Here is a 72089-nt window from a genome sequence, read left to right on the forward strand (position 1 = left end):
CTTCCCGCCTTCTCGCCGCCATCCTCAAACCGGACGTGCCGCCATCTTGTAGGCGCACACGCCCCTCTCCCGCAACCGGAAGTACCGCCATCATGGATGCACACGCAATACCCACAATTCCCTCTTCGCGGATCCAAGATGGCGACACTTCCGGAAACCAGAGTCTTGTCCACAAATACTAAGATCACCTGCCACAGGGCTATCCATTCTCAGTTGACATCAGCCACAGTTGCCATCTTGCCTCAATTGTCACCAGCCTCAGTTGCCATCCTGTCTCAGTTGCCCCAGTTACACCTTCACCGTCAGCGACCACATCAACCTGGTGTCTCTTCCAGACGCTGTAAGACTGAAGTTACAAACGAATTATTTATACTAAAGGAATTAATTCTTTATGATTAGAAATTGCATTTCTGCTCTATATCTCACTTGGGCAGCTGCCATGTTAGAGCCTGCATCACTGATATACTTCCGTCCACTATTATACTAAACATGAATAAGGGCCACACACATATATTCTTGACGTTTACACGATATACGGCTTTTCAATTAGACAAGGTTTCGGTCACATGACCGCAAAATAGACGTTCATAAGTGTATGAACGACACAATTTGACGTTCATTCGTTTTTCACGAGACCGTGTTCTTGAAATGACGTACACACTGACGGACTACTTCCACATTCCAAGCACGAAAACATACATAAGTGTTCTTTCTGAACCTTTAATCTTGATCTCACATTTACAATACAAAATATTCTCTACGGTGATGTATCCCTAGCTGAGAGTCACAATAACCTCATCTTCAACAGCGTTAAAAAATATATACTGTCGACTATAGATTCGAGTAACCCTTTATCATAAATATAGAATATCGCTCTGCGACCGCTTATAATTAATTACGTCATTAGTGTAAAAACTGCTTGCATGTATATGAATACATGGGTACCTCTGCCTCCTTCTGTAAGCATAATGTTTACGGGTATGTATATCTTGGTGTACGTGTGTAAATATGTGTATGTGTATGTATATATATGTATGCATGCATATACAAGGGTTTATGTGTATGTATGTAGTGTGTGTATGTGTGCATATATGTACATGTATATAAGTGCATGTATGATTGTGTAATTATATATGTAGTCTTGTATGTATTTGGGATTAATGTGTATATACAAGTAAATTGTGTTTATATAGGCATTTCTTATGTATGTCTATGTTATTCTTGCAAACATTATGTTTATGTCCTTGTGTAAATATATTTCTCTTTGTTACTATAAATGTGATATGTGCATATGCATGTATGTGTATGTATGTATGAGTATGTATGATTATGGGCATATATGATCATGTGTATACGTATGTATATATATATGTGTGTATGTATTTGTGTATATATATGTATAATCAATGTCTGTACATATAGAGTAGGGAAAGGGACACCTAAGTTGGATACAATTTGCCCAATCCCGTTGACCATATATGTCAATAAAATATGTTTAAAACAAAACGAGGATCGTCTGGTCCAGACTTGATTATTTCCAGACCACCGTCATATAGCTGGAATATTGCTGAATGTTGTATAAAACAACACATATTTGGTTGTGTAAATATGTGATTCTTGATACTATGTGTTCTTCCTCGCTATACTGTTTGTGAATTATTTTTGAATAAAGTTCTAGAATTGGCTACTTGTCACCTGGTGGCGCCACAATGTGCTGTCATGTCGCTTTGTTGCGCCTGGATCTACTGATCATGCTTCGAATTCCAGATTCCTGTTTGTAAGCGCCACGCTCGTGGTGACTTGTTCAACCAGTGCTTGTAAGACCTACATCACTTTCTTGATTTCCTCCCACATCAAGTTGACACGCCGTGGTTTAACTGCAATACTGTTCAAAATGACGTAAAGGTCCTAATGAGGTACCTGACAACAATGGAGTGGTTTTCAGCAAAAGATAAGCTCAATATGACAAATTACATTGCTCCGAAAATCAGCAAAGTAGACAACCTGCTCTAAAATGCTGAACGACAAATAAAAGAAACGCGAATAACAAATTAGATGTATGAACCAAACATCAACGATGAATGGCAGTTAACGCTAATGACAGAGACACTCGATGATACATGCTATCCGACTAATTCCTGACCAACTCGTGCCATTCCGACTAAAGCCAAATAGACTGGTGTCCCTCCGAAGGAAAACACATTTGCATAAACGCAAGTGTTGCTTCAGACAAGAACGAGAATTCTTACTAAGCTTGGAACAAAAACATACATTTTTTTAAATAGTACATAAGCATGCAGTTCAACTCATTTATCAATATTAAGATTCAGATTACAAATTAAGATTTTAAAATTAGACGAAAGAACTGACAATACGTAATATCCACAATGAATTTCCTACATGTTTAGAAAGATGTATAAATAGATATAAAATCGCATGACCAGTGTAATATTCAAACCCTGGGGTGATTGAGAGTTAAACTTGGGCTCCATTAAGCAATGCTTGTCGTATGCGGTAACTTAATGGATCGAGTGTTCAGGATCGGTGACTTGGTTGATTGCATGCCTTCGTACCTCGATGGCTTGGACAGCTCACACTATTAATTACTGTTAGTGAAATTCATCGCCTGTAGTTGGTGACATACGCAGTTCACATGTTCCAAAATCTCTATCTATACCAAGCCAACGGTCATCCTCCGACGTGTATGTTAATGTTACAAGTTCAATATTTCAGTATAGGATAATAAACTTGTTTAGATGAGGAAACGTTTTCACATGACGGGGTAAATTTTAAATATTTATGATATCCTTAGAACTGCCTTCGACAATTTTAGGTTTGTTAGGGTTCCACCCTGTCTGGGCATTATATTATATTGAGACACAAATGTTATATTTCTCGTTCAATTTTTTTTAAAGAAATTGAGTTCACTGATCAGTTAGGATAACATGTCTTGTAAATTGTAAGTGATTTTAGTTTGGTCGAATGACTTTATAACTGAGATCGTTAGTGTCTGAACCCTCAAAGGGATTTGAAGTGACATAAAATAATTGTCCTCCTTAGAGGGTATTTAAGTCCCATATCATTCAAAGTACTTTTCATCTTTCCATTGTTTTAATTGTAGGATACTGGTTGGTTTTAAATGCGTTGGCTTTAGTTACTAACAATCACCAGTGGCCAGAGGGATGGTGTTAATCATGCAGGGGTACCATGCAGGAAGCAGATGTACCGTACGTCTCTATGGTCCCTAATATGGTGAACTAGCTTTGGTTACTGTTGATCAAAAGCCCATTGTTAAAGTGTATCGTTATGAAGAGTCACATTTTCACTGTTGCATACTAGAAATAAATCTATAGCTGTGATATACGAGTATACAGGTTTATACACATTTTACTCGTGAAGATCCGGGGTAGAGTAGGTCTTCAGCAACCCATGTTTGCCGTAAAAAAGCAACTATGCTTGTCGTAAGAGGCGACTTACGGGGATCGAGTGGTAAGGCTCGATGACTTGGTTGATGCATGTCATCGTATCCAAATTGCGTGGGTCGATGCTCGTGATGTCAATCACTGGATTGTCTGGTCCAGACTCGGTTATTTACAGACTGCCGTCACATAGCGGCGATATTGTTGAGTGCGGCGTTAAACAACAAACAAAGAAATATATATTGTCTACATATGTGTATTATTACGGTTCAACTGGCTTCCTTGAGAACGTTTACTATTTCTCACTGAAACTCATTAACTATTTATGTACTTGATGGAAGCAGTGAGCAACACCCTTTGCGTCTATGCACTCGGATTGCTGACATTGTTGTGTGAAGAGTTCTGAAACAAACGAAGGGGGGACACAAAGTTTACATTATGACAAGAAATCTCTTCTAAGAGCACATTCCGACTGCATCTAAAGCATGTGTTCATCAACACTGTCAAATAGTAATCATGCCACTTGTTCGCGAGAAGTGAGCGCATCCTCACACACATGCAAAGACGAGTTGGTTTGTTGATAAAAGTCATAATAGGGAATTGAAGAGGACATATTTTTGTTTCACTGATGCGTCAAATTTGGAAATGTATTCCGCATTCCCACCATAAAACCCTGTGAAAGTCCTGCTGAGGCCGACAGGCAAACTTGAATTTATTACATGTTGAATGGAATTGTGTGAATACCGCCTTTGTCCACTAACTTCAATAATGTGTATCTGAGAAGTTGTAATGCATCTCTTAATGTGACTCTTATCAGCGATAGTTTAAGAGGCCCATGGTTACGATTCATAAATCATTCATATTCTATGAGCACTGTTCAAAAACCGCGCTACCCTTCTTCAGCAGGCCTCAATAGATTGTGATAATACTGTGGCGTTTACTTTTGTCAATCGTCCAACAAGGAAGTGGAAAATGATATGTCAAGGCGGAATAAAAAAAGCATTCAGCTTAAACATGGTTGATCTCACTATTTCTTTTTCATGTCACATTCTTAACGGCCTACACGTTGTATTCATTGTATAATGAGTTATCGCCGGAAGGCGTAAGACTGGTAACAAGCTGTGCGGATGGTAAACTAGTCAGTTTTGAGGAGACAGACTGTGTTCAGGGCGATCACGGTGTAAGTGTGAGGGCGTCCTGGTCAGTGAACATCTTTGGTAAGCTGTGACTAATCATTTCCCTTTTCTGTGTGTAGTGTTGAAGTCATTGAGATATTATGTAGCAGTGAAGGTAGGAATCAAACAATACTTGAAACGCAAGTGGTATTATAAACCAATATAAACCAATCATGCACTTTCTCGTGATAAAACAATTCTTAACTGAGGTTGGTATGTTTTTATAAGAAGCATTGAATTATTTCCATAGATACACACAAGACAACATAAGTATTTTGATAACATCAGCAGAGTGTAGATTGTTTAATCGATATTTGTCCTGACATATTCAATATGTGTATGTGTTTAACTTTGTATGAAATATAATGTAAAATGTATATATTTCTTCAAAATTATTACAAATGGAAATCTTCGCAACTTGACGAGGTATGCTTTAACGCTCTCAAGTCCTTGATCTGGCTGGCTGTACCAATATTGTATGTATAACCTCTCTATGATGGTGTTTCCTTGTAATGCAGTTATCAGTAACAATGATTATAAACTTAATAATTTTCCCCTAAAACGTAATACTGGTTACGAATCACATTCAACTATGTTGTTACGCAGAGGACGTGGTAGCGTACATGAAGTCGATGATTCAGACACATATAGCAGACTTTACCCGTTACTCGATGTTTATAAATTGTCAATGCAAGAGAATAACCAGCCTAGATTTTCAACCGAAACAGAGTCCATTTGGCGTAAAGGGCAAAGCAGCTGTGAAAATGATCCATCGGACCTAGCTTGATGTGCATCTGAATGTGAAGAAGCTAGATACTGAGGAGAAACCATTACATTTATATTATTTACCTGAATGTTACATGCATATATGTGTGTATGTCATTTCGTTTTCAAAACAGTGGTATACATTCCTCTATTACATACGTGGGAGCTTTATATTTGATATACCACTGAACTTTCTTTAAACCACAAACTAACGTTTTAAACTCTGTAGAAGAAAAGATAATTAAGGCTGCCATTTGCAACTTAAGCGGCCAATGTGGGTGTAGATCTGCAAATGAAATAGAAATTCTACTGGTAGATATGTTCTGTAAGACAATAGACGACATATCAGTATTTTGTGAGTGTATTTGGAATGCCCATAATAGTGTATTTTCTGATCAAATTCGCTAAAGTTGCTAATATTTCTGGATGCAACTTATATCAAGTCTCTGACACATTCTGAAATATGTTTCAGTGTTATTACCTTTTGTTTCAGAAACTTGTTGTGGACAGGCACATGGAGATGCATCTGAAACATGGTGAAAATAAGATCACCGCAATAACTGGTGTTCAGGTAAGACAGTATGTAGCACGGCGCACCGAATATTGGTCTAGAGAAAAATCTATAAATAATGCAAGAATTATATTGTTTATTATATGGAGTGTATACACAGACACATATATGCTTCTAAGTCTGTAATCAAAGCACTTTATCATATCACTTGGTGGTATTGTGTATATACAATGTCAAAGGGATAAGCAGTGCAGATATTGTATCAATTTTCGCCATATGGCCCACCCATAGAGAGTGATGTTGACAACATCCTGTACGAAACCTACGCCCACATGCTATACGTGTTAATGTAGACTGACTCCTTGACCCGGAAAATCCTTCATTTGACATACACCGAATGACATTTATGGACAACACATCTGTAACTGCTGAGAGTGAGTGAGTGAGTTGGGTTTAACGCCGCTTTTAAAAGTATTCCAGTTATATCACTGCGTGTCAGCTTAATGTGGGAGGAAAGCCCGAAGTGATGCAGGTCTCAGACGTTTACCACTTCGGTGAAACCCACGAGCATGGTTATGGTGCCGACAAACCTAGAAACATAATCGAGGCGAACCGGGGTTCGAACCTACACTCCTAGGTTTCTGGCGTGCAAAGGAGACGCAACTCTGCACAGAGAATCGCGGCGCCTCAGACGACTTGGCCACCCGTGCCCCCGTAACTGCTGAGAACAGATAGTTATAGCTTTGAGATATATATGCACGAAGAACGGCTCTGTTAATGTGCTTATTCCCTGGTGTTGCAGATATCTGGTTGGAGGCAATGTACAGGGTGATTTGCAAGTCTCATAACAAGATCGGCGCCCGGAGTGAGTGAGTGAGTGAGTTGCTGTTTTAACCCACCATAACTATTCCAGAAATATCACTGCGTGTCACCTTAAAGTGGATTACCAGTTTGGTGAAACGGTTTTGTTGCTGGAATACCAAGTATCACTATCAGGACTTCAACCAGTCTGGGATTCGAACCAACGATCGGCGAACCTACACCCTAATACAGGACAATTTACAGCACCACTGAGCTACCTGTTTCCCTTTGATTCATTGTCAGACTTGATGATAAGATATATAAGTAGCATATTGTACTGAATATGTGTCTCGTTCGAGATGTGACTATTCAATATTCATGTTGTCGATCATATATACTGTATGCATTTCACACCGAAAAGTAAACAGAAATATCCATGTATTTTAATAAATGTTGATGTTTTGTGTGTGTCGAACTATTAAGATAGAGGGAGGTAACTGTGTAGATTTATTTCAAATTGTCGACCCTTTGCCCACTGAGTTAGAGTCACTGCTGCTGAGCTTAATGCAAATACATATGTTTGTGGCAAAACCATTTTAGGCATTTAACAGAATATGATTTTGTTCAATGTAAGAGAACTTATTGTTTAAAAAGGATTATTTTGATGCACGCCATTCATTTACTGTTTTTATTTAGCTTATTTACATTTAATCATGATAGCAATACATACGTTATTATCAGGCTATGGTGAACTGGTGCCACATATGTATTAATCCAAATAATAGATTTGTTGTTTTGACAGACTTCAAAGACTAATGGATTTCAAATTTTCCAGAATGGTCCATGTTAATCAAGACAACAATATTTAAATATTTATTGTAATTAATATACACAGCTCAATCTAGATCTCTGAAGATGCATAGTGATGTGAGCTCAATCTCCGGAGATGCATACTGAGAAGAGCTTAATCTCTGGAGATGCATACTAAGGATCGATGCAATGCATATCATATAAGCATATCACTTAGGATCATCCACGAATGTTACAATAAGGTTGCTTGATAAAGAAGATTTCGGGGTTAATCCGCATGAAGGATATGTCACTGCGGATCATCCACCAACAAGATGTCACCTGTTTGTTCTGTACTATTTACTCCCTTACTCCCTGTTGTTGCAGACATCCGATCCCTATGGAGGAAGTAAGAGAGTCACTGAGGATCGTCCGCCAGTGTCTCAACAAGATGTCACCTGTTTGCTCTGTACCATTTACTCCCTTACTCCCTGTTGTTGCAGACATCCGATCCCTATGGAGGAAGTAAGAGAGTCACTGAGGATCGTCCGCCAGTGTCTCAACAAGATGTCACCTGTTTGCTCTGTACCATTTACTCCCTTACTCCCTGTTGTTGCAGACACCCGATCCCTATGGAGGAAATGACACATTCACTGAGGATCGTCCGCCAGTGTCTCAACAAGATGTTACCTGCTTGTTGTTGCAGTTACTCCCTGTTGTCGCAGATACCTGATGCACTTTGGATATTTGGAGTGCATCAAAGGTGCAATAAATTACAATAACAAGTTCTTCTTCTCATATGTCATCATTGTACTTAAATATGTTACAAGCAACAACTTACAGGGATCATGGAAGCTATTTATAACATATCACAAGGTTGTGTATCATTTGGTGTTTTAATAAATCTTTACAAGGGAAGTAACTCTGTAGATCGGTTTTTAAATTATCGACCCTTTGCCCACTGGCTGCTTGTTTCTGTTCCTGTGAGTTTACGAAAATCGATAGTGTAAGCCACACACTCACTGATACTACATACATGTTCGTTGGTTGACAACGTGTAGGACAAGCTAATATACTTATGTCTTAGGCTTCAAAATGATTTTCTGTAAACTCATGTTGTTAAAAAATGCTGCTCTTTCCTCATCTAATCAAATATTTATTTTCTGGGGATAAGTAAGCACAATTACACATAGTACAACAGTTCATTGTTTGTAACATATTGATTTATATTAAGTAGCATATGCTGAGCAAATATATACATTGCAAACTGTACTCAAATAGTGAGTAATTTACTACATTATAGGAAAGCAAAGAAATCATACTTGAGAAACTACTCAACAAATTTGAAACCTTTCACAAATAAAATGTTGTCTTTTTTAGGACTCCTGCAACAAAACAACTAGAAGATACGGTGTAGGGCGGAATACACCACCTACATGATGTATAAATGTAAACGGCACACCGGTATTCAAACCCACAAACATATGTATCTGGCACCCCTCATGGACGCTTAGGGACACAGGGAATGGCAGCGTCATGGCCGATGGGCAGCCCGTGCCCCCAAGTATCAGTAACATGAAATAATATGTGTGAATACACTTGAATAGATACTAAATGCAAATGATGCCCAATTAATGTCTAACCAAATTCGAGATTTCAGTAAATACTAGCTTTGATCAAACAAAGACACGTAGGCATTCCGGGAAGGAATAGTTCGCCAGTATACCACAGTAGTTACATGACTTGACTAAAGAGGGTGACTTGGTCGGACTCCGTGATTGAGGATCAGTTGGTCAGACTCAGTGAATGAGGGTAGTTGCACAATTGTTTGTCAGGATTGACGTATGACAGTGTCGTTGAGTAACGCAGCACTCGACAGTAGTAGAGGCGAGGCGCACATTCTATTTTTCATTGTATTGTACAAGGCTTATATTGTTTAGAATTTTGTAACACTCACAATTCAAAACCATTCAGTTGAAATCTTTTATTGATAAAATGTTTCTTCTCGTCACAATGACCTTATCATAAAAGGAGGGATATTAATGTATAATCCCATTAGATCACATGACTAGTTTTTCGACCGGTGAATTTTACAAAACACCATGTTTGAGTCGCATGGCATGTCAACGAACAGAGCAGGTTTCCTCATTTCAACATTTATACAAGGTTTGTTATTAAAACGGTGATATGTGGATTATAAAGTCCAACACATTCACACGATACAACTCGAATATTCCAACGATAAAGTCGTTAAATCGAGTAAGAATTAATTTCTTGGCAAACATCACATCAGTAAAAAGTATAATAATTTCAGAGCAATTCTGTGAACACTTAATTCGTATATCTAAATTAATTCATGTGCATCTATTAACATGTGCTACAGGAGAATTAGAAGAATGTGCTGCTGACGTTTTGATGGACATAATTCTTAATTTATTAATTATTTTTTTAATGCAAAATCTAAAACCGTCAAATGCTTAAAAGGAAATTAAAGAATGACATGTATTTATGTATATGAGTACTGAGGACTGTTAAGGATAACAAAGCTAATCAAATATCTCCTCAGGGTATTTTTGACCAATTGAAGGCTTTTTCGTGACAACAAACCTCTTTGGTGTCGTGTGGATTAGCAGATGTTACAGGAAAATGAAATAAACTTTGGGAGGGTCACTATTAGAACGCCAAATATGGACGCAAAAACACACTACCAAATAAGGTATATAGAGAAGGTTTTTCCTTTGTTTGATGAAAAATGTAATTTCTGCAATAGGCACTAACAATAATATCCTCATTATAATAGCATTAATATCATATTGTCATTTTCCTTGAATGTTACAATACATGTGTTCAGTATTAGAATTTTTTTCAGGGAAACATAAAAGTCGAGAATAGTTTTTATGTTGTCAAATGTCCTGATAAGAGTAATGTATTTGTGCCACATATACAAATACAATAAGCACAGCGTGTTGATGCTCAATCCTCGTGACGGAAAGTTTCGACTTTCCTCAGTTCCATAACTTTATGTATACTTTCATTGGACCAAATGGTATTTTTAAAATGTATCATTTTAAAAGAACATTTATGTACGATTTAACACAATAGTCCGTGTATGTGGTACAATGTGGCTGTAAACGAATAAAATCAATATGCATAGCATATAAATGGGCGTGTTCTACATGTGTATATGATATATGTGCTTCAGGGGCAGTGGGTAAAGCAAGGCCCAGTTTCGATTCCCCGCATGTATTGAATGTTTGAAGACCATCAAATTTGTTATGAATATATATATATCAGTACACTACAGCGATGCAAATTAAAACTAAGCCATTACTAGACCGAATAGTGACTTCACATAAGCACACCAACTGTAAAACCTGATATTTTAGTGGGCGTCGGGATACCTTAAGGATTAAACATCCTGACTCGGGATAGCGGGCTTGTGCCAATATGCATCCCCATAAAATCACCAACGATCCTAATTAATGAATGCGCTGGTGTAGGTATTTGTACTACTTAACATTAATACCAGTTCGAGTTTAGGAAGTGTAGTTTAATGAAGTATTATAAACCAAGACATCTGCATATCAATTGGCGAATGAAGAGTACACTCAAGGTAATAATTTGTCAAAATATGTCTTTATGTGTTGTAAGCTTGCCTAGCTTGTAAGCTGGACTATACACAAACATTCAAGGTAAAGTTGTACCTTGTTTATCTTACAATATGTCATGGATTTCAGAACGAAACCAAAATTCGTTTAGCCCAGATGGTAATATTCTATGGTATCCAATGAAAGTTCTTGTTTTTATAATGAAAAAAACGACATGACAGATAATTGATCAGCTATTCAGTTTCATCTATTTATTAACAACTTTCAAACCGATACATATAATGATGTTCATATTTCAGCATATTAGTATATCCGTGCACATTTTAAGAAAACAACAACACATTAAATGTTATTCTAAATGAATGAGTTTGCACATTCCTTTTTTAGCACCCTTTGACATTTTAAGTGGTTCTCACCTTAAAAAAGGTGGATTGTCACATGTATTACTTGCAGTTGCTTGTTTCAGTCATACATGTATGCTTTGAGGATAATGCATTTTTTTCTCTTATTTTCGAAAACGTTTCGAAAAACATTTCACAGTTTTTGACTGTTTCGTGAAACTCCCGGTGGTCCTGTGCATAGCTCAGAGGTCCCGAATCAGGGACAGTTAAGCATCGTCGGTCGCGGAAAGGAGTTCGGAGGGTGACGCTATCTGGTCATTGGCATCTGAGTGAGTGAATGAGTTGGTGCTACACATTTGTACTGATATACAGTAATAGTGTGCTATCTTGTTTTCGCTGTTATTCAGTTGCATTGCCATAAAATATGGGCCAGGCTCTGCAAGAGGATAGTGGACAAGACTCTATTGTCATTGGGCGATTGAATCGCTCAGATTAAACGAATGTTTGACCAAACGTAATATATGTTTTTCACTACACCCCAATGTCGTCTTACATGGTTGTTTGCTCCTTGCAATAATAGCGGTTGATATCTAATCTGTGGGCAATGAATAACTTTCATTAGTCCAGTATGTAAACTGAGGAAAACATTTACCATAAGTGCCATCACTTAGATTTAGATTTGACTCTAAAACCCGAAGACATGTTTTTTATATAATAAAAGAGACCTATTTCAAGAAAGATCCAGATTGTTATAAACTATACGCAAGGCTATTTTAAATGAGAAATGACTTCGATATTCCAATAGTCAACTTTCCCTTTATGTCTAGCAGTTTTCAAGAGACTCCAGGCTTTGATGTCAACATTTTACTAACCACAACATGGCATGTTCCTATGTATGTCTCAAATAATATTGACGCTTGTTCAAAAGTTGCCTATTATTGGTTACAACATTCAAAGCCCCAGAAAAGTTTAATATAGAGATGTGGAGACATTTCCAAATTTACAAAAATGCACTCAACCTTTGAATAGACAACTAAGTTTTATTTGGTTAAAACATCTGAAAAATAATTACTAAAATATATCTTAAATATATTTTCAATGCATCAGACTTATAAAGTGGGTATCAAGATCATGTAGCTATACAGTATAACAAATTGTGAGGGAATAATCAATTTTCAATTCAAAACGGATAAAACAATCATTTTCAGTAGAGAATCACTTTAAGTTATCACTTTTATCACTTTTTGTCACTAGCATTCTTTTAACTTTTGCACTATTGTTTGTTTTTGAGAATTATGCACCTTACATATCTTGTTACAAAAATAAAACAAAATAATTAAACATAATTTATAGGTTTGTAACGGAACATAATGTTCTTTCATTCTTTATTTCTCTGTAAATAAATAATAAGTATTACACAATAATTCACTTCGTGTTGTTTATGAACTGTGCTGTTGTGGAACTACATCCATACTATACACTTGTAATTAGGGTGCACGGACGGCCTAGTGGTCTAAGGCGATTCGCTGTGCAGAGTTGCATCCTTTGGAAACGCCAGAAACCTGTGATTGTAGGTTCGAATCCCGGCTCACCGCAATTATGTTTCTAGGTTTGTCAGCACCATACTATGCTCGTGAGTTTCACCGAAGTGGTAAACGTTTGACACCTGTATCACTTTGGGCTTTCCTCCCACATTAAACTGACAAGCCGTGATATAACTGGAATACTATTAAAAGGGGCATTAACCCAACTCACTCACTCACACTAAATCAGCCTTTGTTAATGGTTATACGTTTCTTAACGTTACTCAGAAAGTTTGTAGTGTACAAATTAATAGTGTTAATAGTAATAATTCTTAGCAATAATTTATCTTGTGAATGTAGTACCCATTTATACAGCCGAAACATCTGGCCGTCACATATAGTTGCACAGATGGTGTCTTTTTCTATGACCAAGGCTTATCTACAAGGTTGCTTTTTTTTAAAAAACACGCCGTCAACTCTTTGTCTAGCTGCAAACGAGGACTAAATAATAAATATTTTGAAAGTTATACATTTAGACAACTGTGACATCGGGGGTAAAACGGTTTCCCCTTGTATATAACTCACGCACCCCTCGTGTGTTATTTCTTGTAAAAACAGAATCACACGAGCATAGAGAACAACTGTTATTAGTAACACATGGGTGAGTGAGTTGGTTTTAAAGCCACGTCAAATGTACGTCAGTTATATCAAGGCGTGTGATCTGGACAGTGGTTGTGAAGCCGAATAATAGAGGAGAAGATGTCACAGACTTCAGATCATTACCAGAAAGTGGGTGAGAACAGTGGACATTACACCACACTCTCAAATTCTTAATAAGATAGAGAGTGAGAACAATGAAGATATCAGAGGTTTCAGTTCATCCTAACACAATGGTAAAGAACCGTTGAGGCTAATTCTGGGACCGTTGATGTGAACAGTGGTAGAGATTCCACAAGCTTCAGTTCATGGATGTGGATGAGAACAGTGGATACTATACTGTTGGTTCTTAAAAACAGTAGCTGATCATGAGAACAGAGGACATTATACTGCAAGATTTAGTTCTTCATAAGAGGTGAGGTGAGGTGAAATTGGATTTAACGTCGCGTACAAGATTATAGCATTTATATAGCGACGTGCATGCATGTGTGTGTGTGTGTGTGTGTGTGTGTGTGTGTGTGTGTGTGTGTGTGTGTGTGTGTGTGTGTGTGTGTGTGTGTGTGTGTGTGTGTGTGTGTGTGCGTGTGTTGCTTGTACTAGTCTCATTGAATTTAACCGCAGTTTAACATGAATACCCAACTCAGACACAGTATACTGACTCCGAGCCGACCAGTCCTTGGTTTAGCCCCTTAATGCCGAGCGCCAGACAGGGTAACAACAAGTACCATCTTTTAACGTCTTTTGGTATGACGCGGCAGGGGGTCGAACCCCGAACCTTCCGCTCTCCAGGCAGATGATCTACCACTAGACCACGGAGGTTGCCCTCAATGAGAACAGTTGACGTTATGTCATAAGACAGTGAATGAGAACAGCAGAGGAAATGTCACAGGCTTTAGTTCATCATAAGACAGTACCTGAGAAAGAGATGTCACATACGTCAGTTGATCCTTTCACCGGGTATTGGCAGAAACAAATTTATGATACATTTTTATATTTAATTGAATAGCTGCCTTCATAGTTCAGTGGGTGAGCGTGTTTGGTTTAACGCCGGCTGAACGTTATGTCAGTAATGTCACGCTGTGTCAACTTAATGTGGGAGTAAGCAGGCTTTAGTTTGTTACTTTGAAGAAACCCATGAGAACGAGTATGATGCTGACTAATTTAGAAATATAATCACTTGAATGCTGTGATTATATTTCTAGATTAGTCAGCATAATTTCTGTCACCGCTAAGGTATAAAACTCTTCACAGGGAATGACGGCACAAGAGACGACTAGGACGTACCTGCCCTAGTTATCATCAACATGAATTTATCCAAGTATATACATTTGCATAGATAATAACGGCAACAATTATGTTAATTTCGTTAAATAATAACTTTGCTCCTAACAAGACTCCTAGGGTTTCCGAGATCGATTGGTCAGACACAGTGGGTGAGGATCTTTGTTTGTCAGTGGTTTGCCTGGTCTATACTCGATACTTGTATGCCCTTACCAAAAGGTTTGAAATATAACATTGTCGTTTATGTAATGCACCACTCGACAGTAGTCAAGCGCACAGAGATTGAGCCGCGGCGCACATTCTATTTATGGTCGTATTATGAACGGCTTATAATGATGTTTAGAATTTGGTGACACTCACAATTCAACATGATTCAGTTAGAATACTTTATTGATAAAAGGCAAGGGCTAGTCTCAGTGACCTTATCCTAAAAGGAAATATATTAATGTGTAATTCTAAACCCATGAAAAGTATTTCGCCCTTATTAGTCGCACGTGATGTCAACGAACAAAGCAGGGTTCACTCACTCTCTGCAAGGTTTGCTTAAACGATGATACGTGGTTTGTAAAATTCTATACTTTCACTTTAAACTGTTTCAACATTTCAATGTTATAGTCTCCTTTAACATAATCCACATATCTCAAATCTAATCATCCACATTGGGCATCCATTGCTTAGAAAATATCACATCAGTAAAGCGAGTAATATTTGTAATAATTGTCTCAACACTTATTTCTCTTATTTATTAAGTTTCTTTGAAGTGAATGAACATTTGCACATTAAATGATATATGTTGCAATAGAATAAGAAGTTATACGCTGCTGACGTTTTCAGAGACATGATTCGTTCTTATTTGTTATATGCATAACATGTATAACACTTGGACATGAGTGTGGCTCCATATTATTAAGTATCATCATAAGGAAATCATATCCTTGTACAAATGTGATGTACTTTTGGCGCTTGTATAACTGCTGCATTAATTTTGCAATAAAATCATGAACAAAATAGGGATACTATCGCAATAGGTATAAATTTGATGGAAAGTATTGTGAGAGCAGGGAAATATAAAACGTCAACTCATCGAATAACTAGTTTCGCTTATACACCAAAACAAAATGTTATTTTCCCATGATTCTAAGTTCCTGGTTCTGACCAACATCATGTCATTATGAAGGTGTTTGCAGAGCATTCAGTTTTTCAGGACGACACACCTTTCTGGTTTGATGAGAATGCTAGATGTTTCGGAAATGCCTCAACCATAATAAAGTACTAGCACATATTAGGAGGGTCAATTTATAACGTCGGGGATATGTTATCCACTCAGCAAAAACATTATGCACATATTAATAAATTCCACGATAGCACCTACATAAATTGTTTGCTAAGTATTTTTTAGAAATTGACGGATGACAAAGTAGACACAATTTTTGATGACAACTTCTTTTATGTAATACTATAGCGACGTCGTTGTTAAGAAAAACTGGAATCACTTTTGCTTTACGTTTTTAGTGTCTATACTTTCATATATTATATCGTGGGTAGGTATTCGATTCCAGATGGTATACAGTTAAAGAGACGAAAGAGAATATGTATTATAGATGCTTAGATTTATCAACCATGGGAGACCATTATACATATATAGCGTATAATGAATGCTTTAATATTAACATGTTTTTGAATGTTATCATATGTTTCTGTTGTCATAGTCGCCTGTAGAATAGTTCTCTGGTTCACTGTTTTGATAGGATTCATGTACAGTGTGTTTGTTGGTGCAGCTCTACCTTCTACTTTGAAAACTTCCGACTTTCCTCAATTCCTTATCTGTATTTATTATAATAATAGGTGCACGGGTAATTTTGAAATATATCTTTATTCACGAATGTGTGTGTACCATTTAACATATTCGTACGCTTGTGGTGTACAATGAGGGTGTAAAAGGATAATATCAATAGAGATAGCCGATAAAATTAGTCGGTTCAAATTGTTCTGTGTCCTTCTAAAAGGCTGTTTAAGGATACATTGAACCTGTAAAGAGATGTGGTTTAGGTAGTCCTGACTAATACTCGTGTTTACAAATGTTCTTATAATTATTTACGTCGCTGGAAACCCAGCTGACGTCAAATGTTCATGGCTTCATCAGGAATGATAGCATCACTGCAAAACTACTTTATGACATTGTGCTCCTCTAGATCTGTTACGTGGTGGAAAAATCTATTTTAAATTAAGCCTTAAAGAGCTAGGTTACCTGTTTACCGCGCTAAATTGAGTTTGGAACCGAACGCACAGCAGCTTATCTTCATTCTACCATGGGGCGGTCGGGTAGCCTAGTGGTTATAGCGTTCGCTCGTCATGCTGAAGAGTTCGATTCCCGACATGGGTACAGTGTGTGAAGCCCATTTCTGTTGTCCCCCGTCGTGATATAGCTGGAATATTGCTAAAAGCGACGTAAAACCATACTCACTCACTCACAAATTCTACCATGACTAAACAATACGCGAACACTTTGGTGTTAGCAAATATATTGAGTGAAGCGGCATTTGTTAAGTCCAGGGTTTGAGTGGGTTGTCGATCTGAATTACGGAAACACCAACAGCCTTTAAACAAAATAAGGCATTCTAGATGCTCAAGCAGTTTGTTTACACCGTAATATTTCTCTCGAATATATGACAGGCATTGAAAGCATACAAGGACGGCAAGTTGGTAAGATTAAATGAGCTGTGCATCGCTAAAGAAAGGCTTTCGTTCTACACCCCGCCTCACCATTATGACGTCATATTGCTCATTGTTCATAGATATGACAACACAGTCGTATATAGAAAAGCGCCTAATTTCAAGCTCTCTGTTGTCTCCAAAACATAAATGAAATTCTCTGGTATAATTTCTATCGTGTTTTCTGCACGAAATACATTGCCACACATCCTTTGAATATTGCTGTTGTAGATATAACTTTTCAAAAATGCCTACCGACAATGACTGAAAAAAGTATTGTTCTATGAATTTTAGCTTCCGCTGTGATGCGGCGGTCAAACCAACTGTTTCAATCAGATGGTTTTTTTTGCCTCTGACTGACCAAACAGAATCTTTAAATTTCCAAATTCATGATAGAACCATGATTTGTATGTCCGAAATTCCGTTAATGTGACTTATGATAGTAATATTTGAAGTGTATTTGTCTGTTTTGTGTGGCAAAGAAATACGTTCGCTGTGTCATGACGTTATTTCCTTTATGCCCAACTAGTATATGGAACCCGTCACCGTCTTTTCAAAAGTAACGAGTTGTATATAGCTAAGTGGAGTCATACAACAACATACATAGAGCATTAGAGCAAAGAAGGTGTATTTACCAAACACACGTGTCAATGACGTGTTAGGTGGTCTTATTGTGCTCATCTAACTCTTCCAACAAGGAGGTAGAAAAAAATGTGTCATCACACAAAGCGGAAGCAGCTTAATGTGTATATGGTTGGTCTAAATTGATAAATACATGGGACACGAGATTACGGTTTCATGAACACAATCGCACATTTCATGATTCAGTCATTCAAAACGATCTATACACCACACTGTGTAATATGACCAAAAGGAATCAATAGAATCTGGCGTTTTGACATAAACAAAATGGTGAACATCTGCACCTGGCATTTGATATGGGCATCCTGTATCGTAAATGTGCCTTTAGTAAGCATTATATAGGTGTTTCCGTTTTTTTATCTTCGCTACATATATATGTCCCTTCCAGTTGAGTTTGGCGGTCACAAAGATGTTATAAAGTAGTGAAGGTAAGATTAATACTATATATACTCAAACCTATCGGTACTGTAGTATATGAGCATATATTTTAAACACATATTTTGTCTTCATAAAACAGTCATCAATAAACATTGCCATTTGCTGCTGATAAATAAACTAAACAAATCATCAACATTGACACTATGGGTAAATGCTATATTCAACCATGTATGCTACAAATATGGGTTAAACTTCTTCAGAATGATTGGTATTTCTGATCATTCAATACATTTAGGCATCATTTGGTAAGTTAAATTTAAATCGTTTATCGGTATGCCAGTCAAACAAATGCAATGGAGTTCATTTATTGGATCCATGTGGGCATATAATACGGGTTTGAGGCGTTGTGAGCAAACATATTATCACAAGGTTAAATATGTGTCTGAATGGGTCTGAGGCTATTGTAAATCCATCTCCATTGGAAATGAATGTTTCTGACGACCATGGACCCAGACAAAATGGATGGCATCGTCCGTGAGGTGCTACATGACGTTTGTACGCACGACGTTTAAGTTCACCAACAGATGTTACCTAATGTTTGTGGTCAGGACTATTTTATAGCCATGTTTGACTATCCTATGAGTTACCCCTTGTAATGACACAACATCGTATAACTGAAATAATGTTTGAAGCGGTGATAAACAGAAAACGAACTGAGGATGTCATATTAATATAATATGGAGATGGTTTTACAAGATGCAAGATGCGGATGATTACAAGACACGATTGTTTCTATAATCATCAGAAACAAAACAATATGTTTTAAAATATCGTGGAAACTGTTGTCGCTGCGACACAAATGAATCATTTAACCGACGGGTAATATACAAGTAGTTATACATTTATGAACCAGCATATATTTATGATTGTACAATAGTTTGATAAATAGCTTTCCATATATCGTGTTTGCACTTTACTATGGATGTGACATAGTTGTTTTGCTATTCAGTTGTTCAGCTGTTCTGCAACAAACAAAGCAACCTTACTACAAATAAGTATATGTATTTGTTCTTTCATATGTTAAGGGCAACTACGTGAGCATGGATGGGTATCTGTATATTCTGCTGTTGATGATAATACCTTTAAGTTCAGGTATGTTTTCATTCTTCAATCCTACACGCGCCATGAAATGGATAACTATTGTTATTGTTTTCTGACATATCAACAGATAATAAATTACAAAAGGCTCGTATAGATAGACAAATGTATGCAAAATGACATTTTTTTTAAATTATGTCGGCCATCAAGAAATAATCAAACATCGCCAGAAATGGGTCTTCTTCGAATGAAAAAGTCAGGATCGTACAATGGACTCTGCTTTTAGCATATATATCTTATGATTGTGTAAGGTGTTTTATCATATAACTGGTAGGTTTCTCGGCAGGATAAGGCAAACGAATAACAACGGTATCCGCTGAGGTCACAAACGGATAAAGATCCAAATATGAAAGGTCATGTACATGTACATGTATGTTAACTGACGTTCAAAAGAAACTTTACCAACTGAAAATATAAATTTCAGACAAAGTATAAATTGTTTTCGATGAAGTCTATCTCAAACACATAACCTAATTACAACAATAGTGTATGCAGAAAATGTTAATCGTCTGTTACATGTTTGCGAGATAACACGCGAAAAAGTGAAAAACACGTGCACCACGGACAACTGCAATTGCACGTGCGGGTAAGGGTATAAAACGATTGCAACGGCAAGTCAGACATCCACAGTGATAAAAAAAACACACAAAAGAAATGCCACGACTCACAGACAAACAACGTGTCTTTTCCCAATCTTTGGTATAGTACAGATGATAGCCACCCACGCCCATATTGCACGAACCTTCGGTTACTCCCGTGTTGCCGTTACCAACTTGATGCAACGTTACAGACAGACAGGGGGACCGCTGACAGGCCAAGAACAGGCAGACCCAGGGTGACCACACCCCATGATGACCGGTACTTGCGTACCTTGCACCTCCGAAGTCGCTTCCTGACAGTGACGTCATCGGCGACAAATGCCTTACGTCACAGGGTTAGTCGTTAGACAGTGGCCAGTAGATTCAGGGATCATGGAATCAGGGCTTTCAGAACAGCTATAGCAACATCGTCGTCTGCAATTGAGATGGGCCCGGACTGTACGACGTTGGCAACGACGTGACTGGCAGAGCGTTGTCTTCACTGACGAGAGTCGATTCTGTATGTTTAGGGCTGATGGAAGACAACGTGTTTACCGCCGAGAGGGTGAACGAACGGCGGCGTGTTGCGTGCAAGAGGTCGAACCATATGGTGGAGGGAGTGGCATGGTGTGGGGAGGGATCGGTGGGCAGGAGAGGACACCGCTGGTCATCGTTGACGGAACCTTGACAGCTCAGCGTTACATGGATAACATTCTTCGTCAAGTTGTCCTACCATTTCTCCAACAGCAGCCACGTGGTGTCATTTATCAGCATGACAACGCTAGAGCCCGTACAGCCAGAATTGTCACTAACCTCCTCGCAGCCAACAACGTCAACGCCCTGCCGTGGCCTGCACTCTCACCCGACATGTCCCCCCGAGAACACCTCTGGGACTTGATGGATCGTCATGTTCGACAACGACCACACTCTCCAGCCAACCGGCAAGACCTGATCTTGGCCCTCCAAGAAGAATGGCGTCAATCCCACGTGACCTCATCAGACGACTGACTTCTTCTGTGCGTCGAAGAGTTTGTGCGTGTATTGAGGCATTTGGTGGTCACACACGCTACTAATGACTTGTTATTGAACGTGAGCGATTGTTTATGTACTCTGCCTATTGTCCATGATTCTGAAAGCTCGAGTTTTGTACCACACCCAACTTTGGGGGGCTCTGACGTCATTCTCGGTCGCGGTATGATTGTCATTTTCAGTGTTGATTATGTTGATATATTGATCTTCTCAATACACTTTACTTCATGCATATGTGGTTTGTTGTGTTTGAGCAAGAGTGATTTAAAACTCTGGTAAAGTTTCTTTTGGACGTCAGTTTACTACTTTCAGTCTGCTACAAATATGGCGTCACCCTTGTCATTCGACGATTGAGTCAGAATTAACCATCGGGAAACTGGAGAAACTGCTGGATCATTATCAAAACATTTGTCTAAGATACTGAAAATCAGTATCTAACTGGGACGTAACCTGGGCATTTCACAAGTTTGGGTAACTTGGAGAAATAATTTGCGAAACAATATAGCGAAGACACCAGCCTTGCGGGATCACTTTCTATATCTCTCTGTGCTTGTAGACCTCTGCGGCTTGGGGTATTTTCCCCTATATTTAAAGCAGTTGTCGGAATTGCGTCCGAATTGTTTCCTTGTTTCATTTTGTCGCCCCGTGTATATCCGACGCTGCACTTCGTAGCGTTATGATAGGACAGGCAGGCTATAAACAAACGTGACGTCTAATAGACTAGGGGCGGTCGGGTAGCCCAGTGGTTTAAGCGTTCGCTCGTCACGCCGAAGAACCGGGATCGAATCCCGACATGGGTACAGTGCGTGAAGCCCATTTCTGGTGTCCCCCGCCGTGATATTGCTGGAATATTGCCAAAAGCAGCGTAAAACCCAACTCACTCACTCACTGTAATAGAACTGTCTTAGAACTGTATTGACTGTTGTCACTGACAAGTCACTGACCTTTTGACGTAATGTATATTAACGTGCTCATTCCAGGAACACATGCAAATGTTAAGTTAATGTTTGTGAGAGATGGGAACAGGGAGTTCGACGACAGAACTTAAAAATGACTTTATACATCAAAACGGTAATGCCGTCTGAGTGTTTGGGGTTCTTAAATATCGTGTATAAGGAATAGACATAGTAATAAATAGTATTTACTCACCAAGACTCTCTAAATTCAATGTTTATTCCTCACACAGGATATCTATGTTATTATATTTAAGATATGTTTTGTTTGAGGAATTTCACTGACTGGGTCATCCTCGTCCGCCTTGCTGGGTCAGAGCTTCCGTTTTACCTGCACTGTACCAGGGTCATCTAAAGGACAAGTCCTATCCTTCCAGAGAGATAATTCAAACCTTTGTACAGTCTTACGCAACCCATGTGAACAGTTCAGAGCTCCTCCAGGTTACAACTGTTCCTGTGGACAGAGTGGCGTGTACAACATGGTCATAACCAGCGTCAGTAAGAGAGATGAAGGGAGATGGAATTGTGATCTTTCACAAACCAGCAACAACATCACACTGCCTGTTTACTGTAAGTATGAATAGTTAAGTTTTGTGAACCTGCAGGATCTGCGTCTGTGTGAATTATAATATTATGACGTAATTGTTTTTTTCATGTGTTGAAATCATACTGCCTGTTTACTGTAAGTCTGCATCATTAAGGTTAATGCATCTGACGCTATTCATGCATGTTCTATCACCGCCTGGTGTATTCATCAACATGTTATTGGCAATGGAGTCAAGTATGTTAACATCATATGAACAAATTTAATGTTGTGTTTGATGATGCCAGCACTGAACATTTCAGTAATTTATTGGGTATTAACATAATACCAGCTGTCTTCTATGTCTGTATTAACTGTTATAGCACTTGTAAATGTCCAACATGTGTCATAACGCCAGTTAAAGGTTATTTAAACTCAGTTCACTTATTTGATTATTCAACAAGGAATATTTGGAATGTGCTCGATTCTGATTAGTCAAACACAATAACGAAGTCTCATTGAAACAGTCGATTTAACGGCCGCATCACTGTGAAAGTTGATATTTAGAAAAGAATACTTAATTCTCTGTCATTGTCGGTAGCATTTAGAAATATTACTACAAAAAATAATGAAGTAGAATTAATAGACGAATATTACAATTACAATAACAGATTGATGTGCTGCATCAACACTGCGGCAAAGCAAATAATCGTTCGTTGAAGAGATTTAAATAAAACATATTTTACAAGATAAGCTCTGGACAACATCGTCGACAATCTGTAGCATGTCTTCGCTTGTCCGCTTGTACGTGAACAGTATAAAGCAAACACTTTTCCAAATTTTAACATAAACAATGAAAACAAAATGTGATGGATGTTTAAATTCGAAGCTAAGGACAATAGTTTTTTTGCATTTCAAGGACGACCTAATGAATCTATGCACTATTCTGTATATGTTCGGGGTATACTTACAGTACCTTAGAAGAGATAGATCTTATACAGGTTACGTGTAGTGTATAAAACTGGTTAAAAAAACAGAACTAACATCACCCTGCCTGTATACTATGAGTGAGCATCACTAAAGTTCATACAACTGACGATATTCGTGTACGTTACACTACCTCCCGCAGTATACATGAACATGTTATTGTTAATTAAGTCAGTTATGTCAACGTCATATGAACAAGTTTAGACAGCTAATGTTGGGTTTGATGATGCCGGCACTTAACATATCAGTAACTTATTGGATAATAAAAGCTGTCTTTCTTGTCCATATTGGTTGTTTTCGCACTTGTAGATTTCCAACCTGTGTCATTAAGCCAATGAAAGGTGATCTAAAATCAGATCACATTTATTGGATAATTCCTCAAGAAATTTGGAAAACGCTCGATTCTTAGCACATCACGATAACGACCTCTAATTGAAACAGCCGATTTATCGCATTACTGATGAACCAAATATTCATAAAAGGGTACTTTTTTCTCAGTGAATGTTGGTAGGCATTTTTAAACAACGATATGTACAATTATAAGAACTATAAGAGCTAGTATGTAAATATGTTTACGACAGCTTGATATCTTTTGCTTTTCTAAATCCTACGCTGATGTCATATCGTTTTCGCCACATTGAATGTGGATAAGTCGTAATAGTGACGAGGCGATGTAGAAATAAAACTTGCAATTCTTGCTTAATTTTCTTTAGGGGTGTTTGGTTCGTGGTGGCTTACGGAGTATAAGTGTCACACACATTCATATCCTGTCATATATGCGAGTAAAGTCAAACGAGGTAAACAAACTATGATTTGAGATTCAGACCCACAATAAACATTTACTCAATCCATGCCGCTTCACTCAATATATTTTCTGCGGGTATATTTCTGTGCTGATAAACCTACAGGTAATCTAGCTCTACAAGGAAAACACGGTATGTTTATATCCTAAGGTAAAATACCCCATATAATATTGGATGCTCAATATATTAATTTGTACAGAAATGGTCCATTTGTTTACTGTTGTTTAGCCAGGGTGAATAATAATACCTTTCTGTAGATTATACCTGCACTGCATCTGTGAATGTGATTATCATACAAACACATTGCCATGGGCAACATATTCCCTGTGATTGTGACAGAGAATACTACTATATGTGTGACTGCCAGATGGCCTGTTATTTTCCAGATGGACCATTCAACAATGTGACTCTAGACACGACCTCTCCTGTGACTGTGACAGAGGATTTGACCGTGTCTCTGACCTCAAGATGTTCTGCTGACTGTAACCCTCCATGTAGCTACATCTGGATGAAGGGAACACAGAAGGTGTCCTACAACACAGTGCTTCCTGTAGGAAGCTTCAAGAGAGGTCAGGGTGGAGACTACAGATGTGCAGCCAGGAACACAGCTACTGGAGCTACAGGTGATAGTCAGACACTCACAGTGGATGTACAGTGTAAGTACTAGACGTGTATTATGTACAGTACAGAAAGAGGGGTGGGGAGGGAGACAGCATATGTACAGGCGGGAACATATTCTGGAGGTGATAGTCAGACACTCTCAGTGGATGTACAGTTTAAGTGCTAGACGTGTATTATGTACGGTACAGAGAGAGTTGAGGAGGGAGACTACAGATGATAGTCTGACACTCACAGTGAATGTAAAGTGTAAGTATGTGTATCATATGCAGTACAGTACAGAGAGAGGACAGGAGACAGACTCCAGATGTACAGCCAGAAAAAAAAATCTATTCTTGTGTTATGACCCTCGTAGTGTTACACGTTAGGCCGAGGTGGCCCTGTGTGGTCATTGATGTTGCTGTTTATTTTCATAGGGCCTCCAGCAATGCCGACACACAACTGTCCCTCTTGGATAGCCCTTGGTCAGACAGGCAGCTGTACATGTCAGACATCAGACAGAGGTCACCCTGCAGGAACAGTCCAGTGGATCCGATCTGGAGGGCAGACGATCCCCGCTTCAGGGTCCACGTCTGTGCAGCTGAACTTGACCTCAATCCGGAGATCTGACAATGGGAGGAACTTCATCTGTAGAGCAAGCAGTTCTCTGCCAAACTCGAACAGTGAAGCAACTTACGTTGTCAGAATTGCATGTACGTACTATTGTAGAACTACTCTGTATGTTTTACTATTATTTCAGTTTTACTATTTTGCTCAATATACTTATTTCATATAAGATTTAATCAGTAACCATTTTAGATTCTTCATCAGGGGCGCTTCATCTAGACTCTATCACAAAATATGAATACAAGAGGACCTACATCTGAGCACATGCTAACATCTCGAGGTGATTCAATGTACAGTGTTAACTTGCATATATGCAGCTTACAAACCGAATTGAGAACAGATTAGATGAAGGTGAAATGGGATTTACGATTATTACACGCATCGATTATATAGCAATGTGCATATATGCGCTTGTGTGGTTGCCTGTACTATTCCCGTCCGTCTTATAAAGAGGTTGGCATACCAAACCGCAGATGAACATGGATTCCCCACGTAGACACATCAAGCTGACTGTGAGCCGACTGTTCCTGTTTTGTCCCCTTATTTTCGAGCTCGGGGAAGATGCTTTATCCACGAGATGACAAAGTCGAAGGGAAGAATGCTCATTAGTATATTGCTAATCGACGAATTACAAACACCTGAAATGAAAAATATATTTGTATTATCTGAATTTAAATATCAATGATGTTAAATAGCTGCCATTGGAGTTTAAAACACAATGTACTTTTGTACTATACTATCAGTTTTTGCTCATACATTAAGAATAACCTTGACTGATAAAAAATGAATGAATGAAACAAAACGTATGCAAACCTTGATTTTATAAATTGTTTTAGAACAGGGTCACTCTTTTCATGGGGTAGTTTAATGTTTAATGTTTAATATTGCACATCGTTCTTCATGTTTGTATTACAGATTTGGACGGACTGCAGTTGAAGTTTGACAAGGTAGAAACACAGGGGAATACCTCAGTAACCGTGACCTGCAATGTTGAGAGCAATCCCACTGCTAAGATGACAGTGGAGAACATTGACAGTGAGGCACAACCAACTTTTGGAGTTGCAAATAGCCTCACCTTCACAACAAAGACGCATTGCCTACGAAACATGTTTCGTTGCACAGCTGAGAACTATCAAACAGGCATGCAGCTATCCACAGTGGAACGGTTAAATCTTGTGTGTAAGCAGCATTTCGAGTGTCTTAGAGTTGTGAATGCATTATGTATTCTTTGGCATATGATCCGGTCTTAAAATTTTGTAATTGCCGCACTCAGCAATATTCCTGCTGCATTACAGTGACCGGAAGAGTTGTGACGCATGGCGATATTCAAACATCTAAGTCTCACCTACAGTTTGTTACTTTTTCTTGTCAACGACGATACAAGTATTGTATATACTTTGATAAAAGGTATAGCTCTCATATCAAATTATACAGCGTCTAATTGGATAAAAATCGAAAACAATTGGAAAATTTTCTTCCTTACTGAGGTGTTATATTTGTGTCTGTTCAACATGCATGATTCTGTTTGTTCCTTTTTAAGTAATGATTTTTAGAAAGGGGTGCGTACATAACTCACATTGATTGATAAACCAACAATGACTATCTGGAACTGTGTGCGTAATAATATGCATCCCAACTGAACTGTCAGGTAAATGTACCTCAGAGCATACAGAGACATGTATAAATTGATACCCTACCGGACGCTGGGGTGGATGAACTGCAAGTTTATGTTTAAAAATATCCCCTTCAGATCCCCTTTATGATACAAGAAGGGGTGACTTAACATTTCATATATAGAATAATACCTACAGTTCTATCTGGCTTGCAAACGAATTGTCAAGGTTACCTGTCTGAGAGCGTATAACAATAAGACATATTGTCATCCGACCAGTTGATTGTCATCTTATCTCTTATCATAATTGTATTCAGGTTCCCCACGTCATGACTCTAGAAAGCAATCAACCAACATGATAACGGGAAAACTCAAGACTACTGCTTCACTGACTGCAGATGTCATAGCCAACCCATTACCTAACTTTACCTGGTATCATTATCAAGGGATGACCCCAGTACCGGTTGTTGTTGGAAAAGACAAGGTTGTCCTCACTAACGGTCTTCAGTCTGTTTTGAAAGTGCACATAAAACGTGACGAGGATTACGGAATTTATCGTGTTGTCGTTCAGAACAGTGTGGGGACCACTTCTCTTTTCTTCAGTTTAACAAATGATGGTGAGTTCGATGTTGAGATGTTCACAGAATGTGATGTTGTAAAACTGAAACTTACCCCATTATGTAAGGTCTAAAATTTAAACATTTTCATTTACAAACATACCGGGGAGAAAGCAATCTCTAAATGGCCAAGCTTATCTTTTCTTCTAAATTTTCTCACCTCAAGCTCTTAATTGACTGGCAGGCGAATACGTGTTTCTTAAAACCTGATCAATTCAAAACAACTAGGATGCCAAAATAGTGTTTTTTTAAATATTATATCTTGGGAATCTAGACTTGGTGAAATAAAAATATTGTTTTGCCTTCATATGCCACAAATACATGAATGGATCGATCCGAATCGGAAGTTGATATATTCGACCAGTCATGTTTTCCCACCAAATGTATTTCAGTTCATGTCACTCATAATCCAAAGGCATAGTAATGTGTGGAATCTTGGGGCATTGGGAACATGCTCCAAAATATTGATGTTTTTTACTCACAGTTCACAACTAAGAAGTGTACTTTATGTGTGATGCATTTTGAGTTTTATACAACTGTCAAATGAATGTACTTGGATTTCATCCTCTCGAGTGAATGTAGAACTTGTTCCAAAATCCAAAGTGTGTACACTAGTCGTTTCAGTGCTGACACCGGAGACCCCATCATGGAACATCCTCCCTGTAGCTGCCGGTGAGGGAGTTGTCATTGTGATGCTGATTGTGGCAATCGTCGTCATAGTATACAGACGAAGTCTCTTTAAAGGTGCATATATCGGTATCAATGCATGTATTGTGTTATGTCAGGCAGAACGACCTCGCAAAGCGCCCAGTGTTTTAGTTTCAAGGATACACACTTCCAAGGTTTCTCTGAAATAAATAATTCGGCATGTATGGCAAGCATATGTTAGATTGCAACCGATGTTCATTTGTTTGAATACCAGTTTCAGGCAATCACTTTTACGGGGGGAGGGTGGTTGGTGGCATTTGGTTGTTCAAAATGTAACATTCCTTTGAAACAGAAACACTACAGGATGACATAACGAGAATTATTTGTGTTTTGTGAAGGCTAGCTCTCATGTTTTCCACACGGAATTGAGATCACAGTAATCGAAGAAATTAAACTAATTCTCTCGTTGACAGGGGTAAAAATAAAAATGAGAATCATAGAGTATATACAGAGTATGAGGGATTTTCAACAGTAACTTGGCAGGAGTACCTCTTCACAGCTTGGACAATGCGTCATTTAAACCATATACATATTGTTTCAGTTGGTTTAAAGAAAGGTGGTGTTGATTCCAGCGGCGAAACAATAACGGGTCAACGACAAGATGATGTAAGTAATGGCTCTTGTGTTGCTTGGAACTTATACAAATACATGCATATACAAATACATCAATTGTAATCTTTTATTAATTAATTACTTATATATATAACCCCCGCTAAAAGAATCGTGAACCATACAGAGAAGTATGTACGTTAAGAAGAGATGTTTCCAAAGTGTACTATTTGATGAGACAGCTAACAATCGGCAAAGTGTCACCATAGGTGTTTTTATTTTTATAACTATATGTTGCATGTGATTTTTTTACATGAACTTTACACACTAATCCTGCATGAGACAAATGGTGTATCTCGAGTCATGGATCTATGACGTCACATGTGATACGCTCATGAGCGTCGGTTCAGACAATTTAACATTTTGTTCGTTTGTGCATGGAATCAATCAAATATATCTTGAATTGAGTATTTCTTCATATATTAACCAATATGAATATATTAGCGTTTCGTGTGACGGGGAGTACACATACTCAGAAGGTAGGGTATGAAGGTATTGTTAATATAGCAACAAATGTCCCGGATAATTCTGTAGAAGGTGTCCAAAAATTACCAAAATATGTTTTACAGAGTTGTCAACGTGGACGGGAAGTGGATGGCACCTTGCCTGCTGAGACAAATACGTATTCAAGTTCGTAATAATCACAGTTATCATGGCCCTATGGAACATGATTTGTCTTTGCAAGAAACCAGTTAGAAAAATAACAAACTTACTTATGCCTTGAAACGACATCATTGTCTACAGAGTAAAACGTTATTGATATCTATTCAAGGCAAGCATATTCACATTGGCGCCAAATAATAAAACCAAGATCATTTAATGCAATAAAATTTGAGTAACAGGATGAGTTACGACGGTTCATGTTATTCGATAATTCCTTTATTTAATATTTCCTCACAATATTTGCTCTATATGTTTATTCAGGTGTTGAAACGGAGGCTGACAAACAGACATATACAGAACTAAGGGAATTTGAAACGGTCGGAGATTCACCCACGCAGGGTAAGCTGAAGGCAGACATACATACTTGTCTCCACTGTAAGTTTATTATATCTTTTGAATGTTGGAGTTTTACAACACTGCCTTTAAGATACGAGTACGAATGCACCCATTGCTTAGAAGTGTCCAACGCATATTTATGTAAAAGATATCTTAAAGAGATTAATCATGTGGAGCATGGTTTTCCTATTAGGGGAGCGAGTAAGGGTCATATTGATATGCATGATGCGTTCTTTTGACGAATATCAACACTACAAAGATCATAGCTACTTTACTGGTGGTATTACACATGGAAGTTAACCAGTTGTGACTGTGCCAGTCGTACAGGTCCTATTGCGTCGGCTGCACGTGCTAACCGTACCATTCCACCCCAGAGGAAAAGTAGTCTTTTTCCCCAGGTCCCGCAGACACCATGGCATGATTCAACCTTAGCACTACTTGCTATAAGGATTTAGGGACCCCCAGTTATGCATTGCCTCGTGTTGTCTTTTCTGTTATGAGAGGATCACTTATGAACATTTTATTGTTATCATAAATGATATCATTTAATAATGAACGTTTTCTTTGTAGGTGATTCTTCCTATGAGAGTCTTCACGAGAGAACACCACAAGTATATGAAGACATTAAAAGACCGACTCTTGTTAATGGAAAAGAAACAAACTGAGGTAAATACACATATTATCGTTCCACACGATGCTATTGAAGTGTAAATTAGAGTAAATATTATTTTTAAAGTCCGGTCTATATTTGTGAATATTACACTGATTATCGTTTTTACCTGTGTCATAATTACCAGTCTCCTTTCAGGTAATCAAGGACGATATGAAAACGCAAGGCGAGAGTCGACTGACTGCAAAAGGACATTGATGTCCAAGTGAACTTCACATGTCTGTTTAAAACGTCATGGCTTCGAATTGCTCTTCTGCTTATTCAATGACGACGCGTCTAACTGTATATGCCTTCATGTTTATCGTGAATTGTCACCAGTAAATGAATGAGTAATGTTCTTGCAAGATTATATATCAAATACACGATTAGTTTAAATCTGAAAAAAATATTGTCCTGTCCTAGCTACATCCTAAGATAAGTACACAGCTATACCGTCCAGATGAGGATTACTTAAACAGAGACAGAAAGAAGGACAGAAGAACTGAGGAAAGAAAGTAATGATTTAGGCATGGTTGTGTTTGTACATGAAGACATGAGGGACGACTTCAACTGTCATCTATCCCCTTTTGTCAAGCAATATTCAAGTAGCTTCCACAATTGATATCTACATTTTACAATCTGCAAAAGTTGATTGACCGTTACAGGCCTCCGCAAAGCTTTCCGATGCATTGATTCTTGACTTGCCTTTGAAGCGTTTGTGACGGGTACCACCCAGTGGGGTAGAATACGCTCACTAAATGCAAACACCTGGTATCAACACTGTTTGATACTGATTTATTAACACCTGCTTATGATGTGTTTAGGATTCTTAGAATCAACTCTCACTTCAGCAAAATGTCTTTTTGATTGGTTTTGTGTCGCATTTAATATTAGAAAGACCCGTTGAGTGTCATATGAACTGGTTTTTGAATTACCCAGTGTTTTTTTCGTTTCGGAAGGAATTTCACCACAAACCATATTTCCACCAGTTGTTGAAAGAGTGATCCAATTGTTTGTTTTCTTGCCAAACCCTTTTTGTATATACGCTGTGAAGATATTCAAGTAGTAAGTAAACCAATCTGCAGTAATGCACATAATGTTTACATAGATAACTAAATAATATATCAAGTTAGTTATTTTTATATCTGGCTTTAAATTAATGTATTGATAAACAATATAACATATGAGAGATATATTGATATATTAAGTTCGTATCAAAATCACGTGGAAAAATATTATATATTCAATTGAAAAATGTTGGTTATTAATAACGTTTAATTCATAAAACAGACACACACAAACACACACACACAAACAAACATAGTGAAGCTTTATCAAAAGATCATTTCAAGCTCTAAGTATTTTGTCCCACGTCATATTTGCATGTTTTCTTGTATCAGTGCATGCTTTTGACCGTGACGCCCTATAGATATATTTTTACAAAATAACAATTCGAAGTTGTGTGATTAATGTGTGTATGTATTTATACATGTACATATACATTCATAATGGTTTATCATTTCATAGATTTTCGTGAATAAATAATTTGTCTCACATCATGCTGTACTTAGTGTTATGTTTTGGCCACCTGCTAATGAAATGTGTACATACATGCTTTTGTGGAGCTACATCCGTACTAAACGGAAAAACTATATGACACTAATGTTGAATATCATACCGAGGGTCAATGGTTTTACTTTACTTTACGTTTCACGTTTAGTTGAATTTAGGATTTACCAGGCAGACCAAAAGTACGAATGGTTATACAGTGTGTACCACGAAATTCTGATAGTAGCAGTGGGTCAATGTCAATGTAACATAAATATACTACTTGACAAAGTGTTCGAGTTGAAGTCGTGAACATGAAATGCACAGAAAATACCCAACTCGTCCAAGAGGACTCTATATTTTTATAGACCAGTGCCCGATGTGCATACATTGAGTGCATTGAGAGCAATGTGCGCATATCATATAAATGTGAATAAACAACACTGTTAATGGTATTTAATGATCGTCAATCAGTATTTCTAACTTGTGATTCATTTTGAGTGATTGAACTTTTTTGTGACCCTTTTGACTTTATTTGGACCATGGCCGTTGCATAGTTCCTGTATTAGAAACAACCCCTTTTTTCTGGAAAAGGGACATCAACGTTATAATTTAGATTTGGGAACGTGAAATATACTTTCCAAAAAGCAAAACATTGGTTATAAACGTACTTACCGAACCTCATTGACTTTGCTACGAGATTTACACGCAGCAGTTTAACATGGACACCCCAGGTAGAAATATATACCGACTCTGATTTGATCACTCCAACCTTTTTACCCTCAATCCCGTACGACAGGCAGGATAACAACAAGTACATATGTTATAGTGGTGCATAAAATTGCAAAATCAAATGTTTTGAAAGAATTGTAGTTGGCTCTTTTGTGGGATTGCAAACATTGAGGCAAATCCTTTCAGGTTTTGAGAATCGACATGATATCAAATTTGCCTGTAATAGTTTTGTGAATATAAAGAAAGGTCTCGATTATATTAAGGGTTATGGTTAACCTTGAGACAGGGCGCATTATGGAACTTTGGGATCAAGTACAAAAGAAGAATGGATAAGTATTCAGGCTTTAGAGTCAAGTAAAATCAAACGTTGATGGTGGTGAACAAACTGGCCTGACACTCGCATTTTTTACACAGATGAATGGTAAAGTAGTCCTTTCAGTATATCTTTACGGAACAGTGAGTGCGTTGAAATTGTACGTCTCACCGGCAATATCTCAGTCATATGTAGACCTCATATTTCAATGTGTAAAACTGTTATTTACTTGTCTTGCGTTTAAATACAAATTTCTTATTTCCTTACCTGTAAACGTATGATACAGTAGGCCTTTCATATATATGTTGTTTGTCGACATGAATATTCGTTTATATGAACATGAATGCTGCCTGAAACACCGTATACATATAATGTATATCATAATAATGTACTGACATGACTTCTGTTGAACTTAGACTGTATCAACTTGAAAGAATGAAATCAAATATGTTTATTTTGAAAATTTGACGGATATCATGGCAGTAATCAAAAGTGGTAATGGGAAAATTATCAATTATGTTTTGACGAAACTGATTTATATATATAAATTGCAGAAAAGAGATTTTACTGTTTTGTGACGATATATTTATATTTTACTAAGTTGTTTCGAATTCATTCTAGTAACAGGCGCAAACACTGTTCTTGATAAATTTTATTTTGAGTGGCTATCAAATATGTTTACTGTTTCACGGGAACTACATCTTTGATGCCCACCTAGTTAATGAAACATGCACATATCTTTCAGTAGTATTGTACGTACTCATTATTGAAAACAGTAACATCATCATAAGCAGTTTAGAGAAATGGCATGCATGCATATTTACTATGTACACAGTTAAGTCAAGTAGGTGTACAACATTGCAGAAGGCCAGTCTCTGATTGGACCATAAACAATTTCTGCTGGTCATCAGAAGGTTCATTGTTTTCTGAAAGGAGTGAGTGAGTGAGTGCTTCAGGGATATTGCAGCTATTTTCGGCGAGTTTCTGAAAGTGTAAACGATGCAGCATATTTTGTTATGAGAGGATTATTGTCATTATAATAACGAACGTTATCTTTGTAGGTTATTCTTCCTATGAGAGTCTTCACGAGAGAACACCACAAGTAGATGAAGACATTAAAAGACCGACTCTTGTTAATGGAAAAGAAACAAACTGAGGTAAATATCTTTCCACATGATGCTATTAAAGTGTAAATTAGAGTTCATATTATTTTAAAAGTGCGGTCTATATTTGTGCATATTACACTGATTAAACTTTTTACCTGTGTCATAATTACCAGTCAGGTAGTATTTTCTTTCAGGTAATCAATGAAGACATGACAGCGCAAGGCTAGAGTCGACAGACTACAAAAGGACATTCTGTAAAAGTTGATTGACTGTTACAGGCCTCCGCAAAGCTTTCCGATGCATTGATTCTTGACTTGCCTTTGAAGCGTTTGTGACGGGTACCACTCAGTGGGGTAGAATACGCTCACTAAATGCAAACACCTGTTATCAACACTTTTTAATATTGATTTCTTAACACCTGCTTATGATGTGTTTAGGATTCTTACAATCAACTCTCACTTCAGCAAAATGTCGTTTTGATTGGTCTTGTGTCGTATATACAAATGGCAGAAGTGAAATAATATTAGAAAGACCTTTTGAGTGTCATATGAACTGGTTTTTGAATTACCCAGTGTTTTTTCGTGTCGAAAGGAATTTGACCACAAACCATATTTCCATCAGTTGTTTAAAGAGTGATACAACTGTTTGTTTCTTTGGCAAGCGCTTTTTGTATATACGTTGTGACGATATTCAAATAGTAAGGTCTTGTGTGTGGCAACGTTTAGTAAACCAATCTGCAATAATGCATATAATGTTTACATAGGTAACTAAATAATATATTAAGTTAGATGTTTATATACAGCTTGAATTAATATATTGATAAAACAATATAACTAATTACAGATTTATTTGATCTATATATTAAGTTCGTGTCAAAATTACGTTGAAAAATATTATATATTCGATTGAAAAATGTTGGTGATTAATTATGTTCAATTCATAAAAAAGCACACACACACCCAAGCCTTAAGTATTTTGTCACACGCCTTTTTAGCATATTTTCTTGTATCAGTGCATGCGTGTGAGAATCGTGCCCTATTGATATCTTATTAAAAAGTAATAATTCGGAGTTATGTAATGTATGTATGTATATATACTTATACATTTATAATGTGTATCATTTCATATATTTTCGTGAATAAATAATTCATCATACATCATGCTCTACTAAGTGTTATGTTTTGGCCACCTGTTAATGAAATGTGTACATACTTGCATTTGTGGAACCAGATCCGAACTAAACTGAAAAATGAAATGAAATTTATGTTGTATATTATAACGTGTGTCAATGGTTGTACTTAACTTTACATTTCACATTTAGTTGAATTTAGGATTTACTAGTCAGACTAAAAGTATGAATAGTTACAATGTGTATCACGACATTCTGAATGTAGCAGTGGGTCAGTGTCAATGTAGCATAAATAAACTACTTGACAAAGTGGATTGCAAGCTGTTCGAGTTGAAATCGTGAACATAAAATGCACAGAAAATACCCGACTCGTCCAAGAAGACACTATAATATTATCAAATGTTTCACCAGTACCCGATGTGCATACATTGAGCGCACTCAGCACATGTCATATTAATGGGAATAAACAGCACTTTTAATGTTATGTCATATTGACTTTTTTGTGACTCTTTTGACTATATTTTGACCATGGGTGTTGCCTAGTTCCCGTTTTAGAAACAACCCCTTTCTTCAAAAGGGACATCAACAGATCGACAGTATATCTTAGATTTGGGAACGTGAAATATACTCACCAAAAAGCCAAACATTTGTTATAAACGAACTTACTCGTTGACTTTGTTTTGAGATTTATACCCAGTTAGAAGCATATACCGACTCTGATTCTGTAAAGGGGTTAACGTTGCGTCCAAGATTATTGCATTTATATAGCGGCGTGTATGCACGTGTGTGTGTCTACCTGTCTCAAATAGTTCCTGTGAATAAAAAGAAAGGTCTCGATTGTATACTAGCCACATAAAGAAACTGTGCACGGAGAAAATATATTCTGGATTGAAATAAAACACAGCAAAAACAAAATGATGCAGACGCTGTAGCAGCTGAATGATCGGACCATAAGAAAATGTCAACGGGACCTGAACAGCATCTGTTATGATGACGTCAGAAGATCAAAATGGAGTAGGGGGTTAAACGACAAAGTCATAAAGTCAATAACGGGTATGACCACCCTGTGCGTGAATCACAGCAGTGCATCGGCGACGCATGGAGTCCACCAAATGGGCATGGAAGGCCTGGGGAATGGCCTGCCATATCCTCCTCAAATACTGTGCCAAGTCACGGACGTTATCTGGAGGATGTGGAAGACGACGCAGACGGCGCTCCATTTCATCCCACATATGCTCTATTGGGGAGAGATCTGGAGAAATTGCAGGCCATGGCAGTAACATGACATTGTTATGGTGAAGGAAATCCATTGCGACCCTAGCCGTGTGAGGACGAGCGTTGTCCTGTTGAAATGTCAATCCCGGGTCATGACGTTGCAGGAAAGGAATGACCACAGGCCTCAGAATCTGAACTCTGTAGCCAACACCGGTGAGGTTGCCCTGAACAACCACCAAAGGGGTTCGGTGTCGTGCTGTTATCCCACCTCAAATCATCACAGAGCCACCTCCAAAACGATTCCTCTCCACAATACAGTTGCGTGCATAACGTTCTCCCAAACACGTTGGCGCCCGTCACTGTGGGAAATGTTGAACCTCGATTCATCTGTAAAGACAAAATTTCTCCACCATATTCGAGGTTGGCGAACATGATTTCGACACCATCTTAGACGGTTGACTCGATAACGGTGTGTCAGGATGGGACGTATGGCAGGGCGTCGTGGTTGAATCCCGTACTGACGTAGACGATTCCTGACAGTGTTGGCAGTGACAGCGAATTTTGAATTGCACATGCTGTGTACAGCTGCACAGGATGCACGTGCAGTAACACATTGCACGTCCATAGGCCCCCATCAATGACGTCATATCGCATGGCACGCGCATGAGCGTTTGAATGTCTCCAATAATTGCTGTGTTCAAACCTATATTTCATATATGGACGGTGTGCCCTTATATCTATATTTTCTCCGTGCACAGTTTCTTTATGTGGCTAGTATATTAAGGATTATGGTTAATCTTGAGACAGGGCGCATTATGAGACTTTGAGATCAGTATAAAAGAAGAATGGATACTTCTTTAGGGTTGAGAGTCAAATAAAGTCAAAAGGTGATGGCGCTGAACATACTGGCCTTATACTGGCATTATTTGATACAGATGAATGCTAAAGTAGTCCTTTTAGTTTATCTTTACGTAAAAGTGAGTGCGTTAGATTGTACTCCTCACCGGCAATATATCAGTCATATGGAAACTTCATATTTCAATTTTACGTTTACATAAAAAATCGTATTTCCTTACCCGTAAACGTATGACACAGTAGACTTTTTAAGTATATATCGTTTGTCGACATGAATATTCGTAAAAATGAACATAGACGCTGCCCGAAACACCGTATAATGTGTTCACAACATATACTGACATGACTTTTGTTGACCTTAGACTGTATCAGTTTGAAAGAATGAAAGCAAACATGTTTATTTTGTAAATTTGAAGGGTATCATAGCAGTAATCCATAGCGATAGTGGGACAATTATCAGTTATCTTTTGACGAAACGTGGTATTTATTCGATACACAATTCTTTATAGACAAAACGATTATTTCATCTTCGATGTTGTCTTTGAATGTGTGCGACACAAAAGCGGATTATCCAATGATTGACACTTTTTATTACGTTTCTAATCTCTCGTCACAAAACAGCAAATTCGCCTTTCTGTAATATAATATATATTTATATATACATATGATTTATTTTAAAAATAGTTGATGGCAATGGCCCTACATTGTTTCGAGTTTATACTATTAACAGGCAAATACTGTTCTTGATCAATTTTATTTTGAGTGGCTATCAAATACGTTCACTGTTTCACTGGAACTACTTCTTTGATGCCTGTCTAATGTATGAAACACGCACCCATCTTTTCAGTAGTATCAAGTTGTACCTACTCATTACTGAAACAGTAACATCACCACATACAGTTTAGAGAATGGCATGCATGTATATTTACTATGTAAACAGTTAAATCAAGTAGGTGTACAACATTGCTGCCTCGCAGAAGGCCAGTGCCAGATGGGATCATAAGCAACTTTTGCTGTTCATCAGAGGGTTCATTGGTTCATTATTTTCTGATAGGAGTGAGTGAGTGAGTGCTTCAGCAATATTGCAGCTATTTTCGGCGAGGTACAGTATATTTGCTCTGTCTTTAAAAGGAGGTGTCAGATTGAATGTCGTGCTCCTTTGAAGGCTGGAATGAACAAAATTACGCTCCAAAAAGGAGCCCCTGAAAAATCTAAATAACTTATACTTTATCAGTACTCTTGACCCAACTACTCTATTGTCACTCGTGACGATTGTGCGGTGTAACTGCGCTCATGTGACTCTTCCAACAAGGAAGTAGAAAATAATGTGTATTCATATGTGAAAAAGGGACAGAAAAGAACCAGTTTAGCATGATTTGGGATTGCTGTAAATAGATAAATACACATTGCATGTGTCTACATTGTCATGAATACAAATTTAATCTATCAGCCTTTCTTGTCGTTCGTCGGAAAGCATTGCGGCAACAACAAAAGTGAATCTGCGTTTCCGTTTTTATATTCCCATCATACCTATGTCCCATCCAGTGGAGTTTGGCGGTTATGAAGGTGTGATCATGAGCAAGTAGTGAAGGTAAGACTAGACATAATTTACTCAACCCCAGTTGTATTATAGGAGCATATATTTCAATAACATTTATTGACCTAATAATCCAATTATCAATAAATATTGTTATTTGTGTGCATCCGTGTGGACATATGAAACAGGTAAAACACGTGATAAGCCAACAATGTATTCACAAGGCTCAATATGTATTGATACTGAATGGAAAATGACCATATCTGAGTGTCATCAACAAATTAAACTAATGTCGGTTTATGTAGCTTATAATGTGCTAGAACTAGAATAATGTGTTAAAGGTCGTTTGAAATATGGGCGTAAATTAAATTCTGGCAGTTGTATCATTGACAGATTTTAGCAGATATACTAGTATATATGCAATACTTAGAAGTTGACGGATGACCAAGTTCTTTAACTCCACAACAGATAAGTATATTTATGTATTCTTAAACGTTTTAGGACCACACTTTCAGCATGGATGGATGTCAGTATTTGTTGCTCTTGATAATACCCACGAGTTCTGCAGGTACATTTTATAATCTTACATTCACACATATACTAGTATATATAAATACATTTATGTCAATGCTATCTGAAGTTTAAATAGAGAATACATTACACGTACAAAGATATAATTGACACAAACACATTTCTGCCAAATTAACATGCCATTTTTAAACTGCATACGGCAGACATATATTACCTGTTTATATGTTGTATTTAAGGTGTTTCACTGACTGGGTCATCCTCGCACGCCGTGTTGGGTCAGCGCTTCCGGTTTACCTGCACTGTAACAGGGTCATCTACAGGACAACTCATAGTCTTCAAGAGAGACAATAGAGACGTTTGTATAGTCTTACTCAACCCATGTCGACAGTTTATAGCCCCTTTAGGTTACACCTGTTCCTGTGGACAGAGTGGCGTGTACAACATGGACATAACCAGCGTCAGTCAGAGAGATGAAGAGAGATGGGAGTGTGGCCTTTCACAAACCAGCAACAACATCACACTGCCTGTTTACTGTAAGTGACAATTATTAACCTGATACACCTTATACCATTCCTGGTAGTTACATTACCACCTGTAGTATACAGCAAAACGTTATTACTAATTTAGTCAATTATATTAACACCAATGAACATAGTTAAAAGCCAGTCACTACTTTTTCGATTTTGCCTGTACTTCAGTAATTTATTTGGTTTTAATATCATATCAGCTGTCTTTCGGTGTAACCTTGACTGTCACAACACTTGTAAATTGCCAAATGTATCATTATGCTAAACAAAGGTTATCTAAATTAAAATAACATCTATTTAAAATTCCACAATGAATCTAGAAAATACTCGAATCTGATGGTGAAATCACAATGAATGAGTGAGTGAGTATGGTTTTACGCCGCTTTTAGCAATATTCCAGCAATATCACAGCGGGGGACACCAGAAATGGGTTTCACACATTGTACCTATGTCGGGAATCGAACCCAGGTCTTCGCTGTGATGAGCGAACGCTTTAACCAATAGGCTACCCGACCGCCCCTGAAATCACAATGACGATCATTAATGTGTAATGTGTACAGTTATAGGTTACAAAGTCATATCTTTTGCCGAGCGATGTGACGTCATAATAGTGATGATGTAGAATCAAACCTTGCAAAGATTCTTTATTTTCTCTAGGTCATCTGTTTCTCGATGTCTTATTACTATCACACGTCCAGTGTCTGTCGAATAAGCTGGTAAAGTAAACAACAAATGCTTTAGGATTAAACGTGCCATCCTGTGAAGACTATTGTCGGGTTTTTTCCTATATCTAGATCCAAATCACAGACTCAAAGTCATTTCACTCAACGTCACGTAGGACCAAGTCCAAGCGTCAAATTTGATGTAGTGCAGTTAAATCTACAGGTACTCTAACTGTCAATGACAACAGAGTATGTTAATGTCCAAAGTGAAATCACCTAATATAATATTGGCTCCTTAATATATGAAAATGGTACTTTTGACTGATGTTTTGTCAGGATGAATAAGGAGGGGTATGCTACTATATTCTAAAATGAATGTGGAAATAACTCTATTCTGATTGGTCAAGCAGAGGTTGTCAAATCACAATCAACTCCCTCTGATTGAAACTAGTGGAGCATATCGTTTGCCTCAAAATGAGCGATATGACGTCAGAATGGTTCTAGTGAAGTATTTCGGTGCAAACAAACTGCTGGAGCATATAAAGCGCCATATTTCGTTTAAAAGGCTGCTGTCAGTGATTCCGTAATTTAGATCGACAACCCACTCAAGACACTGGACTCAACCAATGCTGCTTCACTCTGTCAACGGGCTTGTGTTGACGGGGAATTAGCTCTTGGGGGAATAAGAACAAAATCGACATCACTGTCCCGGAACACTTTATACACGACATGTAAACAGTAAACAACAATTGCACAATGAGCGGAATACCTGCTCTAACAACACAAACACAGCGATGAGCGGACCTTCCAGCTCAGGCGTACAAGAGGTGAGCGGGCTCCAGCTCACCTCAGGGCGTTTCCTACGAGCGGCACATCCTGATCGAGGTCGTCCCTATGCCAGCACTAGGAATACCAAGCCTGACTAACACCTTAGTAACTGTGTAATGGTAGCACATATATAGTACTGAACAACTGAAATACAATAACGTTGCTCTGGACATGGGACTTCCGGGGGTGACGTACCGACACAACTCAGGGGATGAACAATTAAGGCAATAAATGTCATACTATAAATAACAGTAATTAACGGGAAGTGATACAGTAGCCCAATTTGGCTGTCAGTCAATATACAATGAAATGTTGGTGAGGATTAACAACGGGGATTAGCGCCTAAAACGTAATGACAATGGAGACACGGCTACAGGGTAATTTGCCTATGGAGTCAAATGTACTTCAGACAATGGTAGTCATAAATCAGTCGCTATGACAACTCTTTATATTTGCTAAGGCCAATAAGTTCGCGCTTTATTAAGTCAAGGTGTGCGGGCGGTTCCAAATCCAATGTAGCGCGCTTATATCAACATTGGAAACACAGAACTGTAGATCACACCTCCACTGTTTCTCTTATTATCAAAGGCTTTATTGTTTTGATTTTGACAAATGTTCTGTAATGTTTCAGACGGACCATTCAACAACGTGACTGTAGACAAACCCTCCCCCCTGACTCTGACAGAGGATGCGACTGTGTCTCTGACTGCCAGATGTTCTGCTGACTGTAACCCTGCCTGTAGCTACATCTGGATGAAGGGAACACAGCAGGTGTCTGACAACAGTGTGCTTCCTGTAGGAAGCTTCAATAGAGATCAGGTGGGAGACTACAGATGTACAGCCAGGAACACAGCTACCGGGGCTACAGCTGATAGTCAGATACTCACAGTGGATGCACAGTGTAAGTATTAGATTTTATCATGTGCAGTACAGAGAGCGTTGATTGAGTGAGTGAGTGAGTTGGATTCAACGCCGCTCTTAACAGTATTCCAGTTATATCACTGCATGCCAGCTTAATATTGGAGGAAAGCCCGAAGTGATGCAGGTCTCAGACGTTTACCACTTCGGTGAAACACACGAGCACGGGTAGGGTGCTGACAAACCTAGAAACATAAATAGGGCGAACCGCAATTCGAATCCACAATCATAGGTTTCTAGTGTGCCCAAGGGACGCAACTCTGCACAGCGAATCGCGGCGCCTTAGACGACTGGGCCACCCATGGCCCCGCAGATACTGTTGAGAAGGAAGACAACAGATGTGCAGCCCAGAACACAGCTACTGGAGCTACAACTGATAGTCAGACACTCACAGTGGATGTTCAGTGTACGTACTATATGCGCATAATGTGCAGTACAGAGAGATGTGAGAAGGATTCGAAATATGTATCACCAGGAACAACTTTCACACGCGATTTTCACTATACGTGGTAGACGTGTATCACGATTTTCAGATAAATACCGTGAGGACGAACACACATAAACAGCCAGAAACAAACTGCTTCTTGTTTAAGGACCCTCGCAGTGATTGACATTAGGCCGACGTAGCCATGTATGGTCAATGAAGTGTTTTTGTTTTTTTTAATTTCACAGGGCATCCAGCACAACCTACACATGACTGTCCCCCTTGGATAGTCCGAGATCAGACAGTCAGATGTACATGCCAGACATCAGACAGAGGTAACCCTTCAGGTATAGTCCGGTGGATCAGTCCGAGGGGCCAGATGATCTCCTCTTCAGTGTCCTCATCTGTGCAGCTGAATTTGACCTCAATCCGGAGATCTGACAATGGCAGGAACTACATCTGTAGGGCAGGCAACTCTCTGCCCAACTCGAACAGTGATACAACTTATATTGCTAGCATTGCATGTACGTACCTTTTTAGAACTATCCTGTTTATAATATGTAGTCCATGACAGTTTTACTATTTTGCACAATGTACTTACGTCATACATGATTTACTGGATGGCCTTCTCTGGATCTTCATACGAGGCGCTTCATCTAGCCTCTATCGCAAAAGATTCTATAAAAACAAGAACTTATGAGAAAAATGGTGTGTTAGCCCTGACTTTATAAATTGTCACAGAACAGTCTCACAAATTAAACGGGGTATTTTCAAGTTTGATGTTTACAAAATACACATTATCCAGTTAGAGTTATACATATTTGCAGACTTGGAGAGACCGCAGTTGAAGTTTGACAAGGTAGAAGCACAGGGGTCTGCCTCAGTAACTGTACACTGCACCGTTGAGAGCAATCCAATTGCAGAGATGACAGTAGAGAACATTGACAGTGAGGCACAATCAGCATTTGGAGTTTCAAATAACCTCACTTTTACAGTAGACAAGACACAGTGCTTGCAAAATATGTTCCGGTGCACAGTTAAGAACAGTCAAACGAAAACTCTGATATCAACTATGAAAGAGATCAATGTTGTGTGTAAGTAGCATTTCGTGTGTCGTGGAGTTATTGATTGAGTGATGTCTTTTTAGTCACATGATATTGTCTTAATATTTAATGACTGATGCACTCAGCAATATTCCAGTTGTATTACGGTGACTGGGAAAGTGAGTAGTGACCTGTGCTATCATGACGATATTCACACATCTGCATCACAATTAGTACTTAATCCTTTCTGGATGTCGACGATGCAAATAATATACATACTTAAATGATGGATAGCTCACATAAAATAGGGTTTCCAGTGGGAGAAACAATTCTTCTATCTATAAGCTGAGAAGCAGCATCATTTTCGTTCCTTCTGGGGTTGTTATATTTTGGTCTACCCAAAAAGCACGATTCTGTAAGTTCCTATTTTAGTGAAACATTTAGTGAGAGCAGAGCTTAGACGATACATAATGTACTTCACATACATGGATTATTCAAGAAAAAGAAACCACCAGTTGATCGTCATTTTATCTCTTATTATAATTTACTTCAGGTTCCCCACGTCCTGACTCTAGCAAGCAAACGGACACCATGGTAGCCGGTAAAATCAAGACAACAGTTTCACTGACAGCAGATGTCATAGCCAACCCACTACCTAACTTCACCTGGTACCATTATCAAGGGATGACCCCCGTACCGTATGTTGTTGGAACAGACAATGTTGTCCTCACTAACGGTCTTCAGTCTGTCCTGAAAGTGCACATCAAACGTGACGAGGATTATGGAATTTATCGTGTTGTCGTTCAGAACCGTGAGGGTATCATTTCGCTTTTCTTCAGCTTAACAAAAGATGGTGAGTTTAACAGTTTTGTAGGTTATCGGTGGGCGGGTGGGTGTTGGAGGTCAGACTGATACTTACCCATTTCTATTCAGTCTAAAATATAAACAATTTTATTTGCATAACACCCTTGGTCAAATCTTGGGATAGCGATCTTTAACATGCCTTGTTTATCGTTTCTGTTATACTTCATAGGCAGGCACCATTAAACACTAGAAACTATATGATAACATGAACACGGAAATGACATTTAGAAAGTGGTCAAATGTAACAAGTGTTATACTTGGGATAACACTTTCTTAGTACAGGTAAGTACAGGTTCTCGTACTTTTTGGGATTAAGTCCCATCCGGGATTCGAACCTAGACTGCTAGAATGAGGCACCTAAATGCTAGCACACAAAGCCAGCGATCTAACCCACTCATACCCCGAGGCTTCCACAAAAAAAGGAAAGTCCGACAAATGGTAGTCTCGATCGCGTACCTCTTGTACCCTTCTGACGAGTGTAAAATGGCACGGCTCCCATGGCAGAAAGCTATGAACACAGAGATGTCATTTAGAAAGTGGCCAATGGAACAAATGGTATATTTGGGATACACTTTCTTAGTAAAGTACATATGTTTTGACAGCCATATCCACTAATTGAATTCTCCGTTATATTGATTTCATAAAATAGAAGAGAGGACGAAAATGCTATAAATGCAAAATGGTAAAAATAAGGTGTTTCCGATGTACCTAGGTTTCTGAGGTCGTGACCATATGTTGTCTTAATGTTACTCACACTGAACACAGAATTACCCTCTGTCAAATTAGTATGTCCTTCTTGTATCCAGAGGGTTGGGACTCCATCTGCTCCAGTGAGAATTTAGTCCAAGATCCTATGGTCGTACATTGATTGTTTCAGTGTCGACACCCGAGGCCAAGTCGTGCAACACCCTCCCTGTAGCTGTTGGAGAGGGAACTATCATTGTGATATTGATTGTAGTTATAGTCTTCATTCTTTACAATCGAAGTCTCTTGAAAGGTATAGGTAGCTATATCAGTATCAGTACAGTAGACTATGTTAAACTCATTGGGACCTCTAATATAAGTTCGTAATATCCGTAGCATATATACATATAAAGATACGTGGACGGGACAAAAAAAAAACAGTTTGTTATATCCGTCAGTTCGATATACGTGTGCCCGTAATAAACGTAGTTTAGGGTACATTTTTGTTGATCAGGCAGAAATACACTGCAAAACCCCAAATATATAAATGTAACTAATTAATAATATTATATTTTAACCTTTATGTATGTGCACTTCAATACTAGTTTTCCACGAGCAACATTTTTTGAGTAACACTTTTAAGTTGGATGTTCGACAGTGCTGTATGTTCTATTAACTGTAAAATAAACGCTAAGACTAAGGGTATGACGTCACAAGATGTACTTGCCTTGTAACTATACGGTAGGTTTCCACAAGGAACTAGGATACACTTTCAAAATATTTCACCAGTTCACAATACTTTGTAATAACTTTGACGATGCATCATTTGTTTTAGTTTTGCCTGGACGGTATGCTGTTGATGACATTTGTAAAATAATGACTGGTCTACAACGACATGGGGTAAGGGAACACGTTGTGTTGCTGGGAACTTCTACAGACACATAAACGAGTATCCCCAAAGCTTGTTACAAGGTCATTTGAAATAATATTAATTGGTTGCATAGTTTAATTACTTGTCAATTTATTAATTCATCTTACATATACTTCGAAGGTAGAGCATTTTTTGTTTATTAAGAAAATGTCACGTATCAATCCTTCGAAAGTGTCTAAACATGCCAGGACCGCCTCCGTGGTCTAGTGGTAGAGCGTCCGCCCGGAGAGCGGAAGGTCCGGGGTTTGATCCCCGGCCGTGTCATACCAAAATACTTTAAAAGATGGTACTTGTTGTTACCCTGTCTGGCGCTCTGCATTAAGGGACTAAAACAAGGACTGGTCGGCTCGGAGTCAGTATACTGTGTCTGAGTGGGATATTCATGTTAAACTGCGGCATGGTATCTCAGTGAGCTAGCACTATAAATCGGTATCAGTCCGAACTAGTACAAACAGCCAAACAAACAGCCACACGTACATGCACGTCGCTATATATATGTATGGACGCGACGTTAAACCCCATTTCAGCTCACCTCACCTAAACATGCCAATGTGTTTTACAGAGTATACATGGACGAGCGGTGGATGACCCCTTGTCTGCTGATACAGGCACGTATTCCAGTTCGTAAAAATCATAGTTGTTATGAGTCTATAGAAAAAGATACTTGCCTTTGCAAGAAACCAGTAAAAAAAGAACTGGCGTAAAACTGCACCATTGCCTGCAAAGTAAACGTTTTCATTCAAACGTTAAGAATTATTTATGCATATTCAAATTCATGTAAAAAAATACAATGTAAATATATATTTTCTACATGTATACAAATAATGTAATATAACAAAACGATGAAGTGAAATGGATACATGTCACTAACTTAATATTTTATTACAATCCTTACAGTAGATGTTTATTCTGGTGTTCACGAAACGGCGGCTGACAAACAGATGGATACAGAACTGAGGGAATTTGAAACTAACTTTGATTCATCCACGCAGGGTACGTTGACATTTCTTGTTCTAAGATACGAGCTTTTATGTGCATCATTTTTTGTACGAGTGTTGAAAACATGTAAGTGCAAAAATGATCCTAAGATTTAAAAATGCCAGGCATGGTGATATGTATATTTAGAAGAGTGAAGGAGTGCTTGATATTTTTTCGGACGATCAGATGACGAATGTCAAGAATATACACTTGTATATTGCAATGCATTATTTACTTACTTTATCGTTTTAGGCTGTACAGCTTATGAACATCTTCAAGTGAGAACACCACAAGTATATGAAGACATCAAAAGGGCAACACTTGTGAATGGAACAGAAACAAACTGAGCTAACAATATATGATAGCTTTCTACATTATATTGTTAAAGTGTGAATTAAATGTGTGCATGTAAATGAAATATGTTTTTCTCGATTATCTATCAAACACTTAATTAGTTTCATAAAGAAGAATTATTTTTGACAAGCTGAACAATAGAGCAGTTACACAGCTATACAGACCAGGTGAGGATTTCTGAAACACGAAACGGACAGAAGGAAAGACAGTTAGACAAAAGGGAGAAGGATATATCATTTTGACATCTCTTTGTTTGGACATTGTTCCTGAAGACAAGAGGGGTGACTGTACCTTTCCAACAGTCAACTATCCCCTTTTGTCAAACAATATTCAAGAAGCTTCACTTTTTGTTCAAACGTAATTTGATCATGGTTACAGCACTCAGGGCCTCATCAATGCTTTCCGGTGCAAGGGCATCTGCCCAAGTGGAGTTGTGTGGGTTTTTTTCAGGAATACGCTTGATTTTCCTGTGTTTGTGCTGGGTACCACCGGTCAGGATGCATACACTAGTCGCGAACAACTGTCGTCAAGACTATTTCATACCACACATGATTGTGGTATGTTGGGAACCGTACAATAGACGTATTATTGTGGAAAGGCTTTATAATTAAAAGTATCTACAAAATACCAGGAACAGCTTTTCAGTATCAACTGGTCTTGGAACTACAGAGAGTCGTTCGTGTATAAACGATTTTGAGCACAAAATATTAAGATTATGATTATGTATCAATCATTTCGCAAAGCCTATTTGTATATATGTTGTGGTGAGATTTAGGGTAGTAAAGTGTTTTGTGTCGTGAAGTTGTATAAACCAATCTGCTATAATTCACGTTACTCTTATTTACTAAGTACTGTCGGAAATGCTACAAAAATGTTTTTTTCTGGCTTTATTAAAAAAATACAAGTCATAAGGCCATTAAAATAGCATATATCAATGTAGCGCAAATTGACCTTGTCTAGCCTATTCTAACTGGCACTGTGATTGCCCTCAAAATGTACTTTTACAGGTAAAATAATGAAAACATTCGTGTGTTGTCACGCATGTATGAAACGGCCTATAGCCCTAGGTGATTACCTAACAACTGTCCCCAGGTGATGACCTCACGCCGCTCCGTGCATTCTCACAGGCGCAAATGTCACCCGAGTTTGGGGTGGTCTCAAAATATTGCTGTTATTGTACTTAATTCACATGTGCGTTGATGGGAGTAGCAATTTAGGATATGTACTGGATTATATTTAGAATCAAGAAGTATTTGTTTTTCTATAGATGATTTCTTGAGGTAGCATCTATCTCCGCTGATGACGTATATGAATCTGTACTAACACCCAAAGGTATGATAACTGGTCGAACAAGGCTGATAGCAAGCAAAGACAGCGTTGATCCTCCTTTGACATGTGTGAGTTTGAATGTTGTGTTATGTTTTACCACGAACCCTGTACAGTCACCCAAGATAGGCTCAACAGGGTTGACCTCACTGTGTCAGACTGGCGTACGCAAGACAATGTGACCGTGTTGTGCCGCCAGCACACGTCTTGTACTTTACTGATTTCTTATTCAGCCGAATTTACTCTATGCAATTTCGTTTCAGATGGTCTGAAGTCGACAATGTCATATGTTCCTTTATGGTCGCCTTCAGACTACTCATGGTTGACGTTGTATTAACTGGCGTTATCCATGACTATGACATTAAGGTTGTTTAAAATGGGGAAAAGCTGATTTTCCAACCAGTCTATGAACCTCTTATAATTTTCTTATGGAAATCACCAGGTTTCTTTTTCACCTCGAAAACTAGCACACATAATTCAAAACGCCCCCGATCACGAGTTGCAACAATGACACGATTACCTTTACCTGATGGTACCATGGGTGCTTTTTGTCCATCTGCCGATAGCCACATGTAGTCAGTGGAATGATCCATCAAGGCAAATCTTCTGGAAGCCCTGACTGTGCACGTGACAGTTGTGAATTGATAATGTGACCTTATAGACAGGATGTAATATTTCCCCCTGAAAACTGCTCTCTCATCGGGGGTACCTTCTGCTTATAAAGCTTGTACACTATACAACTTGTTACCCTGTATCAAATATCCTTCTACGTCCTGGTTGTGTTTAAGACCATGGCTATGGCTATGCAAGTGTAATGTAACATGCATCATGGGAGGAGTGTTGATAAAACAAACGCAGTCATTTTGTTATTTTAGAAGATGCACATCTAGAATTTTCTCCATGTGATTGTTTTTGTGTTGAGAAGATGCTTTCGGAAGAGGGGGCGCGAATGGCCCAGTCGTCTAAGGCGCCGTGATTCGCTGTGCAGAGTTGCGTCCCTTGGGCACGCCAGAAACCTATGATCGTGGGTTCGAATTCCGGTTCACCCCGATTACGTTTCTAGGTTTGTCAGCACCATACCCGTGCTCGTGGGTTTCATCGAAGTTGTAAACGTCTGAGACCTGCATCACTTCGGGCTTTCCTCCCACATTCAGCTGACACGCTGCGATATAACTGGAAAACTGTTAAAAGCGGCGTTAAACCCAACTCACTCACTCACTCACTCACTTTCGGAAGACTACATTATTATCATTATTACTACATTTCTATAGTCCGTTTCAGGCTACCATCATTGGACTTAAAACAAATCCAAACTTACTGTTTTCGGTCGAATTTTTCTCCTGTAAAATTGTTGATAGGACTCCCTGCGAACGAAATTCTTCAAACCACAGGTAGGTCGATCGGTAGTTATTCGATATTTCAATAGCGACGGTCTGTGAAAAAAGCTATACTTTTTTAACGGGCAAAAAAACATTTTTCTAGTATTTACGACATTACTTAAGTTGTTGATTTGTATGAATATAATGAATGAAATAATGATTAACATATATTATTCAGTGTATAATACTGATTTTTTTAAGGCATTGAGTTCATATAAAAAAATAGATCATATTAGATCGAGGAGTGTGGTTAAACAATTGTAAATTAATGAGAAAAAAAAAAACTTTGTCGGATAATCAATATCAGTTTTAAGTATATTCTTCTCATTAGTTACAAGGATTTCTTTTGCCAGTGTATGCTTTTGATCATGATGCACAATATATTTCATCAAAATATAGTTCAAAGTTGTTCAGCGGATTCAGGTATGTGTATACATGGTATATGTGTACTAGTACAAATGTATATATTTGGTTTACTAGTACATATATACAATGTATACACATACATGACTCTGTTAAACAACTGTATATATACACATTTATTATACTAGTACATATATACAATGAATATATATATGTATTTGTTTCGTCATTCCTTATATCTTTGTGAATAAATAATTATGCGCACACCGTGCTCTATTTAGTGTTATGTTTTGGCCAAGGGTTGATAAAAAGTGTACGCTAATGCCTTTGTAGAACTACATCCATACTAAACTAACCAAAATAAAATGAAATAATCCAGTACCCGGTACTTGTCAAGGAGCTGACTAATGCTGATAGTGCAGTAACAGAGTGTGACATATCCTCTGTCCTATTCATGGATGATGGCACTGGTCGTTGCTTATAATAACAGTCACAGGAAAATTCCAGTAGGCGCAGGCGACCTTTGAATAATTGAACAATTTATAGTTTTACATGATTGAGCAAAGTCGTGGAAATATAGTTTATATAGGGGTTATCACGCGAGTGTTGTGGGGGGAATGGTGAATATCCCCTACTAGGAAAATACATTGTATTTAACAGGCCTTTGCGAGTTAAATGAATAGTGTTTCCTAATAGAGGATATTTACCACCCCAAATACACAAGCGTAATACCCTCTTTATCATGTAATGCCATTCCTTAATCTTGCTCGAAAAATCTCTTCCCATCTCTTACAAACATATACCTAATCAATGCAAGTTTTCCTTGATTGTGCGCATTAATACATATAACGTCAGAAGGTAAAAGTGATGTGGCAGTCGGACAGTGACAACAGTCAGTATACTTCAAACTGAAACCTGTTTCGCGGCAATCTATCGGTCAACCCAAGGGAAGCTACTCTGACCCTAGTCTATGAGAGGTCACGTTTGTTTAGTGTCTGCCTGTCCTGTCATATCGTTACAAAGTGCAATCAGATATGCAATCAAACGAAAGGAAGTAACAATTCGGACATATTTCGCCCAAATCCAACTGTTATAATTTGGGGAAAAGGGTTCCATGAAGCAGAGGTTTACAGCACAGATATGGAAACTGATACCGTTAGTCTAGTGTCCTCGCTAATTGTTTCGCAATTTACATCTCCAAAGTTGTCAAAACGTGTAAAATGCCTTAGCTACGTCACAGTTAGTCACTGATTGTCAGCATATTAGACTATTCTTATGACAATGACATCACTTTTCCCAGTAGTTTCTGCAGATTGCCGATGGTTAATTATGACTCGATCGACACTTGACAAGGGTGACGCCACTGTAAACACAGAAAGTAGTTCCTACTTGACCTTTGCTATTCGCATCTCTATCCGCATTTGACCCCTACGCATATCGGTTTTTTATACGTTACCTTTATCCTGCCGAAAAACATACCCATTGTATGATAAATATCAATATTTCATCAGCTGATTCCTTTAACATACTCGTAGCCAGGTGTTTCATGTGTGTTCTGTCTATTCTCACGGGACATGGAATATAGAATCAAGATAAATAAAGTTACCTTTGCAGGATGGGATACTTTCGTTACTTTATGAAATAGAACTGAAGAGGCAAAAACTGCTTTGTGTAAAAACATTAGGTGTCAAGAATAAACTTGTGATATCGCAAGGGACGAAAGTGTATGTGGATTTATATGTGCCATTTCAAAGGATGTATGTGTAAGGATTTCTTTATTACTCCAAGGAACGTATTAGTGAGTATTAAGTATATGCTGTATATGTATATTTATGATAACACAACACATACATTACTTCGCCTGGGCTAACAATGTTTGTCATGTTGTACATACTATTTGTATATTGTCTTACCTTATCCTTAGCTATCCATTCACTTCCTGTTTTATCCATGTCCCTGAATCTCACTCTCCTCTTATATTCCCAGAAAATTAAAAATCCAATATATATACAATCCATTCTTGTATTGCCATGCTATGTACATACTGATTCCTCACTCAGCGTATGGTCACAGCGTCCTAACTTTCCCCGATCGTTAACCCAGAAGAAAAGTACGATGTATCTCAGTATCGCATTGCGATCGGGGTGTTCAACTGTGTTGTAAAGTCCTGTAGCAGTCCTGCAAATCTTCCATCACAAAGTTTCTTTTGAACGAGCTGGACATAATGCATTATATTTTATATTCACTAGAATTTAAAGCTTGTAACACTCGACTGTACCTTTGTGTTCTGCAGGCTTATCTCGGCAATGTAAATGTAATTCTCGTACTCCTATTGTTAATACAGCTTGCAGGGGACGTTGAACTTAATCCTGTCGATCTTACATTTAAACACCAGGAGTGTCCGTAATAAGCAAAGGTATCTTGCAGAATATTTGTCTGAATATGACTCGGCTTTTCTTCACCAGACAATCAACCTGTTGAATCAACTCTAAATTTAAATCTGAGCAAGCTGTGTAACTGGGCAAAAGGCTGGTTACTTAAATACAACCCAGATAAAACAGAAGCGGTTATATTTTCCTTAAAAGAAGAATCAGACCTTGTACTTTGATGAATGTAAAGTTAAGAATGTTCAAAATCATAAACATTTGGGTATAACATTTGCATCAAACGGAAAATGGTCCTGTCACGTAGATAACATAATTAAGTCAACATCAAAAATGATAAACTCAATGAGAAAATTAAAATTCATATTGAACAGAAATACATTAAATAAAGTATATACAATCTTCATAAGACCCCATTTCGAATATGCGTGTGAAGTGTGGGATGGGTGTAATATAGAATTATCAACTCAGTTAGAAAATCTCCAAATAGAAGCTGCCAGAGTAGTTACTGGGCTCCCAAAGTATACTTCGCACACACATCTGTATTATGAAACATGATGGGAAACGTTAATAGAACGAAGAAGGAAACGCAAGCTATGTTTGTTCTACAAAATACAAAGTAATATTGCCCCAACTTACCTTAAAGACATTGTACCAACCACTGTAGGTTCAAACATATCATATAATTTAAGAAATTCAGACAATATTGAGATTCCATATACTAGATTAAAACACTCAACGTGTTCTTTTATCCATCAACAGTAAGGTTATGGAACACTATTCCTGCAGCAGGTAGAAATTGTACATCTACATCCCAATTCAAGACATACATACAAAAAGAGCAAGTCATTGCACCTCCATATTTTTCCTATGGTGTTAGAAAGTTGAATATTTATCGTACTCGATTAAGATACATGAAAAGCCAGTTAAATTATGATGTATACAGAATGGAGATAAAGTGTGATCCAATATGTCAATGTGGTGATCCATGTGAAAACGCATATCATTATTTATTAAAGTGTCCATTGTACGTCCACCAAAGAAAAACTACAATAACTCGGGACATTTTACAGAACGCCGTAAACAAAACCGCTAAATTAGATTTAAATTTGATGTTAAACGGAAATGAATGTTTGTCCATTATCTAAAATCAACACATCTTTAAAGCAGTGCAAATGTTTATAAGTCATACAAAGAGATTTGGGTAACTCTTTAATGTACATATACTAGTCTCTCTCTTTTGTACATTTCTTGTTATCTTTACACTCATCTTCTTTTCTGTTTTCCTTGTATATGATTTACTGTACAAGATTTGTAAATACCATGGAGAGGGAGTCCTAAGTTGGATAACTTGTTCCCAATCCATTTCAATCTGAATAAAATATGTTTAAATCAAATTAAATAGGATTTGTCTGAATATGTACAACTGACCATTACATTCCAATTTTCAAAAATAATGCAACAATATATTTTTGGGAGATATGTATGCCTGAAGTATAATCATTTTTGTAAATCCGTTTCATTAATGTATGCTACAGACAAAATAATAGGTGACTATAGTGATTTGAATGTTGCTATTTTAGATGTATATTCACACTACTGTACGCAACATCTGGTAGCAATGAAAGATAAGATTGTATCATTACGTTAATTGGTCCGTGAAGATCCGGGGTAGAATAGGTCTTCGGCAATCCATGCTTGCCGTAGAAGGCATCTTCTTTAAATATATATGTTTCCGTGGTGATCAATGTGGCCTTCAATTCAGAACTTGCAATCAGATGTGGTTATTATGATTCAAAACCTCAGATCAGGATCGAATATTTTTCATATTCATGATAGAAGTATTTATTGAACACACTATTCAATGCGAACTCATCGTACTCGTGTAAAACATGCATGTCTCATCACACTCCTACAAACAGCAGTATAACAAACATAAGTAACAAGCATAGAAATGTTTTATTCGGTAAAATATGAGTATACAATGCATTTTGTAAGCAGAATGTATCATCCAATCATTGACTTGCCTTTTCGAAAATACCAAGTATATATAATTATCTTACTGCATGTGTTGACTTAAAAGTTCAGTGAATGATTGTGTCCTTTTTAACAAGGGTTGCCTACATAGATCTGATACATTTGTTGTTTCCTAGATACGTATGCATAATTCTCAATAGTTAATACTAGCACGAAAAAAGTCCAAAACTACACAGGCATTGCATAATGTTGGATGGAGTATTTGGTCTCATAATTACTGATATGTTAGATCAAAACGCGCACAATGCAAATATGAATTACTTTCATGTTGCAGTATACAATAAGAACTTATATCTGTACCCGGATTGTGTTGTACATATTAGGAACTCTCAACAAAAAGATGATAGTAGATTGAATGTAAGTGGAGTGCTGGGTGTTCGGGTGAGTTCCTTGTTAAAGAAATTGCATGTTTATCCGCAAAAGTAAATACATGTTAGTATAACAAATGATAAAAATATTTTAACATATGCATTTACATCCTTTGACGTTTTGACAAAAGCCGATTTCTATAATGTATTTATGTGAGGTCACTGTCCTCTGAATGATGTTAGTCCTCTTTTTATGATTAATACATGTACGACATATTTTTCAAAAAACAATTAAACGGAGGAATCCCCCCCCCCCCCCCCCCCCGATCCTTTTGCATATGTTAGCATTTTCACAACAGATCCCCACCTATATAGAGCATCATTTGGATCAAGCGAACATGTTAAAAATAAGTAACATGTGATTTTGAGTGACAAATATCCTATCATTATTTAGATAAGCCAGTATATAATAAATATGTTCAGGACAATATACAAAACAATCTATTCCATTGGGCGTGAGAAGAAAAAGAGCAGATAAATTATATGAATGTGTGTCGGCTCTAATTGTTCCAAATAATGACCGCAACAACAATTCCGGCAAAAAATCCGGCGAAGACCATGACAAGAGCAGCAATGATCAGAGATTCAGCAAAATCTGAAATTGGAACGAAACACGGCGTGAAACCTCGTGTACTCGACAGCATTGGAGCGGTTTTTTTTTTTTGTTTTTTTTTTTGGGGGGGGGGGGGCAGATTAACGTTAGTAGCACTTACCGCAGTAATAGATAAAATTCATAAATGGAATATAAACCAAGTGTATACCTATAATCTGTAATTATCTGTACTTGTTGGAAAATTTCTCATTTTCTGTGACATACCTTTTTGGACATAGTTTATTTCACAGGCGGAGATATGCATATGATGAACTTATCTGCACATGTCGTATTATATATACAATAATCATGAAAATACAGATCAGAAAAAAGGTTTGTTTACTTAAGGACATGATGCGTAAGATCACTATATCTTTATAAAATATTATAAACCTGGGCAAAAATAAAACACCACCCGTTATTATATAAAAGTGTTTCCTTTACCCTGATTGTAAATCATTTCCGTTGTGCGAATCATTTTATGACACACGTGAGTATGTAGCATGCAATGTACAGATAGAACTACACCTCAACAAAAGGTGAGCAATATTTCACTATTTTATTCACCCTTTCACAAAATGTTTCTTTTGTTTGGGTCATATTTGCTATTGGTTGTCGGGAAATTGTTGCCTCAATTTGTGACAAATATTCTCTGTGTCATTGACACAATATCTGGCGCAAGCACCATGTGTTCTGATGACGTTTGGAGCACGCCCAGCCACGTTGAATTCGCAACAGCATGATGTTGTTTCCTTCCTTGTGTAAGGTGCGCCCACATAACATCATAAGTCAGTGCAGAAACGAAAGCAAACAGGACAGGCCAAGGACGGACCAATGAAGACATCATTCTATTTGTTATATTCACATTAATTTCTATGCCTCATTGTAGTATATCAACTGCATAAATGTATAACAGGGCAAATAATTTAGCACAATTAGATTTAACTATGTGTCCTAAACAACCATCCATGCCTGTCATGCCAGGTGATACATGTTTTGGATGAGAAAATCACACATTGTAAGCCTTATCAAAATGCACACATATCTACACGTCATCGATTTAGACTGTTGATGATCAAATGCGTGTTTCACCCATGTCATTAACAGTGCATATTTGTTTTAATTTGGAAACAATAGTTGTTGTTATGGTGAAAAGTCGTCTTATAGAATGTGTATTATGGTAGTAGTTAAGTTTCTAAAGCACTGGGATGTTAATACATTATGAAGAAGAAATATCATAAGATGTTACATTATTTTGTCGGAACCATTAAAAAAGATGCGCATACATGTACCTGTATATAGCACGAACAGAAGAATGATGAACATCAGAGCAATGATCATTAGGAAGGCATCGATTACATAAAAGGGAGGTTTTATCATGGGCATCACTCCTGAAAATATAAGTAAAGAGGGAATAAAAGATGCATGTTTGTTGGTAAGCATTGTCCAATTTGTTTTCCTACTACGGCATATACAGTGAAAACATGAAGACACAAAACTACTATGATGATACAATTAAGATTATTGATTATAATGAGGTTTTAAATATGTTTCCTATTCAATAGCATAATGTAAGGTTTCACAGTTGTCTAAGTACAGTATTATTACATACCACATTTGACGAGGACCAGAAGTACGATCACAATTATGACGAGAATAAGGACAACCACAATAGCAGCAATCGGTGTTCCATGGCCTTCATCCGCATAAAAAATCACATTTATCAGAGATTGAGAAAACTTTATAACCACACTTTGTGATTAACATGCCTCATAAGCAGATATATCATTAACTTGGCAACGTGCAATATATTCACAATAAACAATTTTGAACAATATCACAATGTAAGAATTAATCTTGAGAAGTCAACGACACTAATGTTGCCAGTGCTGCTAGTGATACTTGCAGTTAATGGCGACACATTTTGAAGCAGAATTTAGCTTATACTAGTGACTAAGATTATTTGGGAGACATTTGAATTAATAGCTGTTATGTCTAAAACTGTTATTGATGTCTTTCATAACAGGACATCGGATTCGGAAGACACGAGTTTAATTTATATATCTAAACGTGTTTAGTGCAATTTAGTGATCCATCGATGTGTAATATTACCATAACACTTTGTAGTTTTAAGCTTCGGTGTTGCACACTCAGATTCCTGTCCGGTCACAGCACATGTATACGTCTTTATTTCGGCACCTCTGATTGTTTTTGTCAATTGGCCCGCTTTGGTGGTTGAAGCTATTACGTTTTCATCCTGTAATGATATATACGATTTTAAACAAGAACTCATTTCTGGAACTGATCCCGTTAGCACAACATTGCATTCCAAGTATATTAAATAACTGTTAATATATTGGTTGCAACGACCTATTTCGGAATTAAACATAGAAACTAGCAAAGCAACGTACAACATTAATAACATAAATGACCTAAGCTATGGCCAATACACTCTCTCAAAACGTATGGAATATTTGAAAATAACAGATGATTACAGTAATATAAAGAGGAATCGTGTCATGGTAATGGATAAGAACAAGTATGTAATATTGGTATTACGTCCTTCAGCGGTGTTGTATGGAAATAAACGACCAAGCAAAGGACAAGGCTGTTTAGTCAAATAACGAACGTTAGGCTTTCGTACTTTGACGTGCACAGGCGGCAATGCAGACAAGACAAAAATAACTGCGCATAACACGGGCCATTGGCATTTAGTATTTTCTTCAGCTCCTTGTAAACAACCAAATTGCTGCAAAGTTACAGAAGTGGAACACGAGAAGCTTTCATGTCAGGATTTCAACAACAGAATTACAGACTAGTAGTTTAAGTTAATTAGGGTTCCATTTTTGTGAGATCCTTTTTATAATAATTAGGTTTATTAGAGCTCATAGCATAAAACCTATGAACATTATTGTTATTTAGCAGGGTTCAAAGTCAAAGGGTTAGAGTTTTGTTGTAATCATTCAATTCACTCACCAACCAGTGACCAGAATCTCCCCAATGGAATCTGGTTAGATCGAACTATTCGATCAAACTCTTCCAAGCGTTAAAGACGTTGTGTCTATAGAACATATTGTATGGGGCTTTATCACAGTAAGTAGAGGAGAAGCCCCTTCGTTTATTGGCTAAAGTGACGTGATGTTGTTGCCATATTGGATTCAAAATGCTCATTTGACATTTTTGTTGGGTAGACATCTTCCGCAATTCTTTTTCTGTGAATATATCTACTGAAGTAATTTCAAAATTGGTCGATTATCCCCATGCTTCCAACATCAAAAGTGTCTAAAACATTTAAGATATCTCATTTGGTTGTCGCCATCTTGCATTGTGATTCTGATCTAAATTTTCCAATAAATTGTGCTTTGAAGAATCGAATTTCCAAAGAAAAAAAAATCACTCTTTGTAGCAACATCATGTGAGGGACACTTTGCTGTTCTCAGATGCATGTCATAGTTTGCTTTTGTTAGCGGCCATTTTGGATTCTAGTAAATGTACTATGGTGTCCCCTTCAAAGTATAAATTGATATTCATACCCTCATTTCAAGTGTTATGGCTGGTGATCCGTGATCCTTTAATTTACACGTAACTTCGTAGATACCACACGATGCCTGTAGTATGATATTTCTTGCTTCTGTAACATAAAACGTTAAACATTTTATTTCAAAAGTGTAATGTACTGTCACTATTTATTTGTTTTTGTATTCTCATTGCTCACATATAATTGAGTATAGTCGTATTATAATCACCGACACAAACAGTGACAAAATTATATTGAATTCTGATATTTTACACAGACGTTTCTAGGGTTTCATAGATCGTCTGTTGCGTCATTGATTACCTATTTGAGTGAGTGTACAGGATTGGGGTTTGTCCGGGCTATCACTACACTCCCAGTTTCCTTGATCTGCACTGCTGAAGTTTGTGATCCTTATTTCTGCATATTGAGAAGTAACATATCTCCCAGTTGCATATCCATTGTCTGGCAAACAAGTACCATTTATGTTACATGTCAACACCCTGTTTCCATTCCTCTTCCATACAATACCAGATTGTAATGTTCCACTCCATCTGCAGGTGAGGGTGTAACTGGTTCCATTATTTGCAGAACATACATTACCGCAGTCGATACTTGAAACTGTCAAATACGAAACAAAACCGACACATTATTACATTAATTTATGTTACCCACTACATATTTACATCATATTATGGTATGTCAGATACATATCAAAAGGCCAAACTTAATCTTGTTCTTTTTTATTCATTATATAGTAATATTCTTCTTATGTACCTATTCAATAGGAGGCTGTATGAACGTTTGATATATTTCTATTTGAGATCTATATATCACGACCAACAGTAAGTCAAAATGAGAGATGATATGAGGGTATAGACATTGGGGTAATGTCATACATTTAGCTCTGACTTGCCAAAAATGTAAATCAAGCCAATATCTTGGTTGGAATGGAAACAGGGAATATCAATAGTAGGGCGATAGCTCAAACACAGTACGCCTGATCTACCAGCTGTCAGGAATATCTGAGGGTTCAGATGAACTCCTGCAACTCATAAAGTGTCAGATCAGGGGAGGGACCCTAATCTCGCTGATAAACGGGAGAACTGAAGTCATAGTTTTAGAAAATTAGAAAAAAGCAGCAAAGAGGGTTTGGTTGATCCTGGCACAGTCAGGCTGGTTAGGCTCATCATGAGCTCAGGGCTATTGTCTGACATGATTCTTCGTGTGAGCCCAGCAAACAATTCTACGTTGTGACAACGTTGTGACAACGTTGTGACAACGTTGACTTTTCGTTGCTACAACGTTGTGATGTAACGTTGTCACAACGTAAATCTGTAGACTCCCAGATTGGTTGCTACAACGTTGTGCGTAAACCAAAATACAACCAAATCAAGACGTTTTCACAACATCCTTTTTTTACGTTGCTACAACGTTTATCCCAAACTTCGCGACAACGTAGGTATCGCATACATATGGCGACACTACAGACATTGCAGCACGTTGTTGCAATGTCCATGTAGATTAACGCCTGTCTTATTCCTCAATACCTCCCAGGCAGCCTGAAAAGTTTGTACCAATCTAGTTAAGACATCAGGTACCAATCTAGTTAAGACATCAGGTACCAAGCAATGCATTCTGCAAACTGAATTCACTTTAACCCTATCTGTTAAACAGCAAGTCAATGAAATGCACTCTCTTTTGGCAGAGTTTGAAATACGGCCAAGATAAAAATCTAAATGTTTTAAATTACATGTACAATTTGGTTATATAATATTTATTTTCCCAAACAGTTTTCAAGGCTATGTGCAAATTGTTCACAAATGTTTCAACACAATTAAAAGATATTTCATTTTCCTACGAATTTGCAAATTAAAAACCATCAAACAATAAGCCCTGCACAAATTGAAACATTTAAATTTTCTTGGCTTTACCCCATACATTCAGCATTTAGAGCAACACTGTGACAAACAGAATAGTCTATGCATCTGATGTCCTAAGATCCATTCCCCAGCAACGAAATGACAATAGAATTCTGGTTGAGGTGACCTTTATTTATTTATTAAATGACAAGTCAGAACTTGGGCTGAGTGGCTGAGGAGCCTTTTCAGTCCTCAAATGAAAAACCACAGGAATGATCTTCAACTGTATCCAGTCTCTCCTTACGCCTTGGTAACTGAATTAAAAATGACACAAATGTTATAAAATGGCAAGGCAAGGGACATATTTCTGACGTAACAAAATAATGGTTGCATTCCCCCAAATAATATTTTGATGTCTGATGTCAGTCTTTAAACAGTTAAAAACTGCTGAAAGTGCGAAGAAGGCGCCGACAGTAATACCATGATGCTCTTGGATCATACATAGGCAGGAAAGCTTTTAGCACTGAATCATTGGTGTAACTTTATACCCCCGCCCTTTTACATTGTGGGTATAATTAAATAAGAATCATCTAAATTTTAATTCTTGAAGATGTTGGTATATATTATTGCATCATACATACCTTTCTGTCAGTGATGTACTTTTAACAATATGCTCCCACAATACTGTTTTCTCCAGCTGAAAGAAAAGAGACCACAAAGTATCACATTTTTAAATAAACCAGTACTGTATAGATAAATAACATTTACTTAGAGTATGATGTAACTGGTGGTAGTATTGGCAAATAGTTTTATCAGTCAATAGATCAACTGTAGTTATTCAAAAGCAGTAACTTTACCTTTCTGCTGTACATCACCAACTAGTGATTCAAGTCAATATGTTGGCCAAGTTTCTAAAACCTTATTTGAAAAATATATACATAAATAAAAAATGTATATTGCCAAATAAAATAAATAGTTCCCATATTTGAAGCATGAATGTTGAATATGAATTATGAAAAGAAGTGTTAAGACTTTGGGGTATTTATCCTAATTAAAATTGTGATTATTTTTTCTGATACTAACCTTAATATTTTCCATATTAATATGCCAGGATATTTATATAGAATCTATGTTCTAATATTTACAAAGATAGAAACATGGGAAAATTAACAAAATGCCTTTAGCTTATACAATACCAGACGAAGGTGAAACAGCTCTGTAAATATTTATTGAAATTTATTTGTTACTACGTTTATTAACTTAATACAGTTCAATATCGTTAAATATAATTCTGTAGACCTAGTATGGTAGCCTACGTGGCAACATATGGAGATCGAAAACCGAAGGAATAGGGTTGCTATCAATTCCATTGTATTTTTCATTGGTGCACATTGGCTACACCTATCTCACCTTAATAATCAACAAACGATGACCAACTCACTGACAATATATGGTGATATTTAACTTTTGACTATCGACTAGCTTATCACCAACAATATGACAATACCGCAAACACCCCGTTATAGCGCGCGACGAGAGACTCGTTTTACTTTTGCTCGTTTTCATTAGAAGGGAGTCGGACATAGATCCAGCTACCGGAAAATGATGAATTGATTCTTTTTTGGAAATAATAAAAATACACCATGATAAGAGCCTTGCTAAAATAAAATGTATAGACAGCACCAACAACCCGATGGTCCAGTCAGTGCTAATTAGGCCTTTTCGGAAACAACAAGTATGTTTCTATCACTTCCCGAAAATACAATTTTTCATAACATCATTGAGCGCATTAAGACTAAGGCTATAACTAGTAGCCTACAGAGAGTCGATCTGAAAATACTTCCATTGTTTTGATTCCCTCTCTTTGCTGTATAAGAGACATCTACTAAACCTTTCCCATGGCCTGAATGAGCCACATTGTTTCACAAAATTCAATGTCCGAAGATTAGTACAAGTAAACTTTGAATAGTAATGATTTCCGAAACAACACGAAAGAAATGGCAATAACTGTCAGTGGTCAGTAGGCGATGCATAAGTTAGGCCTATTTACAGACCTACGCGTTTACGATCGAAACCCGAACATAATATGACGGCCACAAAAGGCCGCCACACTGAATTCTGGTCAAACATATACTGCTTGGTAATTACCCTTGGTATCCATAAAATAATAACATGGAACAAAGTCTTGGGCCTCCTTCACCTCTATATATATTATGTTCTGTGTATCAAATATTAATATCAACACTGACGCTCAGTGAAAGTGACCGGCAAACTGCATTCAAAACCCTGCCACTGCTGAATAATACGATACATTTAAATCATTTGACTATCTGCATGTACAGAAACATATCAACAAGCGGAGGCTGCTTCTGAAAAATTAACTTACCTCATCCGAATTCACAGATCATCTGTCCAGTTCCAGTTGCTGCACAATCTCTTGGTTGTAGACTTCTAATATATCTAGAGTGAGCTTGAACTAAGATGGCTGGTGACAACAAATCTTCCGCGACAATGTGACGTCATTCTGACGTCACTTCACGAGGCAACAGGCTAAACTTTACATTAGTCGCTCTCATGCCGCAAAAAATGGGCGCATATTGTTTTTAACTGTAATATAGCTTGTGACAACATTTAGTAGACAGATAACTTCGTTATAGATATATATGTTTAACAATAAAACTAAGAGATGGTAGATCTACAAGTGGTTTCCTAAACATTCATTTACAAAAAGTGTTGTAATATCCAAAGCACAACGTTATCATAACGTTGATTTGCAACGTTGTTGTTACGTTGTGGAATAACGTTGTCATAGAGATACGCAATTACGTTCAGGAAATTTTAGTATTAAGAGATGAAAATTTAAATGCCCAATATATAGAAAGGTAATGCATTACTGCCTTGGTATTCTGACAAATTCATGTTGATTTTGATAAAGCAGTTCTATTCCTTTTTGAGGTGAGGTGAAATGGGGTTTAACGTCGCGTCCAAGATTATTACACTTATATAGCGACGTTATTCCTTTATGACTATAGAGAAGCAAACTCTATAACGTTTCACCGACGTTTCCGAAACGTAGCTACAAATTGTTGTGTGATGTCCAATGCACAACGTTTTCACAACGTGAATGTGCAACGTTGTTATAACGTTGTGAAATAACGTTGCACGTTGACCTTATAATAACGTTGTGACAACGTAATATCACGACGTTACCAATCCACAACCTTTCCACAACGTTGTGACAACGTCGTGTGTTAGCTGGGAGGGTGTCAATTCCCCAAATTTCTTGTTTCGTCCGATCAACAACACCAAAAGAATATGAAAGGACGGGTACAGCACAAATATTCGTGGCTTAAACTTTGTTGTGAGCGTTCAGCCCTGAACTTTCTCAAGTTTACATTTGTACTCTGCCCAATGTTTGTCCTTGATGTGAACACTCTGGAGTTTGTCCCTAAATGGCATGCCTAAGGCCTGATGTTCAACGAGATGGTCAATAACCCTTCCTCCAAGTAAACTGACAGATCCTCCCTCTTTTACCTTGCAACGTTTCAGGTGAAGAATGTTGCATTTGTCAAGTCCAAAAGACATGCCCATGTCATTAGAAAAGGACTCGACAAGGAGAATCTGTTTCTTTGAGTGTGAATCCTTCATTGGCAATACGTTAAAGGTCATCCATGTAAAGGAGATGAGTAAGGGGTGTAGAGAATCTGTGCTGATGGACTCCCGGATGATAACCTTCCCCTTTGCTGAGAATAAAGATAAAGGATTTTTCTGACAAACAGAAAAGCAAAGGGGCTAAAAGAATCGCTCTGAAATATTGATAGAAATTGGGTTCCGAAGTCACCACCTGCCTACATCTCTAGTTGAGTTGACCAGCAATTCATTAAAGACTTGAGTAAAACAAGTTGTCACTAAGGGACATCAATACGTTCCAGTGACCTCAAAATATATTAATGAAGTACAGAATCATAAGCTTTTCTGTAGTCTATCCAATACATTGAGAGATTTCGGAGGTTTGTTTTAGCCCTTTCAGGGATCATTTTCTGAACTAGCAGTTAATCCTTACAATCCCAACATCCCTTTCCAGCTCCTTACTGCTCCATGTAAATTCTGAGACTTCTCCCAGGAAGTGCAGCCTAGTCAAACCAGCCCAGAAAGTTTAGGAGAATGTGAAGGCTCCCCAACACTTCAGCCTTCCGTATTACCCAGATGGTGAGAAGGACTTAGTTGTTATTCTAAACTCCCTTGGATGTATACAACACAAGCTGCCTACGGGCGCTTGAGGCTTTTTACATCCACCTCACACCCCGGGTAACCATTCACTGCTGGGACAAATTTAAACTCAGTCACTTGCTCAGGGTGACACCAGACGTTTTTACACGTGTGTTTCGAGTGTATATATTTATTCGTGTCCCTACCATCTGGTCTTGTACCATTGGACGAGTGGATTGTTTTCATTGCACAGGGTGTATGCACTGTACACAAGAGGGATGGTGACAACACTGTAAAGACCTGTAAACATTGTTGGTCCCAAGGCTGAATAACAACCGCTGGCGGAATACGAAGTCAGCACTTTGCGCTTGCTAGCCTGGTAATTTTGACCGCTTGTCCATAAAATGACAACCCATCAACATGACGTCCACCCAAACACGGCTGCATTTACCAAATATCACAGACCCCTGTTTATTTCAGTGACTTATCACAGCAAAATAATGTACTCAATTACGTGGATGTACCTCCATGATATTTTGTCATGTCTACAATAATATATTTCATTGTTACGAAATTCCTTCCATGGGAGGTTCAAAACGTAGCAATCAACCCTCTTTTGGTATTGTACACAGTATCGTCCTAATTCTCGCCTATTTATTGTTTGCAGTTAATATCCAAATAAAGCTTTCAACCTTAAGAAGCATGGTAAGCGCCATACTATTTGTTTAGTAACCTCTGTTCTTTAATACAAGTTGTTATTGTCCATGATAAATGAATGATGAGTACACGTTTCCATAAATGTATCTGCATTGTAATGTGACCCGTGACATAGATATAAATACATACATAAGCATATAAACTGATATCCAAAAGAAACCATACCAATTTATCAGAGAAACTACTGAACATTGTTTTTGCAAGTTCAAAAGATATATGTTTATTTGAAAGGTGTTGTGAAAAAAGATTAATTTTAAAAAAGCAGAAATTGTTCCAGTAAAAGTGACCCAAAAAAACAATGTAAAATATCTGCAATGTCAGCAAACACTGGATAAATAACGAATTTCGCAACATTGCACATCCATGCACCCCACAACACGTCGCTGCATTGATGACGTCAAGCGCAAATCTGTTGTCATACATAAACAAGCGTTTATGTTCTAATAGTTGACTTGTGGCACTCATCTCATTTTGATTTCCCTGTCCCTGTCAAATCTTGTATGAGGTTCATGACATGTTCATGACCACGACAGTGTTGGTGTTGAGGAAATCCTCTATTAGCCTTCCAGTATGGGGTCTAGTGTTGTCTAGTTGAACGTGCATATCGTGCGGATGTTGATGAAGAAATTGCACCAGGACGGATCGCAAAACATCATCTTCCTACCTCAAGTGCGCAAGTGACGGTCACACGGAGTCATCCATTCCTACGCCGTGTCTGACGTAAATGCTCCATCAAGATAGTGCAAGGAATAACCGAACGGTCGCGCAATGTGGCAATGCGTGTCTGAACTCTAGGCTATACTAATGTCTCGCTCTCTCTCTCTCTGGTCTGCCAACAAACGAGGCATTTTTATGTATGCTTTCGGTTATTGCGATCCTAACCGTCGACGCTCCATTTCCATTCTTCACATTATAATGTTTTGCTTAGTATAGTTCCTTAAAGGCATTATTATTTTCATTTGATAATCGTATTATACTATCAAAGTGAAGTAAACCATACGTAAGCACAGGGACATAAAGTTCAAAATAGATTATATTAAGACGAGCACATTATATATCTTGTTTACTATTGTTTGGAGGATCTGCTTTTGTTTTGATTTATGAAGTTGCTAGTGACAGTAACAGTTGTGGACCAGGGAAGTGGAAGAAGAATGCGTTGCTAACGACGGTTCTTTTTAGATTAGTAAATTATGGTTAACGGTTTAAGGACAAAACTTGTCAGTCGAAGTTTTCATTACCCATTGCAATGTAAATGTTATCCATGGTCAATATTTTATATTCCTTTGAGTGAAGCGAATTAGAACATAAGTCTTGCGTTAAAACATAGACTTACCATCAATGCAATTGCTTCGTTTGAACAACAACATCACCATGACAATGAGCACACCTCCCACCTGTAATAAAACCGTACATATACAATGTATTGAATATTAGCGTTGAGTATGTGGGGTTTCTTTAAATGATATTTATTATATGAATAAACATCACTTACGTATCTGTATCAGATTAGATCCTAGTGATTTAAAATGTATCAATAAGGTGTCCCTAACGAATGTATATAATGACAGGGGAAGTGTCACAACTGTCATAGGTAACAGTATTACTCAATTATTGGTGTTGTTTAGTGAAAGTCGCAACATTCAAGGCCTCCGTAAAGCTCACAAAATGTTCAACATTTCAAAATTTGACGCATTGGTGACCACAAATACTAGTATGGCCCATGCAATTTCCCTTGTTTTGATGTATATTTCTGGCATATATTTCTCTTTCAGGTGAACAATTCACTTGCCTTGCCTTTGCATATGTTTTATGGCGGGTGGAACCGGTAGGACTGGATACGCTCGCCTTTTAGCGAACACCTGGTTCCATCACTATTTGATAGTGATTGATAAACACGTGTTTATGAGTTGGAATCATTATGTTTGTAAATGAAGGTTTGTTTTTAAAAAGAAGTTGCCTTCACGTTGAACATAGGTTGAGTTGATGATTGGTCGAAGGACCATCCGTGCACTGCAATCTAATCCATATGTTACAGCAGTCCCAGAAATAATACAGGCCTGAGAATTCTGAGACTTGAGATGATGCTTTTCCCAAACTAAAATATATGTATGCGACTTTAGAATGACACTGGTGAGACATTGAGATATGCTATCCTATTGTAAAGTGAACATCGTTAACTCTTGCAATAATTAATGTAAAAATAGTTTCGGATCACATGCAACGCCAGATTACACACAGTTTGTCCCACAGGGTGCCTATTTGGGTTTTCCTGTCAACTGTGTTCAATAACATTCCGTAGCTCTTATATGATATCATTTTGGGTGCATTTTTAACAGAAAGCCTTTGCGTATGCATACATCGATATGTCAAGAGGCTACACTTCAGTGCATATAACAAAGGCTGTCAATAACCCATTTAAATTGCATACGTTTGTATCGGAATATCATTAGATGTTTTTGTCACTTCACAAGCACTTTGTCACAACTGCATATTAAACTTGACACATACATACAATTTAGTAAAACAATACTCCAAACACCAGAAACCAGCTCGTTTTTGGTTACAACGATGGTGGCATTCACTCATTTATCAGTGTCTTTCCGTTGGCAATTGTCGTGTCAGTAGGATCATTTCTATCAGTACATCATCAGGTTAATGTTGAACATAACAAAAAATCGGGATTGTTCTGTGTTCATGCAATTTGGAAATAGCACAATGGACAACAGTTACTATTTTGACAGCGAAGGGTGACAGAGTTGGGTCACGTTCAGCAGGTTCCACAATTATGGTGGAGAGGTGGTCATGTTAAATATGTTTTATTGTTGGGGAGTTATTTCAAAGCAACATAAATAATTAACTTCATAGAGAATATCAAGTCTCCATTATCCGAAGAAACAGTTTTCATTGGGGGTAAAAGGCAAAAGAGCCGTGAAAACTATGTTTGTTTGTTTGTTGTTTAACGCCACACTCAGCAATATTCCAGATATATGATGGCGGTCCGTAAATAATCGAGGCTGGACCAGACAATACAGGGACCGACAACATGATCGTCGATGAATGGATCACTGAAAATGAGTGAAGTACAAGTTCAAAATAACTTAAATCCGCACATTTAAACACATTTGTTGGACAAGTAACACAATTAAGCATGTTGGTAATTATATCTGATACATGTCACCCCTACAATTGACATGTTAGGCCTTTGACGTCATCGACCTCTTCACCAACATCCCTCTACAAGAAGCACTTGACATCCTCCGCAACAAACTACAGAATAGAATCGACGACCAAGACACCAAACTCACAATAGACAGCATCATCAACCTAACCACCAGCTGCTTTGACACATCATACTTCACCTTCAACGACAAAATCTACAAGCAAATCCACGGACTACCTATGGGCTCCCCTCTATCTCCTCTCATCACTGAAATCTTCATGACATCCTTCGAAGAATCAGCACCATTCCAATCCCTCTGCTGGTACCGAAACGTAGACGACACATTCACCACCATAGCCCACCAGAACAACCCCACAGAGCTCCTTAAACATCTCAACGCCCAGCACCAGAGAATCCAGTTCACCATGGAGACCGAAACTAATCAATACCTTCCTTTCCTAGACATGTCCCTCCAAACAACAGATGATGGACTAACAACATCAGTGTACCGCAAGCCCCCACACACAGACCAGTACATCCACCATCCCCAGATAAAACAAGCCATCATCGCCACCCCAATCCATTTGCCACCCTGATGCCCTCAGCAGTGAACTGGACCATCTCAAAGAAACCTTCATTTCCCTCAACAGCTATCCTGCCCACCTAGTCTCCAAAAACATCCGCAAGACCCTCAAGAACTCCGACCCCAGGCCCAAACCACCTCCATCGCCCATCCGAATCACCATACCCTACCAAGGCCCTGTCTCGCATCATATTTCCCGCTTCCTCAAGAACAAAGCCAACATAGATGTCACCCTCTCTAGCGGCAAGTCCATCAAGACCCATCTACAAGCCAATGGCAGAGGCACAAGCAAGTCGCACCCTCCGAGGATGTATATACCAGATACACACACGCTGTAACTTTCTATTTATGTTCACTTTGTATTTGTATTTGATGTAATATGTACAAAGATATTATTTAAATTATGTCTATATCGATGACGTCACATCCTTCATTTCAATATGTAACATTTGTTGTATGGGAGCGGTGTTAACATAAACTGTAAAGCTTGTTCACCAATCCCAACTCATTTCAATGAATAAAAATATGTTTAATCCATATACCAGATACCCAGCAACTGTGGCAACCAGTAGAAACCCTAAGACCCCTCAACACAAGACAAAAAGAACATCGGACCTCTTTTAACAAACTCAACCTGAAATCCGCTATTCCGAACATATCCCGAAGAACGAAAACAATAACATCATGTGGGAAGTCCTGTCTACCAACAACAACAACAACAACTGGCGACAAAGAAAACTACAAGGAGCCACGTCAGGAGACACCAGCCAGCCATAAACCGTGACCAGGGAACCTATCTGCCTTGTGCCTTATTGCTTTGATCTTTGTCGGTGCTAATTACCAACCTGACTTTAATTTACCCCTTGCTATGTCCATTCTTTCACCCAGTGCTAACTACTGGCATATTGCTGGGTGCGGCGTTAAACTACAAACAAACATCCAAATGGTTGATTGCAATGAGCTTGTTGAGTACTTTGCGATATCTGTTATATTTTCAGGATTGGAGCAATCACGTATATTTGATGGAATAGTAATATGTTATTCTATAAGTTTTGAAATATGCTCGATGACTCAGATAAGAATAAATTGACCATAGGTTTCAGGATGGCAATACGTTTGATGCAGAAACAACTAATATTTAGCGGTAACAGATTGATATAGACTTGAATATTGAACGATATACAATTAATTTAAGCATTTGGAAAAGATAAGTTGAAGGTCAGATATAAGCTGTGGGTTCTATTGTCGTACATAATGTCCGCTGATTATGGCAGTAGCTGTTACGACCTCCAAACAAGGATGTTGATTAGTTACCACCTACATGTAGCTAGGTCACCATTTGCTATATATCATAATGTCACTCGT

General features: G+C 37.8%; 1 protein-coding gene and 1 long non-coding RNA gene across 2 annotated transcripts; both read left to right on the forward strand.

The window, feature by feature from the left end:
• Window positions 1-4517: 4517 nt before the first annotated feature.
• On the forward strand, window positions 4518-6766 carry LOC139457603 (uncharacterized). Its single transcript, XR_011652611.1, has 3 exons — window positions 4518-4636; window positions 5853-5930; window positions 6673-6766. It is a non-coding gene; the product is annotated as an uncharacterized lncRNA (long non-coding RNA).
• Window positions 6767-26829: 20063 nt separating this feature from the next.
• On the forward strand, window positions 26830-31067 carry LOC139457604 (uncharacterized). Its single transcript, XM_071238962.1, has 7 exons — window positions 26830-27036; window positions 27787-28086; window positions 28711-28830; window positions 29336-29400; window positions 29973-30033; window positions 30328-30405; window positions 30973-31067. The coding sequence occupies exons 1-7, from the start codon at window positions 26871-26873 to the stop codon at window positions 31065-31067; spliced, it is 885 nt and encodes a 294-aa protein (XP_071095063.1). The 5' UTR covers window positions 26830-26870.
• Window positions 31068-72089: the final 41022 nt, after the last annotated feature.

Source organism: Haliotis cracherodii, unplaced genomic scaffold (assembly GCF_022045235.1).
Source record: "Haliotis cracherodii isolate W230 unplaced genomic scaffold, xgHalCrac1.p SCAF_12, whole genome shotgun sequence".
In the NCBI taxonomy this organism is placed as follows: Eukaryota; Metazoa; Mollusca; class Gastropoda; order Lepetellida; family Haliotidae; genus Haliotis; species Haliotis cracherodii.

Excerpts from the sequence above, each read along its gene's own strand:
- LOC139457604 (XM_071238962.1), top strand. The coding sequence starts at position 26,871 with ATGACAGTGGAGAACATTGACAGTGAGGCACAACCAACTTTTGGAGTT. Across the intron at positions 27,037-27,786 it reads GGAACGGTTAAATCTTGTGT|GTTCCCCACGTCATGACTCT; the intron begins GTAAGCAGCATT and ends AATTGTATTCAG. Across the intron at positions 29,401-29,972 it reads CGGGTCAACGACAAGATGAT|AGTTGTCAACGTGGACGGGA; the intron begins GTAAGTAATGGC and ends TATGTTTTACAG.